The sequence below is a fragment of the Gossypium hirsutum genome, chromosome A03, assembly GCF_007990345.1.
Source record: "Gossypium hirsutum isolate 1008001.06 chromosome A03, Gossypium_hirsutum_v2.1, whole genome shotgun sequence".
NCBI lineage: Eukaryota > Viridiplantae > Streptophyta > Magnoliopsida > Malvales > Malvaceae > Gossypium > Gossypium hirsutum.
The window spans coordinates 16,825,861-16,897,949 of NC_053426.1; the positions used below are offsets into that span (position 1 = coordinate 16,825,861).

General features: G+C 33.6%; 1 protein-coding gene, 1 non-coding gene and 1 pseudogene across 2 annotated transcripts; 2 read left to right on the top strand and 1 right to left on the bottom strand.

Moving 5' to 3' along the window:
* Positions 1–8,049: 8,049 nt before the first annotated feature.
* Positions 8,050–9,260, top strand: LOC121219056 (protein JINGUBANG). Its single transcript, XM_041096543.1, has one exon. It carries the CDS (start codon positions 8,051–8,053, stop codon positions 9,143–9,145), a length of 1,095 nt encoding a protein of 364 aa, XP_040952477.1. The 5' UTR covers position 8,050; the 3' UTR covers positions 9,146–9,260.
* Positions 9,261–19,984: 10,724 nt separating this feature from the next.
* LOC107886053 (leucine-rich repeat receptor-like serine/threonine/tyrosine-protein kinase SOBIR1) lies at positions 19,985–22,160 on the bottom strand (annotated as a pseudogene).
* Positions 22,161–42,358: 20,198 nt separating this feature from the next.
* Positions 42,359–42,465, top strand: LOC121226744 (small nucleolar RNA R71). Its single transcript, XR_005924430.1, has one exon. It is a non-coding gene; the product is annotated as a small nucleolar RNA R71 (small nucleolar RNA).
* The last annotated feature ends 29,624 nt before the right edge of the window (positions 42,466–72,089 follow it).

The following is a 72,089-nucleotide window of genomic DNA, read 5'->3' on the forward strand; positions in this document are numbered from 1 at the left end:
GCAAACTTACATTCGAGTATTCGAAATGTCGTCACATAACTTACGGGATGTGACGTTTCGGTATCTCGAGACGAGAAAGCCTTAAATACCCGTTCCAATCTATTCAAGTTTTTCTATCAACACTAATAAAAAAGGGATCGTACTTTAAATCCTTTTCGAATTTTCTAATTTTCGACACTAAGACTTTAATTAATCAATTAAGTACCAATTTTGAGCGTTACGAGGGTACTAACCCTTCCTCGTGCGTAACCGACTCCCAAACCCATCCCTCTGAATTTCATAGACCAAAAAGCATTGTTTTAATAAATCAAAATTGTTTATTAAAAATAACCATTTTACGAGGTGACCCGATCACACCTCATTAAAAAGGATTGGTAGCGACTCCTTATTTTTTCCTTTTCAAAACAAAGTCGACCCCATTATTTCAAAAAAATAGTTTCGACAACTGTAATCTCCCTAACCTAGCCTAAACGTTATGACTAGATTGAGAAAGGCTACATTAGCCACCGAAATAGCTAAGCTAACTTACGTTACTTTTGAAGACCTTAAATAAAATCATTTTAGAGAAAACCGTAGTTAAACTTTGAGTTAGCTTAAAAGCATTCATTCATTAGGTCGTGTATACTTAGGATTCATTTTATTGTTGATAGTGTTGTTTTAGAAAAACCATTTGCTTGTCGCTCTTCTTTAAAAAAACTCGATGTTAAACTAATACAGCGGAAAGACTATTTTTCAAGTCATTTTAGAAACTTAGTTGCCTTATCGATTTTTTTTTCAAAAACGGTTCTTTTGCAATGCAGCGAAAACTAGGAAACAATATCAAATTTTACTTAATCCCAATATCATGCATTATTCGGTTATTATGCTTGAGTAATCCATGCATGCAAAAATCCCCAAAAGAAAAGTTATCAAGCCATAGACCAGAAATAATTAAAAATTACAAACCAAGATGAATAAAACCTTATTAATACTTATTAAGAATAGTCCGAGGTCCAAGGTGATTCTCCGAATGTCAAGTTCGGTCCTAATTTCTAGGTTTACTTGAAAAGTTAAACACTATTGGGGGTTGAGCTTATGAAAGCTCAGTGTGAGTGGAACAGTTATTTAAACAGTCATAAATATCAAATACAGTGAAACATATTAGCATTAAAAGAATAACACAGAACCATCATAGGAATTTCATATCATTACATAGTTATTATCTATATTGACGTCAAATGGTGTATGAGCATGGTCATTCATTCAAGTAACAATCATTAATTTCGATACCATTCAATACAACAAAATACAATACATAGCATAAATCAATAACATTCGAATATGTCGTGCTAATGATATAATGCAAAAAGGTTCTTACCCATACCATCCACTACACACCACAAGTTCCTCAGAACCTGTTATTCGAACTCCAAAACATTATGGGCTTAAACCTGTTGTGGTTAAAATTACCGATAACAATATGTAGAAAATTCTGCTAGTAAAAATGCAGACAAGCTGCCAATAAAAATGTGATAAATCGTCATTCCCCTCGGTACTCTAGGTGCAGTGCACTAACGACGAATAATGTGGACTTAATATGCCACTGGTACTCTACGGAACTCCTCTGTCAACTACAAAATCCCAACCCAATGAATATGCAACATGTCACACAATCTCATACATAATCATATCTCAATACTTTTCACATTCATTTGACATGCTCAGCATGTTCTCAATAATCACATACTTTCAGTAAATGGAAATAGTGTTTCAATCTTTCAAATTACCATGGTGTTGGTATCAATCAATATTGTTCAATTTCACATACTTTAAGAATTTTCATTGTGTATAATTAGCACCCTTTTCAGTACACAATATAACAAATGTCTCATGCGTTTAAATCATACATAAGCTTAATATATCAACACATTTTATCATTCAGTCAAACATTCTCATATCTCATAACTCAAATATGCAATTACAAACTCATCTAACATTCATACTATCAAACTAGCAATTTTTCCAACATGTCAATCTTTTAAGTCTTGAAACATACCTAGTTCGGCCACTTACAAAATCAATAATTTCGATATTAAGTCAATCCAATCAGCAAGATAATTTATCAAATATAACATGATATTTAACATTTTCAAACAATTTTATGGGTTTAAGACCCACACCTTATTTTTAGCTTCCTCGTAGCACACTAGCGAATCTTCCAATTTTCCTTAATAATTCCTTAAACAAAAAAAAACCAATTATTGAAATTATAACTATTTTATGAATCCAAACTACTTAGATTCCTTACACTGCATCGATGCAAACTGTACGTATAATCATTCTTTACTTTAACGGATGATTTGGGGCATTCAGGTTAGCATCTAATTCAATAATATACTAAAAAATCAGTAGCTAATTAATGATTAAATTTATTCATTTAATCAATTCATAAATTTTACCTAACAACTATGTCGAAATAACAAACTAGTTATCCTTAATTGTGCTTACGCTTCATGATTTGTGGGATCCAATTGGCTAATTGATCAAGAACGTCTCTCCCTAATTAACATGTGATTAAAGACAGATTAAAAGGATTCAAGAGCACAAGTTAATATTGGAAAAATATGGGCAAGACCCAAGAAACAAAAAAAACCCCTTTCTTGTACATAGGCACACACACCACCACCCATGGTGGCCAAAATTGGGGTTGAATTTTAAAACGATTTGAGATTTCATTAAAATCTAAAAAAATACCTTTGAAATAATTTAAAATCCCCCAAATTCTAGATATGAAAATTTTTGTTTTTAATTAACAAGATTAATCAAGAAATTGAATAGAAAAGAGATCTTACCCAAGCTAGTTGAGAGAAACGACAATCACACTTTCTTGGCAATGTTCAGGATCGATATTAGGGTTTAAGATTTCATATTTGAGGTTGATTTAGATGAGGATAAATGTAAGAAATAGAGTAAAGGAGATGGAGCACAATCTTGATACAAAAAGAAGAAAAAAGAGATAGTAAAATGGGAGGTGTAAGCGGCGACAACTATAGAAAAAAGAAAGAAAATTGAAGAGAAAATAGGAGAGAAAGAGGGTGAGTGGCTAAGGTAGGGAAAAATTGAATTAAAAGCTTAAAAATACAATAAAAATTTATATTTATACTTAGAGTTCGGGTATGAATGGCACACATATTAAAAAAAACAAGGGATTTTACAAATTTTAATTATTTCACAAGGGAAATGATTCAAACTTGAGGCCTCATTTAATTTTCATACTTTTGCATTAATCAATTAACCACTAGGCTATTTCCTTTTTTTGAAATGATTTAGCAATATTTATTTTAAAAACAAAGCATGTCACATACTAGGGTTTGAGGAAAAATTAGCAAAATAATAAAAATAGTGAGAGAGAAGGGACTTGAACTTAGGTTTCAAGAAATGTTTCACTAATACTTAACCAACAAGCCAATACCTCATCCATTCCTAAACACGCATTGATAATCTCAAGAATTAAGGCATGACCTCAAGAATTAGGGCATGACCACTCTCTCTCGATTTCCAAACCCGATTCTATTAACTCTTGATTTTTGGGATGTTACAGGTACAAAGTACTTGATGTATAAAAATGATATAATAGTCAACACTGATATATAGTACTTGCTAAATACTAATGGCACATAGCCAAAGCCGGTACATAGTACCTACTGAATATAAACCTTAATGACATGTCATTTGTATACTAGCCATTCACTAAGTTCACACGGGCCTTAACACTGTTTTAATAACATTTTAATCTTTGTATCATCATTCTTTACATATCATCGTTTCACATAAACATTTCATTTCATACCGTACTATTATCGTATTCATACTAATTCAATTTCTGTAGCCGTATACATGTTTTTCATATTTCAAAATGCAATCCAAATACATTTTTAACCCTATAATATTTTCATATACTCATCATTCAATTATATAACAATTGTACATTCATTCAATACTACACATCTATTCATGTTTATTATATATTTCATATTTTACGATTTAATCCATTTGATGCAAAAAACTTTATATTTATAACATTTTTAAGTAACAGTAAAACAAAATAAGACAAACATAACAATAATTAATAAAGTAAGTCCATACGAACTTACCTATCTACAACAACAACCAACAAGAAGTTTCTAATTGATTTAAATCCTGATCTATAATAATTCATTACCGGTTATTAGTGCCAATTACCTTATAGCATCTTATTCAAGGTATATGACAACTTAATTCTATTTTACACAATTTTCCTAAAGTTTTACATTTTATTCAATTTAGTTTTTATAATCGAAATAGCTATATTTTTCAAATTCAAGTTTTGTTTTACAATCTGATTTCAATTACATCCTTGTACAATCCTCTAAATTCAATAATTACAAATTTTTTTTACCAATTTTGAAATATTTTCGTTTTAGTCCCTATACTCAAAATTAACAATTTTTATTTTACAAATTAATCCTTTTTCATACCTAAGCATTAAATCTAACCCAATAATACCAATTTTATCAAGCATTCATCAATGGTAACATTTAGAAATTTTAACAATTTCAAAAATTAATAATCGAATTAGCTAAACCGAATTACGACAATCTCAAAAACATAAAATTTACAAAGAACAAACTAAAATAACATACCCATGCAAAGCTTGGAAGCTTGGACGAATAGTTGAAGGTTAAACATGGCTTCCCTAATTCTTTTTGACACCCACGGTTGAAGAAGAAAGAAAATATAACGGGTGTCCACTTTTGGTTTTGTTTTATTATTTGCTAATTAACCTTTAACTTAATTTTAACATTAAAATTTGACTTATAAATTATTAATTATAAGCATTAACCGTCCCACCTATATAAAAAGTGGCTAAATTGCCACTTAAATCCCTCTATATTCATTAATTAAACCTTTTATAAGTTAAAATTTAATAGTGATAAACATTTATGATTTTTACATAATTTAATCTTTATACCTTAATTAATCACTATTTTGATAAAATTACCTATCCAAAACTCAATTTACCTATATAATAACTCGACAAATATTTATGAGTTTGGTTTATAGAAACGAGGTCTTGATACATCATTTTCTAAAACCACTAATTTTAGACTCAAACCACTTGTACTTTAACTAACTATCATCAGATCAAAATTCAATATATCACTGTATTTGACTCGTGAATATTAAATAATAATATTTACAGACTCACTCGTTGAAATTGTGGTCTCGAAATCACTATTTCTGACATTACTGAAAAAATGAATTGTTTCAATTCCCCTCCTCTTAATAACAATACCGCTACCATCAAGATCAGATTTGCTAATATTAGCATCCTAGTTTGGCCTCCACTGTTTCTCGTTACTGTGATGCAGACTGGTCTTATCGGAATGCCTAAACAAATGACAAGAATTACACTTAGGAGGTATCTTTGGTACTTCAACACCATTTGAAACCATAGTGCCATAAATCTTCAACATTAACAAACTGGGGCAACACTAAATTCACATAAACTTCAACACATACATTTGCATATGAAAGCCTTTTGTAGGATGGCACAATACTATTCATATAAAATGGTGAGCCGATGGCACTTGCAATGTAGCTCAATCCTTTTCAAGAAAAAAGCTCCAAAGAAACCCAACTTAATTGAATCCAAATAGGCATCTTATCAAGGGTGAACTCCACCTTTTACAAATTTGGTTCCCATTTACGCAACATCACATCATTGACTTATTTTGAATGTGCCAAGGATCATACTCTAAAACCCAATCTCTAGCATCAGAATTAGAAAACTGAAAAACAAACAGATTATCTCTAGCCAATTTAGCATCAACACCACATTGCTTGCTCTAGAGCATATCTACAAGCCGCTGCATTGACCTAAAAACTGTGCCACCAAATAATATTGGCATTTGCAAATCCCCTCATCACTGGAAGGCTTAACAATAATGGATGTATCATGAATCTGTGGAAAATACTCCAAGGTTTTATATAAACTTAAATCAAATAACTTCCTCCAAACAGATTGCTAGATTGAGCCATAATAAAGAGAAAAGGCACAGAAATCAAAAGAAAAGATGAAATCCAACAGAAAAAGTAGAGACCGAGAAGAGAAGCATGAAATTTCTCAAATGCCTAGGTGCACTAACATCTTTATAACATTTTGAAGTGATGTAGAAAAATGATTAAAATGTATTTAATATCGTTAATCTAATGCATTTACTTAATTTTTTTTATTCGTAATTTAAATTATTTTTCATTTCATTGTATCGTGTTATTAGTAATTTCAATTATTTATTAGATATAATAGAATTTTTGATATTCATTAACATATTTTGTATTTGGAAGTCATGTGCAGAATTCATGAACATGTGCTTTGTAGCTCCATAAACTAAAAAATGGCACACTTTTTAAGAAACCCCAATGCCCCATTTTCTTTACAAATAGGAATAGTGGAACCAAATAGCAACACGTCTCAATTCTAAGGGAGCGCTAATCAAAACCTATAGCATCCTATCCTATGGTGTCTCTATCACATTTGATTGCACTAACTAGTTAATTAATTATGATTAAGCTTCTTTAACCCCTTTTTGAGATTAAAAAAGTAACAAACCAAACAGTATTATTTTCCCCTTTTTTATTGGTTAAAAAAATTCTTTAATCATTGCTTCCAATTTCATTCTCTAGGTCGAATTATTCGTTTAATTTGATTGGTTGGAGATAAATTTAGATAATTTTTATATTTTTATAAAGATATATTAACATTATATATTTTTCAAATATTGAAATGCAGTCCACCTCAAAATTTAAAAAAAAAAATTCAAAATTGAACCATAAATGGAACACATCTACTCACTATATATGTTTTGGATGGCTAGTCCATGTTCCTTTTAGGGGATGAAAACACAACCGTTGAAACATATAATGGAAAGTGTGATAAAAGAGACAAGTTCGAAATGCCAAACCAAATTGAAACTTTGTCAGCAATTTACACTTCCCTACTTTAACTATATTTATATTCAAACTTTGTCACCAATTTACACTTAAACAATATTTAAAAGGTTAAATTTTTTTTTAATTTTGGAATTATAGTCTTGATGAAATGGTAGCTTTAAAGTTATTAAGTTAAATTATGGTATTTTTAGAATATTATGTGGAAAAAATATTATCATATGTGTAATGTAATGTCATGTTATGTCGTTAATTATTTACACATAAAATTCACAAAAAAAGTTATGTGATTTTAGTTAATAGTTTAATGACTATTATTAAAAAAGTATAAGAATTAAAAGTAATCAATTTGATCTCTAAAGAAAAGTGATCAAATTGAAGGACGTGAATTAAATCCACAACTAATAACAAATTTTGAACTACTACTTGAATAAAACTGATACTTCAAAATTCAAAAAGAACTAAATTAAAATATAAATATTGAATGCGTTGATTAGAGATTTTAGGTGAGCTTTCCAAAATAAGTTTTTCATCTCTAATTACACAATATTTTGTTAACTAAAATAACATTATAGAATTATCTTGCAATATTTCATATACCACAACATACTCAACATATTACACAATTAAACAAATAAACTAGAGAAAAAAAAAAGATTTGAACTCATATGATGTAAGTGGGACCAATTTTATAATATTTTGTATAACATGATTTATATTTAATTGCATAAAACATTGCACCTTTTATAATTATTTTATATAATGGAAGATGATATCAAAGAAATTGCTTTTACAAAAATATCCTGGTTCATTGCATGTACGGTGAAACAAACCCTAAGAAATTAAAATACAGAACTCCCATTAAAATGGTTGTTATGGAGTTAGAACTTAGAAGGTGACCTCTATGATTACCAACTTCAGGGTCCACTGAAAAATATGTAGACCTCCGCAAATCAAAGTTTATTGGGACCCATCATTTCAAATCAACACTTCCCACCTGTCTAGCCATCCCACTCTTCCATTTTATATATTATATATACCCAATCATACACCATTTTTGCTGCTCCATCTGCACAGAAACATGTCTTCACAATTCCCTAATATTTTCTCATTTCAAACACTGAAACATCGTCGCATCGCCACTCTCAAAACCCCGAGCTCCCATATCAACTGCCTGGCCGTCCACGCTAACCTCCTCTACGCCTCCTCTGCCAACGAAATCAGCGTCTATAGTTTATCCGATCACTCCTTTGTCGATTCTTTTAACCACGATCCCACCACCGGGTTCGTCAAGTCCATCGCATTCAACCAAACCAAAATCTTCACCGCTCATCAAGACGGCAAGATCAGGATCTGGAAAATCGATACCCTTTACAAAAACCACCAGCATATCTCTACTCTCCCCACCGTTAAAGACAAGTTCCTCAATTTCATGTTGCCGAAGAACTACGTTAACGTACGGCGTCATAAGAAGAAGCTTTGGATCCAACACTGGGATACAGTTTCGGGGTTGATGGTAAATGACGCCAAGGGGTTAATGTACTCGGTTTCGTGGGACAAAAGTTTCAAGATATGGAACGTAAAGAACCAACGTTGTTTAGAGTCTGTTAAAGCTCACGAAGACGCCGTTAACACATTGGCTGTTTCCGGTAATGGAACTGTTTACACCGGCTCCGGCGATGGGTTGATTAGAATCTGGGAAATGGCGGAGAGACGGCATAATTTAGTGGGAACCTTGGACAAGCATAAATCGACGGTGAATGCGCTTGCTTTAAACGACGAGGGATCGGTATTGTTTTCAGGAGGGAGTGATGGTAGAATCCTGGTGTGGGAGAAAAGAGATGATGAGAATGAGGTGGGATATGTGGAATCATTGTGGGATCATAAAGGGGCGATATTATGCTTGATCAACGTAGGGGAATGGTTTGTGAGTGGATCATCAGATCGGACGGTGAGGGTTTGGCAACGTGGTGGGAAAGAAGGTGGTGGGTTCCATTGTAGCATAGTTCTGGAGGGACATGAAAAACCTGTGAAGTCGTTGGTAGCAGTTGAAACAAGAGTGTTGGAGGGTGTGTTTTCCATATGCAGTGGAAGTTTAGATGGAGAAATTAGGGTTTGGGAGATCTCAATATGTTCTAACTTTAAAATTCCCATGAATTCAATAAAACTTGCTTGATTTTTCTGTATAATTTTGTTTGTATACTTATATATTGTATGTATATCAAATCTTCTACTTTTTACTCATGATTTCATAGCTGAGTTAATAAATATCCCAACCTTAATTCAGCTAATTTGGTCAGGATGAAGTAAGAAATCTTAGATCAATTAATTTTAAGGTTAAAAATACCAAAAACGTGTGGAGCGTAGGCACCATTGTTGTTGAAATAATTAAAAAAATTTGTGGGTTTCAACACGTATTAATAAAAGCTTGAATAAAATATTTTTAAAAAATTTTAAATTATTTTAGTCACTCTAAAATAGAGTTATAACTTGAATAAAAATTTAAACATATTCACTACCAATAACTAATAATTAAGGTTAAAGTCTTTTTTTTTCTCCAAGCCGTTTGCTTCTTATATTTTATTTTGCTTAGCGGCAGTGTTAGCCTTCAGCTGGCTACCGCATGTCTTTTTCCTCTCCCATCAAGCCTTTATTTCTTTCTTCTTCTCATTCACTATACACGTCTTCTCTCTTTTTAGTTTGCAGATCTATTTTGTGAGTATCTTTGTTGTCTTCACAAGTTGTAATAGACAGATGACGGTGCCTATCCTTCGTTAAAACTCCACCAGCCACCAGTATTTTTTCTTGGAAAGTGGGTGATTCTTCCTCAACTTCTTAATTTGTTTCTGTTTTGAGAGTATTTCAGAATAATAAATCATTTCACGTGTCGATTTGGACCCGTGTCGTATTAAGTTTTATTTTTTATTTTTTGTTTTTCCATTGTTTAATAAGTGTTCAGTTTTAGAAGTTTTTGAATGCTTTTGGAGCACTTTTTTAGTCTTACTTATCATGTAATATTAGTTTTACAAGTGATTTTAGAGATGATTTTGTTGTTTTCCTCTCTAGTTTGGTGAATGTTCAATTATTTTGTGGATTTTTTGCCCATCGCTTTGAACCATTCGGGGTTGATTTCCTTATTGTATTAAGTGCTTGCAATCACTCTAGATATGTCATACTTGAGTTGTGACAAAACTAATTATCAACCTGTCATAATTTTCTATTGATGTTAAGGTTAAAGCATTTGTCATGTTGATGGAACTCGTCATTCACCATTTACGATGAGTCTTTGCTATTATTTTCTCTCTGAATTGTATGTTTCTATTCATTGAATGAGTTAATAAATTTACCTTTCAAAAAAAAATTAAGGTTAAAGTATTATTTAAAAAAATTTTGAATTATTTTTATTTTTATAGGTAAACTTTTTTTTATTTATTAACCTAATAAAATAAAGTTATCACATGAATAGAAGTTTAAGTATATAAATAGAGATTGATTTTATCTTTTAATTATCACTTAGTTAGTGTTAGACTTATGTATCAATTAAAATTTAAGTTTAAATCTATAAATAGCATCCATTAGTAACATTTAAGAAAAATCATAGATAAAAAAAAACGGAAATTGTTAGCATTAAAAAGTTAAAAATATTCCAAAAAGAAATATTCAAATGATATATATATGTAAAATCATCTTAATTGATGATGACATTACATAATATTATGTTTTTTTATAAATATTATATGTTATTTATTCGTTTATTCTGTGCTAAACAAGTATTCTTTTTTACCATATAAGATTTTAATAATTATTTTTAATCATCGTTATTAAATGTGTTAATTAATTTAATGTAAATATCCTTCGTATTTAATCAACTTAATTTGCTACTTATCATGAATCATTATTATAATTGCTTACATTTTTTTATTTTAATTTAATATTATTCTAAATTTTTATATTATTTTCAACTCCTTTTTATTTATAAAATATTATTTATTTTAAATATTACTTTTTTATATATAAATTTATAACAAAAATAAATGTATATATAATACATTCAAGATTTGACTACATATAATTTTGGGAAAATATAAATAAATTGATTTAAGTAAATAATAGTGCAACATTTCTTTTTAACAATAAATAATACCAAAATAAATAAATAAAAAAATATTGATTTTGGTTCCTTAAGAATGGTGTATTCAAAAGTTGATCCTCATGAAATATGTGTTGTTGCAAATAATATAATATGGTGTTGAAATGATTATGTCCAGTCAATTTGCACCGTCCAAAAGTGGTTAGCTGAGTTCATTATTCTAACTTATTTAATGGAAAGACCTAAAGTGTAGCTTTGAATCCCCCCAATGTATACCCAAACATTCTTCACCTTTGCCATTATATTACTCTAATTTTTCATTTTCTAAACCATATTTATTTTTTTTAATTAAGGTTAAAATATGTTGACTTTTATGACTTACTCTTTGTACTTAAAAACTTAAAACTTAAATTCTATTTTTTATTTAAAAATTTCCGGTTTAGTCATTAAAATCGTATGTATTTTTTTGTTAAATTTTGTTTTCCTGGAATATTTATTAGCTTATATCCTCATATGACATGAGATAGTATTAGTAGAAAATAAACTTGTTAAATTGACAAATTTTGATAGAAACTACCGACGATGATAATGATTGGGTTAAGATTTTTATATTGAAGAAATAGAAAGATTGATTTTTTAATTTTTAAAGTGTAAAGACTGTTGATACTAGGTATCAACAAGGATATAACAAGGAGAAGATGGTGATGGCGACAAGGAGGCCAGTTCACCTATGATAAGTGGAGAGTCGAAGTAACCAAGGAGGACAAGGGAGGAAGGAGAAGAGAAGGGAATTGTGTGCTTGTTTGCTAGGCATTCTATTATGGTTGTTGAAAGGGGAGAGGGCCTCATTCATTGTGCATTGGGGTATTTATAAATGGAAGGTTTCTCTACAATTACGTTATGTCATCAACAATCTCGAGATAAGGTGAACTTGTGGGGCTGACCAGGTGATTAGGTTGTTGCATATTGGTTATCATGTACAACTCTGACATTCCCTTTCCTGAGGTAATGCGACGTTGTTAGGTCTTAGTGGTCTTCTCTTGGTGAATGTGATCCTGCTAATAACGGGTGGCTAAAGACATGTGCTTATGTGAAGCATGAAAGTGGCTGGTTACTCAATGACTAGCTAGGCAATATGAGTAGAACAACTATTCGTGAGTGTTTCCCGATAGCTTCTTGTGATGCCACATGTCCACATGTCCAATAGAGATATAATATAAACCAAAGCTCAAATTATATACAAGTAGAGGGAGTAATAGCACATTTTAACCTATAACTAAATATTCCAACCCAAATTAAATATATTTAAATTAAACATATTTTGGACACTTCCTTTGATCCACTAAACATACATAATGTTGATGTTTGATTGCTTAACAGATTTTTTAATTAAACCCACTACTGAGAAACTTCACGTGGTGTAGCTTCTCTGGAATTTTTAATGGCTGACATGTGTTTTTCCAACAAATCTTTGTCGCTAGAGTGCTTTCAACCTGTCTTGGTACGAGGAAATCAAGACAAAATTGGTCATACACATACCTTTAATATTCTTACAATCAAAGCAAGTATATGTGCAATATATACAATCCTTCCTATCTTTTCTTTTTCTTTTTAACGTATTAGTAGTGTTTAGTATGTGTTTCTTACGTTTTAGATAATTCAAAAATATAACCTTCTAAATATATATATATAAATTACTCACTCACTAAATTAGAATTTAACATGTATAATTTGGTGTTTAGAACAAGAAGTATTACCAGATCAATCTTTATTTTTTGAATTACAAATATTTAATAATATTTTTTTTGGATTTTCGATTTTTTTATATATATATATTTAAGTTTATGTATATATTTAATAAAAATTTATATATATTTATGATAGAAAAACAGGTGGTGCAATCTGATTGGGTTTCTATTTTTTTAACAACCTTTGACATTTTGGATTGAAATTGTTAAAGGAAGCAAAATTGACGAATCTAGGACAAAAATGTTTAGGTACTAATATGAGAAAATGGGTATAAATTGGGGGCATAACATGAATAAAGCCAATTATGAACAACAAAAGCTGACCAACAATGACAGCTTTCCGTCACCTTTTCGTAGATAATATTGCATTCCAGTTAAGTGGGAACATGTGGGAGACCATTAGGCAATTGGATAGCCATATATAGGTACTATATGTATATAGGTACTATATAGTAATTATTTGTTTAAAATTTTGATAAAAATAATAATACTTATAACTTAAATTATTAATTTGCTGACATTTATAATTTATAAATTGTAATTATTGTTTCTGTCATAAAATATACAATTTCAGTTTAGAAAACTGTACGTATAGTAAACACTTATGATTATATATATATTCTCTCTCTTTAGTTGTAAGTAAAATTAATAAGAGAATTGATCAAAATACACTGCAAAATAATAATAAAAAATGGAAAGATAAATTTCTATTTCTTAAAAGGTTTTGGTTTTGGTTTCTCCGACTGGCACCAATGATGCACCACCGCTAAGGGGGTACTGGAAGGTTCGGAAACTTTGATCAGCCCACCTTATGAATCCTTAAGCTCAAAGGGATTGGTTAATAGCATCAAGGAATTGTGTAATCAGCATTGGAAGGTGTTGGTTCAGAATGTTTGCCGCCAGGCAAATCGGGCTGCTGATTCCATGGCTAAGTTCGTGGTGGTTGGCATGATGTCCATCGGTTTGATGAACCACCGCGGTAGGTGGTTCAGATTGTTGGAGATGAATTTTTTGGCTTCCTTTTGTAGCCTTTGTTGATGTTTCCTTGTACCTAGGGCGTTGTCCTCTTCATGTTACCAAATATATATATTTTTTATTTCAAAAATCATTTCGGGTTATTATTAAATGATTAAATAATTTATTTAATTTTGATTTTATTTTATTTTAAAATTAAGAAATTGGATCTTTTTTATTTTAATGGTTTAATTGAAATATATGAGTAAAAATACAAATAATTTGAGGGCAATTATAGGAAGTTTTTATTTTATAAGTGAAATGAGATTTTGTCACATGTTTTATTTATTTATTAATTTTTAAATACAATTTAAGGACACAGAACAAATTTTAATATTGTTTGTGGAGTTAAAACTTTTCATTTCCAAAAAGAATTGTAATGGGTTAAGAAAAACCTCTAAAAAAATTTCTCTTTTTGGACCCAAGCCGTTTATTTCTTATCTTTTGTTTTGCTCAATGATAGTACTAGCCTCCATGCTGGCTATCGCCCGCCTTTTTCCTCTCCAATCAACCATTTCTTTCTTTCTTTCTTTCTTCTTCTCATTTACCACACATGTCTTCTCTCTTTTCATTTTGCAGATCTATTTTGTGAGTATATTTGTTATCTTCACAAGTTATGATGGACAAATGACGGTGTTTGTCGTTGGCTAAAACTCCACCGACCACCAGTAGTTTTTCTTTGAAAGTGGGTGACTCTTCGTCAACTTCTTAATTTGCTTTTGTTTTGAGAGTATTTCAGAATAATAAATGATTTCACGTGTCAATTTGGACCCATGTTATCTTAAGTTTTATATGTTTGTTTTTCCATTGTTAAATAAGTCTTCAGTTTTAGAAGGGTTTTTTTTTGTTTTGTTCTTGTGGCACGTTTTTTAGTCTTACTTATGCATGTAATCTTAGTTTTACAAGTGATTTTAGGAATGATTTTGTTGTCATCATCTCTAGTTTGGTTAATGCTCGATTCTTTTGTCAATTTTTGCTCACCGCTTTGGACCATCCGGGACTGATTTTCTTATCATATGAAGTGCTTGCAATCACTCCAGATATGTCGTGTTTGAGTTGTGACAAAACCAATTGTTAACGTGTCATAATGTTCTATTGATTCTGAGGCTAAAGCATTTGTTGTGCTGATGGAGCTTGTCCTCACCATCTAGGACGAATATTTGCTATTTCCCTCTAAATTATATGGTTCCATTCATTGAATGAATTAATGAATTTACTTTAAAAAAAAAATCATTTCCAATGTTCCAAATAATTATCCATAACTTGAATATAAAATTATCCAATTTAAAATAATTGATATATTTAATTAAATGTGAATATTGATTAAACCTTAAATAATCATAATCCCAAAGAACCCAAACCCGAAATGAATCACCCTAAAAACTTGACTTTCAAAATGGAAATTACTCAAACAAAAAATGATCCAAACCCGAGATTGATTCAAACTAAAAATGATTTGAACAAAAAACTAACCCATCTTGAAATAACCCAAAAAATTAAAAATTCAAATTGCACCCAACTAAGGGCTAGTTTAGCATTGTTTTAGATAAGTGCTTTGGAATAGTGGTTTCGAGAAGTACTTTTGAATAATTTGGTTTAAGATTTAAGTGTTTATTATTACTGTAAAAAAATGCTTTTGATAAATAAAATGTTCATTTTAGACATGGTGTTATAAAATAATAAATAACCATTTAAATAATGCTCAAATTATTTAATATTATGATATTTTAATAAGAATATAGAAAATTATTTATTATAATTTGTTGTTAATATTTTAATATATAAAAAATAAATTTTAACTATTTTTAAGCAATTAACCAAAGAAAGGAAAGTATCATGTGTTGAAGGAGTGAAAATGTAATTAAGTTGTCAAAAGTGCTTTTGGGAGAAAAAAACTAAAAATTTTAACTTCTCCATTTGAGAAAAAATGCTTTTGAAAATCCAAAAATTTATTTCAAAAGTTACTTGTTTACATTTATTTTACTTGAAAAGTACTTTCATGTCAAAAGTGCTTCTAAAAAATACTACAAATACAGCCTAAAAGTAACCCGATCCATCGAATTGATAGGTCTAACTTTGCGCTCTATATTAGACCCTGTAGTTTGTATAAATTGTGGATTTAGTATATGTATATTAATTAGGTCATTTTCAATCTCTATACAACTTTTAGAATTTAAAATTTTTAGTTCTAACCAAATGATAACTATTAAATTCATTAAATTAAGTTTTGTTATTTTCAAAGTTAGATATGTCAAATATATTATCACATGTGTAGTGCTATGTCTATTTGTAATTTTTCACATATTACTCTCAAAAATCAATTAATAGATTTAACAATTGTTGTTTGCATTAAGACAAAAAATTTGAAATCCAAAAAATATAGCCCCCGAGAATGATCTAATTAGTGGACGTGAACTAGACCTATAACTTTACGCATAATTTAACTAAACATATTTAATTGTTACTATTGGGTTAGGATTAAACTTTTCAAATTCTAAAAATAAAAGGACCGAAAATGACCAAATTAAGGTAGAGGTACTAAATTTACAACTTACACAAAGTACAAGGTCTAATGCAAGATTTGACCTTTACAAAACATATATTTAAAGAGAATTTGTGACTTTAACACAGTTTTATGTCGCCACAAAACTGGCCAGTTTCCAGAAAATTAAGCCTTTAATCTCCTTAATTTCATGCTTATAATTGTAAAAGAAAGGGACAGTTTTTGTTTGTAAAACTCAAAACTGGCCAATGGCCGTTCAATCATCAATCAAATCTTCAATACTAATTCAATTTTAGCTCGATTGGCATCGGTATTGTTGTTAGTGTAGGACGACGTAGGTTGAGTGCGCTGAAGCAAATTATCCTTCTATTTAAGTATTGGGGAGGAATTATGAATAGTGTTAAGCATTATATAAAAGATAAGTCGATACGATAAAAATTTAAAATGAGATTAATTATATGAATCAAGTGATAGAATAGAAATGTCCGTAAGGATACTGAATTTTCTTAATTCATTATATATATTTTTTTGAAGATTTCGATAAATAAATAAATTTGGGTAGGATAAACATAGATATTAGGAATTGTAAAGCAAGAAACAGGATCATGTGGCAATGTGAAGACAGATCCATTGGGTGAGTGTGAGGACTGAAGCAACCAATAATTAGTCCCAATTTTAAGGTATCTCTCTATTTATGAAATGTTACATTAATTAAATATTTTATTTTACGCTATTCTCAATGGTCAATTACTTGTTATAATATAAATTTATTTATTTATTTGTCTGGATTGTTGACTTTTGTGTTCTCCCTAAATATTCCTCTCTCCGGTTGACCCGACCTCATCCTTATCATACAACATCCTCATTGCATGCATTTGGATTTTTTTATTATACAAATTAAACTTAACTTTCTTATTTGATTCTCTGTTTTATTTATACAACACAGAAACTTTGTGCAACACCCAGATCAAATTTTATAATCATTTTAAAATATATTTTTTTACCGAAATATTTATGTATTTTTATATTTTTTTAAACTTTTAGAATTAAGATAAAATTGAGATTATTTGTAAATTTTGAGAGTAAATTTTTTTATATAAAATGACTAAATCGATATAATATTGAAAAATTGATGAATAAATTTATTATTATATCGATTTTTAATTGTGACGTTGTCTTAATGGGTGACCAATTTGAAAAAAAAATTATAATTGGGTGAAATTTATGTAGACTCTCCAGTTATTGAAGCTGAAACTTTTTCCAGGAGAGGATGAAATTTCATGCTGATGGCAATGAAAATAATCGAGTTTGTGTGTAAGGGTGAGGATGACAGAGGAAAATTAGGAAAAAAAATTGGGTGAAACTAAATTATATATTTTTAATCTTTATAAATTTTGAAAGAGTAAATCAAAATTTTATTATTTTCTAAAAATCAAAGTACAATTTTATAACATACGAAATTAAAAATTTAGAAAATTTAAAGGGTCAAAAGTGAGATTTCTTAATTTAAGGATATCAAGGCCCTTACTATGCCCTCAATATCACTCCTAATCCATTTGTAAGCGGGATTAATTTGATTGAATCATCAATAACATAAGGACGTAAAACATGTACTAGATCTATATTATATATCAAACATTTGGATGAGTTGATGTCACAAGTTAATCGAGTACAAATTTAATTAAATAATGATTAACATACTCTTACTTTATAAAGGAAATTATATTATTCTAAAATTGTTTTTATTCTTTTATATTTTTATATTAAAAAATAAAAAAATAATACATATAATAAAATTTAAACCCAAATCTATATAGTATTAAACATTTTTATTTTACCGTTGAATCAAAATCCATTTTTATTTATATCAGTTTTTTAAATATTTATTATATAATTTTATTTTTCACCCTGTATCCTAAATAACATTGTTGGTTTAGAGGCATGAAAGAGAAAGTGGGTCCAAAGGCAACCGTTTAACTTGGGCCTGCAATGCTCAAACGGAGCACAATGGGATATCCACTACCTACTCATCAATGAGCCTTTTCGCAAACTACAAATCCACAAATGCTTCAAATTTGGGCTCAATCCAAATTTACTTGCATGTACGATGTAGAATTGCTATATATATATATAATTGCATTTTATCTATCTATTTAAATTGGGTTATTTTGATTTTGAGTTTATTTTAAGTTTGAATCATTTTGAATTTGAAATTTTTTTGAAAAGATAACTTTATCCTTTATTAATTAATTATTATTCTATTTTTTATCTTCAATATTTATTTTTATTAAAAATAATAAAAACTTAATTAGACATAAAAATATTTTTAATTATTATTAAATTATATTATAAATTGTATTATATTTTAATATAATTATATATTAAGCATGATGTATTTTTCAATTAATACTAGATTAATTATGTCATATCTACGATGTGGGTGAAAACCTTAGGTAACAAATTTATATAAAAAAATTGATATAGCAATGGCTTTGATTGAAATGGTGAAGTTGAATCTAAGTTGTGGCCTAGTGGTCGAGTGTTCACCTTCTCTAAGAATAGTCTAGGTTTGAACCACAATTGTATCAAAAAAGAAATGGTGAAGTTAATAGAGTGAAAGCTATAATATTTTGAGGTCCAATCCGTTATGTCTAAGTATTTTTTTCTAGATTTCATATGAAAAGACAAAAAAAAAATCAAAATGATATTATTGTTAGAAAAATAAAGGAGATTTTGGTAAGTTCATTATTGAGCTAGGATCTAGAGTGACACCGAACTCAGTCAACCCCTTTATCAATATTATATATATATATAAGGCGTTGTTTTTGAAGTTACATTTACAATCACAATTGTAATTATAAAGAATACATCTAAATAATTATGATAAGAATTGCAATTACAAACGTATAATAAAAAAAAAATCTAAACTTATATTAGAATATTTTTATACAGAGTGGAGATATAATATGATATAAACTAACCATTAAACTAATGTGTTGTTGAAAGAGATTGATTCAGAATCTAAATTTTAAAATCCTAAAGTTATAAAACAAGGATTAAAAAATTTAAAGACTACTACTTAAATCAAATATAAAAAAGAATATATAAACTAAAAACAATCAAATGAATTAAATTCTTGCAGCCACTTCAATGTAAAAATAAAAAATAAAAACTTCAAAAGACTATACCCCCTTCATCCCTAGTTGAACCTTTTTGTCTCTTTTATGAAGCTTCCTAAAGTTTGATTGAGTCAAACCTATTCTATGGTTATTAAATTTAGTATTATATTGCTGTCATGATGTTCCCTGGAAATAACATGTTTCACGATGTTAGTGGCCCTGTCCCCAATTCCCATTCCCAAACAACCAATCAAATTCCAAAGGAAATAAAGTGACAGCCCTAGTGCTACATTATCTAAATGTTCCAAATAGGATAAAGGGTTTGCAAACAAAGGCCATTATAAATTTTGAGTATACAAACGAGTTAGACTGATTGTATTTCGATTGTAATATTAAATATTGATATTTGAGCATGTTGGACATTTTTTAAATTAGTTGAATGTTGTATGTTAAGGGTGAATGTCCTTCATGCTACTTTAGAGGCATGCACTTTGACCAAGGAAAAGAGTGCAGGATTTGTTTCTAAATTTAGCAGGGTACGTCCAAAACCCAGATTATATATATTTCTTACAATTTTACTACAACTGGTTACATATAAAGATGATAAGCAGCAAACAAAAACAAAAACAAAAACAAAAAAAAAAACTAACAATCTGACAACATTCTTTGTCAGTTGCAACATTATTCTAAACTTTCCTCGACTTAAACTTAACTCTTGATTTGAGACAACATGCATCTGACATCTTTGCTGTTTGGTCTCTCCTTTGGATCATCCAAAGTGCAGAAATACGCAATCTTCAAAACCAGAATCATTTGATCTTCAAACCCTTTTCCAATCAGTTTAGGATCTATGGCTGTTGTGGGTTGTCTGAAATCATGATGTTTCTCATCCATTTCACTAAACTCATCTCATCAGTGTGTTGAAAGAACGTATCAGATGGTAGCTTCCCCATCACCAAAACACAAAGTATAACCCCAAAGCTATAAATATCACACTTATCAGTGAACTTAAGTGTTTGATGATATTCAGGTGCGATATACCCCACAGTTCCAGCCAAATTGGAAGTGGTAATATGAGTTTGTGCATCAGGCATTGCTTTTGCAAGCCCGAAATCTGCGATCCTGGCTTCCATTTCATCATCAAGAAGGATGTTCCCTGGTTTCAAATCTCTATGAATGATTCGAGGGCTATGGTGCATGTGAAGATATTCAAGCCCAGCAGCCACTCCTTTTGCTATCCTCTGCCGCGCAAGCCAATCTAGCTCCCTTGTGCCTTCTGATACTTGTTGTAAGATGTCTTGCAAGCTTCCATTCTTCATGAATTCATACACAAGGTAGTGACAGTCGGGTCGAGAAATATGAGCCAACAACGGAAGGAGATTCCTATGTCGAATTTGGCCTACTGTGGTGATCTCTGATTTGATTTGACGCATTTTCTTGTTGAGAAGCTTGCTGTCTTCATCAGTTAACTCAGCTGCATCTTTTGGGGGTTGAATAATTTTCTTAATAGCAATCATTTTGCCATCACTTCCTGGTAATTCAGCTTTATATACTTCTCCACACCCCCCTTTCCCTATGATCTCCAATGAAGCCAACCCATCTTCTTTCTCTAAAAACGATAAATCCTCAGCTTTCTTAATCAATGGACTGAATATGGATGGACCAGGATCTTTAGCAGCTCCTAAAATGGTTGCCAACACCAGTTTAAACATAACAGAGAAGACGAACCCAGATATGCCTCCACCTACAGCTCCAGCAAAGAATCCCAACAGCCATTCCATTGCTTTTTTACTATTATTTTTGTGTCGGTGTTGAGTTACTGGTGATAAGATAGGACCTTCACTGGTTACTGATTTGCTCCCAATTGGTGATGGAGCTTGAGCTCTGCTTCTGCTATTATTTGTTGATTTCCTCTCAGCAAAAGTGTACCGTTTGGGGTACTGAGTTACTGTTGATTCATCAACTTGGCTCATCAATGGAGCTGAACCTTCAAGGAAATTGTTCCCTGAGAAATCAAAGAACCGAAGGTTTCGAAACGAACGTATAGATGATGGGATTTTCCCGGAAAACAGATTGTTGGCAAGGGAAAGATTTTCCAAGTTGGGAAAATACTTCAAGAAGGCCAAGTCACCGGTGAACTCATTGGAAGATAAATCGAGAACTCGGAGACGAACCAAAGAAGACAAATTCGACGGTATCTCGCCGGAAAACATGTTGTTTCGAATGTCGAGGATTTCGAGTTTTTTACAGTGAAAAACTTCATGTGGAACTGGGTTACCAATCCTGTTGTGGGAAACGGAGAGCTCTTTCAGCTCCGACAGCTTCCCAATTGCAGGAGACAGAGACCCATCAAGCATTTGGGATTTAAATACAAGCCTGGTGACTTTAAGGACATAAGTGTTGTCGTCGGCGAGTCTTCTCTCGCAGAAAACGCCGGCGGCTCTGCAAGGATCGGTGGCGGGGAACCGTTGACTGGCGATGCCCAAGTCTTTGAGAAGTGTGGAAAGAGCTTTGGAGTCTGAACGGTCGAGAGTTAGCCTTGAATGGGATATGAAGAAGAGGGAGAGGAGAGTGAGGAAGCGAAGGAAGTGACGACGACGGTGGGGTATTCCGGGAGAGAACGCCATTTAGGGCGGATTAAGGCGGGGTTGGTGGAGGGAGAGAAAAGAAAGGTAGTGGAAGATTATTGGATGCTCATATAGCTGCTATTAAATAATTAAATAATTAATTCCTTGGTTTTTTTTTATAAGTTGATACCGTGTGGAAAAAATGTGTATGTGGAGCCCATTTGAGTTGATTTTTCCCGTAAGCAAACGACGGTGGAGGTACTTATATAATTAATCAGTTTTCCGATTAAAAATTTACTTCATTTTTATTATTCACAATTGATCTAACGACAGGTTAGTTTAATTATTTCATCAGTTTAATAGTAAAAATAAATAAAAATTAATTTACTTTTTAATTTAACACATAAAAATTAATTTATTTAATTTTTAATAATAATTTTACCATCATCCAAACCAATTATTTTATTTATGTTGTTATGTTATAAAAAAAGTTTTTCTTCAGAATTATGTCATAATAAAAGTTACGTGCAATTATAATATTAAATTCAGATTTAGTTATGAATATGCTTTGTGATGTTAATTTGATTGTAGTTATTATTTAAAGTTTGGGTTATCCCATCATGTAAATCATTACTTTATTTTTTATATAAATTTATTTTGTTAAGTTTTATTTCATGTATATATACTTTATATATTTTAATTTAGATTCGAATATATTTTAACCATTAATTTTATTTTATAATTTTCATTTTAATTATTTAGATGTATTATTTATATTATAATTATGTTTATTATAATTTTTTCTTAAAAATAATTTAAAAACAATTATAATACTAATATAAAATAATTTGTAATTTATTATTATTATTTTATTATAATACTAATATATAACATATTTTATCACAGTGCATTAATTTAGATGTATTATTTATATTATAATTATGTTTATTTTATAATTATGTACATTATACCTGATGTATGTGTTTTGTACGTGTTTTCTGACAGTTCAACTGAAAAAGCTTTCAACTGGAAACGTTTTTCTCATGGGTATTTTGTGCTAGGGTTTTGTATTTTCGGGTTAGGGTTTAGGATAGGGTTTAGGGTTTTTGAAATGTTAAATAATTATTATTGTATTAGAAATTTAAAAACCTCATATTTTCATCGAAACTTGAAGTACTTGTTTGGGATGAAATATTAGTTTTTAATTTTTTTCACATTTTTAATACTAGTTTGATCCAATATTTTAGTAAATTATTTATCACAATGCATTAATATTGATGAGATAAGTTTTGAAATATATCTCGGGATATATTGTGGGTTTTTTGTCCCAAGTGAGTGTTGAAATTTGTAGAGAGATAACGCTCTAAGCAGGACACACAATAGTAGTTTTTAAAATTTTGCACATTTTTAATACTAGATTGATTCGATATTTTAGTAAATTATTTATCACAGTGCATTAATATTGACGAGATGAGTTTTGAAAATATATCTCGGGATATATACGATGGTTTTTTTGTCCCAAATGAGGGTTGAAATTTGTAGAGAGATAACGCTCCAAGTAGGACGCACTATCAGCAAAAGTACTGAAAGACCATCCAATTGGAAGCGCTTTCAACTTACATGGCACTGAAAACGCTTCCACTTGGACACACTTTCAATACTTTTGCTGATAGTGTGTCTTGCTTGGAGCGTTATTTTTCTACAAATTTCAACCCTCACTAGCCGGTGGGAATTTTCAGAATCAACTTTGAGCTCGTCCCCTGATCTATAAATGAAACATATTTTAGCCTTAAGTAACATAAGCCATTTACGAGCAAATAACCAGTTGTCAGAGAGATCAGAAGAAGAGAAGTTCATAGAGAAGGTATAAGTTAGAGCAATGACGCAATTTGCATAAAAGTAAAAATTGATTTTTGTTATTCATTAATTTTTTGCATAATATTTTTGTTTTGAACGTCTTGACAGGTTATTTGGTTGAAAATGAGTGGACGGATTAATGCTATTGTTTATTACAACGGTGAAATGTGTGACACTGAGAACAAGGTCATTTTTTTATTAGAAAACACAGTGCGACTGACTTTTAACTAGAACAGACAATTGTCAGAACTACGAATAAGAATTATGTGGAAAATCATTGGATCAACTAACTGAAAGTATCGTCCCTTTAATATCGATTTTGTGCGTCAGACAACTTATTAGATATGACGATTTTGATATTAGAGGTGCGAGAGGGTTAGAGGCGATGGTGTAGACGCATCTAAACGGTGAATCCCCGTTTCTTGAGTTATATGACGAGTTCTCAATGGGAGACCAAGGCCCTCAGATATCGACATATGTTCATGTTCGAGAAGACAGAATGGAAGAACATGCTAATAGTCCAACGGCACAGTTGTCTGGTGTGTTCACCACTTTTTTAGGAACTTCCCATCATGATATCTCGGAATCATCAATCAGAAGATACTCATTTTCTCGGCCTTAGATTTCAACCGTGGCAGGCAAAACATCGAACAGTCAGGTTGGAGTGGTAGGATGGAATACACGACCCATGCATGTCACTCATTTAGTGGTATTGATTTGAACTTCAGTCAACCGATGTTTAATGTTGGGAACTCTTATAAAGGAATGATGTCTACTTTCAGTGGTTGGCTATCGACAAATGATTTTGGATGTTTCGATAGCTATACGAGAAGGGATGATGTACTCCTTACGACGTCCACCGGCGAGAGGACATCCAACACAGAAGATGTTGGTGGGTCTGAGAATGAAGATGACAGTGAATCTGATATCGATCCAATCTGGCAGACCAGTACCGATAGATAACACCCCTAACCCCTCTCCGTCGTCAGATTAGGGTCATGAGCATTACTAACTAATCAAACAATTAAATCAATCATAATCAACATATAAACTCACTAATAACATTATAATATACAGGTGTAGGTCACAACAATCTGATACTATCATACTAGATTCATATACATCTTAATAATAAATTATGCTATGCATTTCTAAACTTAGTCTTCCACTTTCTACACTCTTATCATTATTTATCCCTTCTAGAATGTTCGAATTCGAATACATATAAGACTATTCCAATTTTTAGCATCAGAGTATTAGTCCATGCTCCGTCTACGATTATATTTTTAATTTATCTTCAATGATGTTAGTGGAATGCACTTAATTTAAGTTTGCTAAATCACCCCAATTCCAAGTAAAAGTTACTATTACAGCCTCTATTACAAGTCTACAGGAGCCTAAAAATAGTTAAAAAATAGGAAGGGACTAATTTGAAACAATTCTGGAAGTTTAGGAAATAATTACAAAAAATTTTAACTGCAGAGGTTACACGGTAGTGTGACTCACATGGCCAAGTCACACGTCTGTGTGTCTAGATGTGTGGGCATTCAAAGTAGAGACACACGGCCGTGTCCTAGTCCGTGTCCTTGCCCGTGTAACTCATTGAATTGGGTCACACGGCCAAGCCACACACCCGTGTGCTAGACTGTATACCCTTTCGAAATGGCTTCGCACGCCTGTGTACTAGCCGTGTGTTTCACACGGTCAAGTTACACGCCCGTGTGTCTGGTCGTGTAGACCTAAAATGTGCCTTAAATCACAAGTTTACCATTTCCTATCTACTTAGACACTAAACAACTCAATTGCTAATCGTTTAACTTATTCAAAACATGATTAAACATGCCCAAAATACACCAAATTCATCACCTAATATGCCTAACCAATGTACCCTCATTGGTACCAGATTTTATATGTTCAAATACACCAACAACACATCAAGCATTCAAGTCTTTCATTCATATCACACTTTCCATATTTAAACTAACTTTTAAACTTCTAAATTTACCAAATGTGAAGCTAAACACATACTAAGCATTAAGCTAAGCTACCAACTTTAAATTATCATATACCAATATATAAACTAGGCTAGCATACCAACATAGTCTCAACCTCAACCATATACACATTTAACCATCATTTCACTAGTAACTAAGTTAACAACATCTTATAAATGATATCAACAAAAGACTCCCTAGGTAAATGCCATTACAAAATGAAATATCACCACACTTGAGTTCAGGATTTGTGATTTGATATTGAGTTGGCAATAATTTGAACAGTACCTCGCCTGTGCACGGAAAATAAAACCGCACGCTGAGTAAAACTTAGTGGTATTTCTATAATCTGAATAATATAAACTTGATAAAAATATTTAAAATGCAAAATAGAACAAGTAAGCTATGTTCATGTGTTTTAATTCAATAGTATAATTTTTGTTCGTTCCTTATTCACATCTACTAAGATTTTCACATGTTCAAATATATAAGTATATATATCAATGGCAATTCATTTAACATTAAAATACATCATCTCATGCAATGGCATGATTCATACCTTTTATCAATACTTGAATTCATTCAAGTTTCACATCTCGATTCATCATTTCATATTTCATTTCTCATCTCATAATCATTTCTCATATTTTCCATTTCAATATTTTCTCATCTTATAAATTATTATTTTACTTTCCTCTATTAACATGACATGGACTCAGAAGGATACACGGATCCAACCAACACACTAGTTTGGCACCCAGTGCCTCATCGGATAAATCTGAAGTAATAACTGCGCCCAGTGCTATATAAAATTACACCCAGTGTCTCATCGGTTAAACCAAAGTAAATTGGCACCCAGTGCCTCATCGACTCGAGGTCGACGTAATCTCTGAACTCTTCCTACCTATGGCATGCCATCTATATTCGACTTAGCCCGATATAGTTAATAGGGATTCATTTCACTTTTCAATACAACCAATGTCTCAGTTTCATGAATATATATATAATCACATATGAGTACATATTCAATTTGATAATGATCACATTTTTCTCAATACACATAAATTCATAATCAATATATTTTATAATATAAAAAATCAATCCATTTCATTTCAATTATGAACTTAATTTAATTCCCAAGTAACAAAGTACTCACCTTAATTGTTTACCATATGCAAACAATTATATATGCAATAATCTACTATTTAATTCGGATTATAGAAACACAAACAGTGATTTTTGAGCTATTCTACGTCGATTTTATCCTTCCCCTTTTTACTCGAGGATTCTGGTACGATGTTAGCTACGGAATAAAACAATTAAATCACATTAATATTACATATTTCAATTTCACATTACATTTCAAATTTCACACTATATTTTGCTTATTCTTCAATTTAGTCCCTAAATCGAGACTAATTTTAATAATTACATTTAACTTCATATTTTTTTACTAATTTCACTCTAGACCACATTTAGCTTCCTCTTTTCCAGTTCGACCCCATAATTTTGAATTCTTCACAATTTAGTCCCTATTGTTCAAAATAAATAATTAATTCCATAATTTAGTCATTTTCCATTTCTAAATTAAAAATCTATCTATTTAATCCCGAATACTTAAACTATTCAACAATGTCAACATATAAAATCTTGAACAATACTAAAAATTACAATATGGGTCGGGTAGCCCTAGGTACCGGGATTCCAAAGATATAAAAATTACAAGAAAATGGGACTAAATTGACTAACCAATTGAAATTTGAAAGCTTGAAACCCTTAGGTCGTGGGTTTTCTCTTTTCTTTTCTTTTTTTCTTTCTTTTCTTTCTTAATTTTGCATGTTTCCGCTTACTTTTATTATTTCTTTTCTTATAACTTTAATTTTAATTATTATTATAATAAATATATATACATTAATGTTAATATATAATATATAATATATAATATATACATGCATTTTTACTTAACCACATTCAGCCACCTATACAGAACCATTTATTAAATGGTTTAATTTTTATTTTAGGCCCTTTAGTCTATTTCAATTTATAATTTAACTTTTACCCTATACGCGATTTAGTCCTTATACTTAATAACTTTTAATTCATGCAAAGTCACTTAACCGAAACCTAATTAATTATACAACTAACTGAGTCTGATTTACGGGAATAGAGTCTCGGGAATGCACTTTTCGACGCCCTAGACTATCGGGTCATTACAATTCTCCCCCTAATTAAATTTCGTCCTCGAAATTTACCTGAAAAGAGGTGGGGGTACTAAGATCTCATCGTCTCTTCCGGTTCCCAAGTCCCTTCCTCGACACTATGACTATGCCATAATACTTTCACTAACAGAACTCGCTTATTACGCAATTCTTTCACTTCACGCGCCAAAATCTTAACGGGTTCTTTTTCGTACGACAAATCGGGTTGAATCTCAATGTCTTCCGTCGAAATAATGTGAGACAAATCTGACCAATATCTTCTAAGCATTGAAACGTGAAAAATGTCATGCATTTTTTGTAATTCTGCACGTAAAGCTAAACGATATGCAATTGGTCCTACTCTTTCTGTGATCACATACGATTCAATAAAACGAGGACTTAGTTTCCCTTTTCGGCCAAATCTCAAAATTTTCTTTCAAGGCGAAACTTCAAGAAATACTTTATCGCCCATAGAATATTCAATATCTCAATGTTTCAAATATGCATATGGTTTCTATCTATCAAAAGTTGTCTTCAATCTATCTAGAATTTTTTTAACAATATCTTCCGTTTCTCGAATTAATTTCGGCCCGATCATTCTCTTTTCACCTAATTCTATCCAGCAAGTAGGGGTTTGACACCTACGACCGTATAAAGCTTCATACAGAGCCATTTGAGTACTTAATTAGAAGCTATTGTTGTATACAAATTCAGCCAAAGGTAAGTAACGCTCCCATCCTGATTCAAAATCAATAACTCAAGTACGAAGTTGTCTTTCAAAATCTGAATAACACGCTTAGATTGTCTGTCAGTCTACGGGTGAAAAGCTATGCTAAAATTAAGTCGCATCCCAAGGGATTCGTGCAACTATTTCCAAAATCTCGCAGTGAACCACGGATCTTGATCAGAGATGCCGTGCAATCTCACAATTTCTTGAATATAAACTTCAGCAAGCTTTTGAAGTGACCAATCAGTCCTGATCGTAATAAAATGAGTCGATTTCGTAAGTCGATCAACAATCACTCATACAATATTTTTCTTACTTGCCAGTAAAGGTAACTCGGTTACAAAATCTATCGTAATACGGTCCCATTTCCACTCAGGAATAAAAATAGACTAAAGTAGTCCTTTGGGAACCTGATGTTCTACTTTAACTCATTGACAAGTCAAGCATTTAGCCACTTACTTAACCACATCTCTTTTCATTCCTGGCCTCTAATAAGATTCTCGCAAATCGCGATACATTTTCGTTTCTCCAAGATGCAAAGCAAAATTTAAAACCGAGACCAATCCAACCAACCAACCAATTCATTTCAACCAATTTGATACCAAATTATACTTCTATTATAATTATACCATTTAACATATTCATCATTCTTTACTTTAATGTATATTCATTAAACAAGTCTTCGTATTTATATAATCATCAAACCTTATACATGCCATATAAATCAAAAAGGAAATTTACAAAAGCTACCGGAGATAATCTGGATAGTGTGATCCTCTGTGTTGATTCGATCCTCCGTATACTTCCACGTCAATCTACAAGAGACATTGAATACACTCAAGTAAGCTTGTAGAAGCTTAGTAAGTTCATAGGCATAAAACATAAATCTTACCAAATATTTATACACTTATACAATATGCACAATTATTAAGTTCACCTATCAACCACAGTCATTGGTGAGTTCCCTTGTATAAACTCACTACCACTTATCCATTTTCTTTGATTTTTTTAGGCCCATTTGTCACATATCATTCTTAACCAAATTAGGGAATGGTTACTAAAAATTGAGTACTTCACTTCCACTTTGCCATAGTATAACTATCATAAGCTTCACAAAGTATCAACTCTTTCAATTCTGAAACATTCAGAACGCAAATTCAATTATGAAATCTCAAGCAACCACAGTCATTAATGCTGAAATTTTCTAATATGCCATTCTGAACCATTTTTTTTCTTCACCAACTTGTCATCATCTAACTGTGCTGACTTGATCCATTTAAACATCACCGGTTTGATATTTAGTTTAGCCAATAAACTTCTATCGTCATTGATACTGAGCTGAGCAAAAAGTGCTCTTAATTCAACTGCTACTTTTCTACTCAACGCATTAGCTACAATATTAGCTTTACCAGGATGGTAATTAATAACATAATCAAAATCTTTCAGAAGCTCGACCCAATGACACTATCTCAAATTCAACTCCTTTTGATACGAGAGGTATTTGAGACTCTTATGATACATATAGATGTGACACTTTTCGCTGTATAGGTAGTGTCTCCAGATCTTTAGAGAAAAAACCAAATAGCTAGCTCTAAATCGTGCGTCGGATAATTGCGTTCATACGTTTTTAACTAATAAGACGCATAAGCTATCATTTTCCCATCTTGTATCAAAACACAACCAAGACCGCTCAATGAAACATCACTATAGACCACAAAAGCTTTTCTCGATTTTGGTAAAGTCAAAATCGGTACTTCACTCAACATCTACTTCATCAAAACCAACGTTTCAGTCAACATCTGCTTCAATTTCTCAAAACTTTTTTGACACTGATCGTCCCAAACGAATTGAACATTTGATAAATGCCAAATTATACATGTTTTTACCCCAAATACCTAGCATAATCATGGATGTTTATTACTAGATTTGTGGATTTTGGTGCTCTTAATCCGGTTATTTTATGTTTTGTACTCAGGAGAGCACCAAGAGTCAAAAGGAGAAAAAAATGAGCCAAAAAGGGACAAAACAGACCAAATCGAGAAGATGAAACGACCTAAGCCTTGCCACACAGGCAGCTCACATGCCCGTGTCTTTCGAGGGTATCGACCAAGGCTCTCACGATTCACATGGCCTGGCCATTGACCTACACAGCCGTGTGCAATTTAACGGATCGAACACGGCCTGGTAAAGACGTCACACGGCCGTGGCACACGGGCGTGTCCCTTTTTTAAGGAGTTGTATTTTACAAGGAAAAGGGTACTTAGGGAGGAAGAAAGCCAATCCAAAGTCTATATAAACACCCTAAGTATGACTTAGAAGGGGGCCTCTCTTCCAGAACTTTTTTAGAATACAAAACCACACTCCAGAAATTACTTGAAGGAAGCCAGACGATCCATCCCAAAAGCCGGAGCTACTCCACGACTGAAGATCTCTCTCTCAATTCCTTCAGGGGTTTTAGAGTTTTCTTTATGTTTTGTTATTTTCATACTTTTGAGATGTACTCTTATCTTATTATGAACTAAACCCCTTAGATACCTAAGGGGGTTGAAACCTATGATGGATCTTGTTATTATTATCTGAACTGTATGATAAATACTTGATTTGTTCATAATTATGTGTTCTTAATGCTTGAGTTAATATTTCGGGTATTAATTTATGATTTGATGTACTTATACATAGGAGCAAAAGTCCATGTCTAAGAGTATTTGGCATAATTAAGCGGAGTTGATCGAATGCCTAAAAATAGGGTTATGAGATTTTACCGGATTAGGGTGAAACCTAATATGGGAGTCCATAGAGTGGTTTACTGCTTCCCTAGGAGTTTTAATTAAGAAAGAAATTTCGATTAATTGAACTGAGGGTTAGACGTTATTAGTCTCGAAAGGGATAATAACATAGGTTAGGGAGTCTCACAGATCAAGTCAAGTGAATAAATCGTCTGGTTCAGAGTCAGATAACAAGTGAAATCTAGGTGGATTCCTCCTTAGGTGTCGTCTTTATCAAATTAATTTTCTTTAAGTCTTTTTCCAACTTTTCTCTTTACTTTAGTTTAATTAGTTAATTAGTTTAATAAACAACCCCTCTTTATTTCTAGGTTAGATAATAAAAAGATAGTTATTACTAGTACTTTTGGTTCCCTTGGGTACGATATCTCGGTCTTGCCATTACTATACTATTGTTCGATAGGTGCGCTTGCCTTTTCATCGTGATAATAGTTAGTCTAGGTTTGATCTTCATTATAAATATTTATTACTTGTTATGAATCACACGATCAACATTCTTATGTAACAACTTTGTCATCACCAAAGCTATCTTCGAAAATCCATTTGCAAATCTTCGATAATAACTAGCCAGTCCAAGAAAACTACGAACCTTTGACACATTCCTCGGTGCTTTCCATCAAAAAATTGCCTCGATCTTTTTTGAATCAACTCTAATCTTATCTGCCGAGATAAGATGACCCAAAAATACAACCTTTGATTTCCAAAACTCACACTTACTAAGCTTTCCATATAACTGTTTCTCTCGTAACACTTGTAAAACAATTCTGAGGTGTTGCTCATGCTCGGATTTAGATTTCGAATAGATCAAGATGTCGTCAATAAAAACTACCACAAATTGATCCTAATACGGTTGGAAAATACGGTTTATGAGATCTATAAATACCACCAGAACATTAGTCAGCCTAAAAGGCATCACAAAAAATTCATAGTAGCTATAAAGCGGAAGAAACGATGTCTTAGGTACGTCACTATCTTTCACTTTCAACTGATAGTAACTCGATCTTAAATCGATCTTTGAAAAGAAAGAAGCTCTTTTTAATTGATCGAATAAGCCATGAATACGAGGTAGGGGGTATCAATTCTTAATTGTCAGTTTGTTCAATTTCCGATAGTCAATATAAAGTTGCATTGAGCCATCTTTCTTTTTGACGAAAAATATTGTAGCTCCCCAAGGCGATATACTAGGGTGTATAAAATTACGATCCAGTAAGTCTTCCAATTGTACTTTTAATTTTTTCAACTAAGTGGGTATTATACGATAGGGGGACATTGACATTGGAGCCGTACCAGGAAGCACTTCAATTGCGAACTCAACCTCTCGATCTGGTGGTAATCCTAGTAATTCTTCAGAAAACAGATCAAGGAATTTAAAAAAAGTTTAAATTTTACTGCACTGACTATCACCAGAACTCGAATTGATAACATAGGCTAGAAAAGCTTCACAGCCTTGATTGAAAAGTTTTTCAGCTCGAGTTGCTGAAATGATACGAGTTGAACCACTCGTTCGAACACCATTCACCTTAATCGTACCACCGCCTCCACTCTAAACAACAAACTTGTTTTTACAGAAATCTAGAATCACCCCATGCTCCGTATGCCAAACGGCATTATCAACAAATCAATAGGGAATGTTATATTTTGTATCACTATCATGCATCTCCTACACACCTGATCCACTAACATGGATTTTCCAAACGGACTAGACACCACTATTGATACTCTAGACATCTCAGACTTTAAACTTCCCTACTTAACCAATTCAGTATTAACATACGAATGCGAAGATCCTGGATCTATCAAAGCATAAATAGGTTTTGAATGTAATAAAAAGATACCTCTCACAACGTCATTAGCATTGTCATCCTTACGTGACTGCACAACATAAGCTCGGGCTGGCACTCTGGCCTCCGACTAATGAATAACAACATTATTTCCCTTTCTAACACTACCTCTCAAAAATAAACCACCTCGACTTGACCCGCGACCCCTAGGAGGAGGCACAGATCTCTAAGAAATAACATGTGTAGCATTCTCATTCTTCGGACATTCTCTAGCAAAATGTTCCATGGATCTATAATGAAAACAACCTTTAGTTAACTTCCAGCATTCACCACGGTGCTTTTTCCCACAGTGCTCACAAATCAGAATATCAGTATCCCTAATTGGACCTCGCACACTACCCATGGACACAGTTGGTTTTATATCATGATTTCTATCGGCTGTATTTGACTTAAAGTTTGACCTCCAGCTACCACGAAATTATTTTGATCTCTTTGGTAATGGATTTGAACAAGCAGCTCCATGACGCTTTCCATAAGTGCGAGTAACCTCAGCTTTTTTTATCAAGTCCCAAGGCTTGTTCTACCGTCTTTGCTCATTCAACTAAATCTGTAAAATTAGTAATTCTGTGCGATACTAATTGTACTTGTAACTCATCGTGTAAACCACGCAGAAATCACTTGCAATAATAAAGTTCAATCGATACAAACTCAACGGCGTACCTACTAAATCGCGAAAATTCTCATTCATAATCAACCACAAACATTCCACCTTTTTTCAGAATAAAAAATTCTTTTCTTCTATCTTCAATATAAAGTTCGCCAACATATTTCTTTTGGAATTATATTTGGAAAAATTCCCAACTAGCCTGATCTGCGGATATGTGACGTGACAGTAATTACCACTAGGTATATACTTCTCATTGTAGTAGACAAACAACACATTGCATTCAAGTTATTGCAAGATGCACTTAAGTGATTTAATCCAAATTTCAACTACGGAAAGATCAACTCCTTTCAACCCCAAAAATTCAGTGGTACCATATCTCCGTAGTTCTTTTAGCGGAGCCCATCGAAAGGTAGGTGCAGGCGCTGTAGCAGATGTAGTTCTCACAACCTGCTAAAGTGCATCAGCGATAACTCTAAGTAAATGTGATCACCTCCTTCATCATTATTATCTTGCTCAACATTAGGTTGTTGAGCACCTGTCGAGTTAACATTCAGAGTTACCAACTCCGTTTCCTCACAATCATCACTATGCTCATCACTAGAGTAGAACTCTTGTTCCACTTTATTATCTGATTCATTTTCCATATTTTAACTATAAAACAAAATCAATTATCATTAGCATCAAATCTTAACTCAATTCGACTCAATTATGACATGTACCTCTAAACTCAATTCTGAACTCGATTTAGTTGGAGATCAGCTAAACCTGCAAGCTCTGATACCATTAAATGTAACAATCCTAACCCCTCTCTGCCGTCTAATTAGGGTCACGAGCATTACTAACTAATCAAATAATTAAACCAATCATAATCAACATATAAACTCACAAATAATATTATAATATGCAGGGGTAGGTCACAACAATCTGATACTGACCGCGTGATTTCGTGATAGGTTTTAAATATTTATAATTACTCGTTCTTGAACTAACTATTATCGCGATGTAGGCAAGTGTACCTATCGAACAGTAGTATAGTTTTAGCAAGACTGGATTGTCGAACCCAAAGGAACTAAAGGTACTAGTAATAATTGTCTTTTTATTATCTAGCCTAAGAATAAAAGGGTTTTTGTTTTAATTAACTAATTATCTAAACTAAGAACTCACAGAGAAAAGAACTGGGGAATTACTTTTGGGAAAAATCGATTGACTTAAGACTATACCTAAGGAAAAATCTACCTAGACTTTACTTGTTATTCTGGATCCGAATCGGACGATTTATTCATTCAACTTGTTCCGTAAAGATCCCTAAGTTATGTTATTATCCCTATTCAAGACTACCAACGTCTAATCCCTAGATTGAATAACCAAGAATTTTCTCCAATTAACACTCTAGGGTTGCATTAACTCGATCTATGAATCCCCTTATTAGGTTTCACCCTAATCTGGCAAAATCTTGTCACCCTATTTTTAGGCGCACAATCAACTCCGCTTAATTATGATAAATGTACTCTTAGCCAGGGTCTATTCCTCCTCTGAATAATAGCATATCTTGAATCAGTATCCTCGGATATCAAAACAAGAATTAAGAACACATAATTAAGAATAAGTTAAATATTTATCATACGATTCAGAAAATAATAACAAGATTCGTCTTAGGTTTCATTCCCCTTAGGTATTTAGGGGTTTTAGTTCGTAACTAAATAAGAAAACATCTCAGAAGAATAAAGAATACAAAACATAAAGAAAACCCAAAACTCCTGAAGGGAAATTGAGGAGATATCTTTAGTCTTGATGATGAATCTAGCTTTTGAGATGGATCAATCGGCTTCCTTGGAGTAATTCCTTACTCCCTCTTCTCCGTCTCTCTTTTTCTCCTCTTCTAGGGTGTATTTATAGGCTTTGGAATACCTTTTAGCCCTCAAAAGTAGTCTTTTCCGAATTGGACTCAACTTGGGCTCGACAGGGACACGCTCGTGTGCGATTACTTCAGGCTGTTTTCGAGCCTGCCAAATTGATGCGGCTGTGTGGTGTGCCGGTGTGAGTCATGTTTTGATTCTGCCAGATTGACACGACTATGTAGGATGCCCGTGTGAGGAAGTCCAGGCAGTGTTGAGTTCGTACTTTGGCCCATTTTCTTTGTTTTTAGCCCGTTTCTCGGTCCATTCGCTTTCCTATGCTCTCCTAAGTATAAAGCATGAAATTAAAGCATTAGGAGCATCAAATTCACCAATTCTAATGAGAAATCATCCATAAAATGCATTAAACATGGGGGTAAAAATATGTATAATTTACGGTTTATCAAATACCCCAACACTTAAGCGTTTGCTTGTCCTCAAGCAAAATTCTCAACTCATAATCAAAATAAATTCTTTTCAACTTATAATTTTTATCGATAATATCTCACATTAATCCATAAGTAATCATACATTAAGAATTCAACTAAAAGAACATAAAAGTTTCAAACGTTCCAAGTTGAATATTTAATCATGCAAACATAGGTGTCTCTCCTCTTTTAAGTAATTACCTTTGATTCGGAATATCACAGAGTTTCACATCCTCACTAAAGATTCACTCAAATCACTCGAGGTGTTTAAGGATAATCAATGAAATACTCAGTAGCCAATAATGAAAAGTTATTCCCATAGGCTTGCAGGAAAATCAAATCTCCACCACTATAATTTAATATGATACATCAATCAAAAGGTCTTTAGAGGGTTGTAGTGAGGCTTGCTTAGAGGGTGTGGTCACAAGCTAAAAGAAATGGTTAGAATCGAGATTGCATTGAAAAATTACTTAACTAGAAAAAGAGTTAATCTTCACTTACGTACAGCAAAGCTTCTTCTCAGAATATAGACTTACTAATATATATACATAGGTTTTTTTTTAAGAACAAGTTAAATAACATAGACTAAGTATTAAGAACAAGACATAGCTAAGCAATCCATTCAAATCAAATCTTGACAAAAATTGGGGTTAATTTAGAGGATTTCAACAATAATGGGTTAAGGGTTAATATTAAGGGTAATACAAGAAATGGCTTGTTAGGCTCAAGGGGGTTTACTAGGGGTTAATCATGGAGGTAGGCTTTTCATGGAATGAGTGGGTGAATCCTAAGTGCCTTAATCATTTTGACATATTAAATCAAATGGTGTGGTCTCGACATGCATAATCAAGCAAGTTCTAGAATAACAGTTCAATACTAACGCACTCAAAGCAATAATAAAAGTGAGCATAAAAGAATAAATAAATGCTCAAAAGGCTCAAAAATCTCACAAAAATTATGGCTTTTTGATGTTTAAACTCGTGAAGTCCAATTCAAAGTAATACCTAGACTTGGGAAAACAACCTATAATTTTAAATTCATAAAAATCAAGTTATAATGCTTGATTCTCTAATGTCTTAAAGTTTAAACAATCAATGTATAAATTCCTATGTTTTAATTCAAGATATATCAATCAAAATCATAAATCAATTAAAATTTTTCCTAAATATGATATGAGAGCTTTTCAAGAGAACAAGGTGATTATTCAGGGATTTTTCTGATAATGAAATGAATGCCCCCCACACTTAAGATGTACATTGCCCTCAATGCACAAAGATATATATTATAGAATATAAAAATAAGATAGGGAGAGAAGTGATACTTCCTGTATGATGAATTCCTCGAACTGGAGTTTTGGAGAGTAATTGGTTCGAGAGTAGAGGAGGATACTCCGGCGGTCATAGAGGTTCATTAATCCACAAGTCCTGCGCCACAAGAATATTATATCTAGTGGTAGCTATGGTCATGGTCAAGCAGGACATGGCAGTCGTGGAGAACCTTTCCCGGTGGAGTTTTATCTCCTATGTGATAATGAGCTTAAGAGCTCTATATAACTGTGATAAAATCAGGAACTTTTTAGGGGATATTAGGAAGAATAATTACTCAAAAAGAAATAACCGAAATTAAAATTTCTAAAATCTAATAAAAATTAAAAATATAAAATAATAAATTAGTATTTTTAAACATATTCATCGCTGGATGGTTCGCGAGGTGGGACTGGCGATGAGATGTGGAGGTGCTGACAAATCTGCTGTAGAGTAGCATCAATGTTATCAAATCATTGAAAACACTGCTTCTCAAATCGGGTGAGGCGTTCAGAGATGTCAGCATATAAAGCCGTCGTATGAACTAGACGAGAGGGTGATGGTGGCTGAGTTGGTGGGCCTTCATGCTGTGGGGGGACATCATCAGGATTGTCCTTGTAGGCCTCCTCCTCGGTAGATTGTGCGAGACGATACTGGGGAGGGTAGGTTCCTCGGTGCCTTTTGATCATCCTCATGCTAAGCATGCTTGAGATGCCTTGTGGAGACATCTGGCCAATGAGGGTGAGCGATGATTCTTGGGCTGCGGTGTTGAGGAGCCCGAAATGTGTCGCGCCAGCTGAGTCACGTAGGGGCCAATGAAGATGACCCTCTTCCGATGCCGCTCCGTCTGGTGCTGAATCACAAGGGCGATAAAATAGGCAAGGTCTATAACGTGCCCTTGCGACATGTACCATAAGAAGTAGATGTCGTGGGTGTTGATGACGCCAGTGCTCTCTCACCTCCCTGTATCGTGTGAGCTAAAATAGCGTGTAAATACTTCAAGGATTGTGGGAGAACTGATGTCTTGAAGCGGCTAGGATTGTAAGAGGCCGTGCTAAGGGCCAACGTGTGCAGCACTTTGAGGGAGAGAAATGTATGTGGCGACTGAGAGCATGTAGTTCATTCTCCTCCTGAAACTCTTCCGTATATAGGCCTAGTGTAGCACTGAACTCTGGGACGGTTAGCTAGAGGATTAATCCGCCTAGGAAAAATTGAACCATACCGGGATCATCGTATCTGGTCATTACGGTCTGAAGATGGAACGTTGAGCATAGTTCCATCGTGAGCTCGAGGTATGTCGACTCGATAATCCCGAAGAATAGCTCCCAAGGGTCGGTGGTTAGGAGTGCCCGAATCGTGTCAGCCATTTGAACTTGTTCTATGGTAGCCGAGTCAATGCAGCGGCCCATAATTAAGGGTCGGGCCCGAAGTATTTGGAAAAGCTTTTCTTGGGGACCTCGGGGGAATTGCAATAGAGGGTGACGAATCTCTATGGTTGGACCCGTAGAAGAGGACGCTCCCTTCCTCTTCTTTGAAGTAGGTATGACGGTTTTCTTTCCTCGTGACGTCATTAAAAGCCTGTAATATAAAGAATAATAATAGGTAAACATATTCGAAGAGGAAGTAAAAAGCATGAATTTGAACTAACTATTTCTTTTAAGACTACTAATATGAAGCAAACTCAGCCACAATAACAATGAGAATGAGAATAAAAATGTAATGGGTATGAAGTTTTCTAATTTCAATTTAACACGGAATGTATGATAACTAACCTAGGAATGCAAATTAAATGATAGATATTGGCATGGTAATAGCATGAAAATAAGCATAGTAATGTCATGGATATGAGGTGTGCCTAATAACTTGATTTAATTCGAAATGTATAATAACTAACCTAAAAATGCAAACTAAATGATAAAGTACTGAGCAAAAATGAAAAATAGTTCAAAAGGAATGGAGATTATTGTAATATAAGCATTAGTAATAAGTAAAATAGAAGTGAAAGGAGTAAATAAACGCTAAGGGAGAGAGATTGAGCTTTAAAAACGAAGTTGAAGGCATCGCACGGGCGTGGCAAGGGGTAGTGTGGAGTTGCAGCGGTTAGGGTTAGGGTTTTTTGAATGGAGAAGAAAGTGAATAGTGCATTTATAGATTTTGGGGCAGACAGCCATGGCACACGCCCATGTCCCCCAATTTCAGCCTGGGTGATTTACGAATTTCAAATTTAGGCGCGTCTGACATTTAGTACACGCCCGTGTTCATCGGGCGTGTGGGTTCACATGGCCGTGTCGAACAGCTGTGTCTAGCTTTGTTTGCTTCTCCCATGCCCATGTGTGAAAGCTCCACGCCCGTGTTAATTTGACAGGTTCGACCACAGGTGGTAGACACGAGCATGTTGCGCGACCATGTTGTTTTAACAGGTTCACCCACGGTTCTTCCACACGGGCGTGTGGCACGCGCGTGTTATTTTGGCGGGCTTGACCAAGGCCATGTTGCACGGCCGTGGCGTTTAATCGTAGCCCGTGTTGGAGAAATCTTTTGCCCTATTTTCACACGACCTTAAGCATCCCCGTGTGCTTGGCCATGTCTCTGTAGAAACACCTGTATTCAAGATTTCTGTTAGTAAGTTAGGAGTTAAATACGAAAATTTAAAGAAATTAATATTGCTAGTGCTCGGGTTGCCTCCCGAGAAGTGCTTATTTATAGTCTAAGCTCGACTCACCTCTCTGTTGAATAATCATGGTGGTTTGAGAAGTTTATTCTCCTCATTTTTGCTATCAATCTCATCAAAATAAGGTTTTAACCGAGTGTTGTTTACCTTAAAAGTGCTGAACTTGGGATGACTCACCTCCACCGTACCGAATGGAAAAATACTGAGTATCGTAAGAGGGATTTCCTCATTCAGTGTGGTAGTGACAATGTGGGGATTTACGACATCTAATAAGACCTTATCACCAACCTTAAGTTGATTTAGAGAGATATCGGACTCATTTTGGCCTAGTTTCAGTTTGTCGGGTGTTCTTGGTTTGAGCGTCCTCCATTCATTGGGTTCCTTGATTTGTAATCTTCGATCTTCATGAACAGGTCCTATACTATTGCTTAAGAATGACTCATGTGCTTCATTCAGACTCATTTTCTATAAAGTAGGTTGTAACATATTGTCAGTTCTAGGAGAATGGGTTAAACGATCACCTTCAATTCCCGATGTGTTGCCAGAATTGCGAGCTTGAAGGGTGATTGTTTCGTCTTCCACACGGAGTGTGAGTTCACCTATGCCAACATCAATAATTGTTTTAGCAGTTGCTAAAAGGGCCTTCCTTGGATTAAGGGAGTGTTGCTATCCTCTTCTATGTCTAGAACAATAAAGTCAATGGGAAATATAAATTTATCAACTTTAATTAGCATATCTTCAATAATACCCTTAGGGAATCTTATAGTTTTATCTGCTAATTGAATGCTCATCCTAGTCTGTTTGGGTTTCCCGAGACCTAGTTGCTTAAACATTTTGTAGGGCATGACGTTGATACTAGCCCCTACATCAGCTAATGCATAATTAACATCTAAACTACCAATTAAGCAAGGAATCGTAAAAATCCCTAGATCTTTTAGTTTTTTGGGTAGTTTATTTTGGAGAATAGCCGAGCAAACTGCGTTTAGCTCCACATGCGGCGCCTCGTCCAACTTCCACTTATTTGCTAAAAGATCCTTCAAAAATTTCATTGCGTTTGGCATCTGTGATAGTGCTTCAATAAACGGTAAGTTAATAAGTAATTTTTTCAAGAGTTTAAAGAATTTACCAAATTGTTCATCTGAGCGGCCTTTCCGTGTCGCGTCAGGGTATGGCACACGAGGTTTATATTCGACAGGCACTGGTTTGTTTTTATTATATTCTACCTCACCTTGACCTTTGCTTACCACAGTTTCTTGCCTCGGTTCTAGTTCAGGCTCAACGACTCCTTCGTCATCTTGGATATTAATTGCGTTGAGCTATTCCCTTGGGTTGGGTTCAGTGTTACTTGGCAAGCTACCTTGTGGTCGTTCGGAGATTAGTTCGGAAAGCTAGCCTATCTGAGTTTCGAGCCCTTGGATCGATGCTTGTTGATATTTAAGTGTTGTCTCAGTGTTCTAAAAATGAGTTTCTGACACCGAAATAAATTTGGAGAGCATCTCTTCAAGGTTCGGCTTCTTTTCCTACTGGTAGGGTGGTTGTTGGTAGCCTGGAGGTGGTTGTGGTTTTTGATTTCCTTGACCGCTCCACGAGAAATTAGGGTGGTTCCTCCAACCTGCATTGTAAGTGTTACTATATGGGTTGTTTTGAGGTCGAGGATTATTACCCATGTAGTTTAATTGCTCGTTATCCATGTTGTGGCCAATAGGTTGGTATTTCGAATGGTTTGTTCCACCTCCACTTGCTTCGCACTGCATTACTGGCTGAACCTGTGAAGAATTAAGAAAACCATCAATTTTCTTATTCAAAAGTTCTACCTGATTAGAGAGCATAGTGACTGAATCGACGTTATAAACGCCGACTATTTCCGTTGGCTTTGTCCTCATGACTTGCCACTGATAGTTATTTAGTGACATATCCTCTATAAACTCATAGGCATCTTCTAGAGTTTTATTATTGATGGTTCTGCCAGCAGCTGCGTCAACCATTTGCCGAGTCGAAGGATTTAGACCATTATGGAATGTTTGTACTTGGAGCCAAAGCGGTAACCCATGGTGAAGGCAACTTCTCAAAAGATCCTTGTGTCTCTCCCATGCATCATAGAGTGTTTCTAAATCCATTTGCACAAAAGAAGAGATATCATTACGTAATTTAGCAGTTTTAGCCAGCGGAAAATATTTTAGTAAAAATTTTTCGGTCATTTGTTCCCAAGTAGTAATTGAACCTCGTGGTAACGAGTTCAACCATTGTTTAGCTTTGTTCTTCAATGAAAAAGGAAATAGCCGAAAGCGAATGACATCATCAGAAAGGCCATTGATTTTAAATGTATCGCAAAATTCCAGAAAGTTTGCTAAGTGAGCGTTGGGATCTTCATCCTGCAAATCATCAAACTGAACAAATTGCTGTATCATTTGAATAGTGTTAGGTTTTAATTCAAAAGTATTTGCAGCTACAGCAGGTCTAACTATGCTAGATTCAGTTCCTGTTAAAGAAGGTTTAGCATAATCATATATAGTGCGTGGAGCAGGATTTTGATTAGCCGCAATTGCACGAGGTAGCTGATTGCCTTGGTTTTCAGCCATCTCTTCGATTGGGGGTTGAGTATTGTCTTCTTGCTCGTTCTCTGTGTATCGTAAGCTTCGCCTTATTTGTCTTTGATTTCTGCAAACTGTACGATCCATTTCTTCGTCGAAAAGTAATGGTCCCGAAGGGTTTCTTCTAGTCATAAACTATAAAAACCTGCCAAGAGAGAGAAAGACTAGGTTAATAAATAATAAAAAAATTAAATTGCAAGAAAAATAAATAGCTAAAGTAATAAAAATTGAGCGTTCCTAATATTTCAGATCCCCGACAACGGTGCCAAAAACTTGATCGCGTGATTTCGTGATAGGTTTTAAATATTTATAATTACTCGTTCTTGAACTAACTATTATCGCGATATAGGCAAGTGTAACTATCGAACAGTAGTATAGTTTTAGCAAGACCGGATTGTCAAACCCAAAGGAACTAAAAGTACTAGTAATAACTGCCTTTTTATTATCTAGCCTAAGAATAAAGGGGTTTTTGTTTTAATTAACTAATTATCTAAACTAAGAACGCACAGAGAAAAGAATTGAGGAACTACTTTTGGGAAAAATCGATTGACTTAAGACAATACCTAAGGAAAAATCCACCTAGACTTTTCTTGTTATTCTGGCTCCTAAGCGGATGATTTATTCATTCAACTTATTCCGTAGAGATCCCTAAGTTATGTTATTATCCCTATTCAAGACTAATAATGTCTAATCCCTAGATTGAATAACCGAGACTTTTCTCTAATTAACACTCTAAAGTTGCATTAACTCGATCTATGGATCCCCTTATTAGGTTTCACCCTAATCTGGCAAAATCTTGTCACCCTATTTCTAGGCGCGCAATCAACTCTGCTTAATTATGATAAATGTATTCTTAGCCAGGGTCTATTCCTCCTCTGAATAATAGCTTATCTTGAATCAGTATCCTGGGATATCAAAACAAGAATTAAGAACACATAATTAAGAATAATTTAAATATTTATCATATGATTCAGAAAATAATAACAAGATTCGTCTTAGGTTTCATTCCCTTTAGGTATTTAGGGGTTTTAGTTCATAACTAAATAAGAAAACATCTTAGAAGAATAAAGAATACAAAACATAAAGAAAACCCAAAACTCCTGAAGGAAAATTGAGGAGATATCTTTAGTCTTGATAATGAATCCGGCTTCTGAGATGGATCAATCGGCTTCCTTGGAGTAATTCCTTACTTCCTCTTCCCCGTCTCCTTTTTTCTCCTCTTCTAGGGTGTATTTATAGGCTTTGGAATGTCTTTTAGCCCTCAAAATTAGCCTTTTCTGAATTGGACTCAACTTGGGCTCCGCAGGGACACGCCCGTGTGCGATTACTTTAGCCCGTGTTCGAGCCTGCCAAATTGACACGGCCATGTGGTCTGCCAGTGTGAGTCGTGCTTCGATTCTGCCAGATTGACACGACCGTGTAGGATGCCCGTGTGAGGAAGTCCAGGCCGTGTTGAGTTTGTACTTTGGCCCATTTTCTATGTTTTTGGCCTGTTTCTCATTCCTTTCACTCTCTATGCTCTCCTAAGTATAAAGCATGAAATTAAAGCATTAGGAGCATCGAATTCACCAATTCTAATGAGAAATCATCCATAAAATGCTTTAAACATGGGGTAAAAATATGTATAATTTACGATTTATCAGATACTTTCATGTTAGATTCTTATACATTTGAATAATAAATTATGCTATGCATTTCTAAACTTGGTCTTCCACTGTCTACACTCTTATCACTATTTATCCTTTCAAGAATGTCCGAATACGGATACATATAAGACTATTCCAATTTTTAGCATCAGGGTATTAGTCCATACTTCGTCTACGATTATCTTTTTAATCTATCTTCGATGATGTTAGTGGAATACACTTAATTTAGGTTTGCTAAACCACCCGAATTCCAAGTAAAATTATTCTTACAACCCTTATTATGAGTCTACGAGACCTTAAAAATAGTTCAAAAATAGGCAGAGACTAATTTGAAACAATTCTGCAAGTTTAGGAACTAATTACAAAAATTTTAACTGCAAGGATCACATGGTCGTGTGGCCAGGCCGTATGACTTACATGGCCAAGTCACATACCTGTGTGTCTGGTCATGTGGGCATTCAAAGTAGGGAGATACAGTTGTGTCCTAGTCCATGTCTTTTCCCATGTAATGCATTGACGTAGGTCACACGGCCAAGCCACAAGCCCGTGTGCTAGACCATGTATCCTTTCGAAATGGCCTCGCACGCTTGTGTGCTAGTCGTGTGTCTGGCCGTGTAGACCTAAAATATGCATTAAATCACAAGTTTACCATTTCCTATTAACTTGGACACTAAACAACTCAATTGCTAATCATTTAACCTATTCAAAACACAATTAAACATGCCCAAAGTACACCAAATTCATCACCTAATATGCCTAACCAATGTACCCTTATTGGTACCAGATTTTATATGTTCAAATACACAAACAGCACATCAAACATTCAAGTCTTTCATTCATATCACACTTGCCATATTTGAACTAACTTCCAAACTTCTAAAGTTACCAAATATGAATCTAGCATATACCAAACATTATTCTAAGCTACCAACTTTAAATTATCATATACCAAAATATAAACTAGGCTAGCGTACCAACATTTTCTCTACCTCAGCCATATACACATTTAATCATCATTTCGTTAGCAACTAAGTTAACATCTTATAAACGATATAAACAAAAGACTCCCTAGGTACATGCCATTATAAAATGAAATATCACCACACTTGAGCTTGGGATTTGTGATTTGATGCTGAGTCGGTAATAATTCGAACAGTACCTAGCCTGCACAGAGAAAACAAAACCGCATGCTGAGTAAAACTCAGTGGTATTTCTATAATTCGAATAACATAAACTTGATATAAATATTTAAAATGCAAAATGCAACATGTAAGCTATGTTCATGTGTTTCAGTTCAATAGTATACTTTTTTCTCATTCATTATTCATATCTACTAAGATTTTCACATGTTCAAATATATAAGTATATATATCAATGGAAATTCATTTAACATTTGAAAACATCATCGCATGCAATGGCATGATTCATACCTGTGATCAATACTTGAATTCATTCAAGTTTCACATCTCGATTCATCATTTCATATTTCATTCCTCATCTCATAATCATTTCCCATATTTTCCATTTCAATATTTTCTCATCTCATAAATTATTATTTTACTTTCCCGTATTAACATGACACGACTCAGACGGATACACGGATCCAACCAACACACCAGTTTGGCACCTAGTGCCTCATCGAATAAATTCAAAGTAATAACTGCGCCCAGTGCTATATAAATTGACACCCAATGTCTCATCGGTTAAACCGAAGCAAATTAGCACCCAGTGCCTCATCGACTTGAGGTCGAAGTAATCCCTGAACTCTTCCTATCCTATGGCATGCCATCTATATCTGACTCAGCCCGATGCAGTGAATAAAGATTCATTTCACTTTTCAATACAACCAATGTCTCAATTTCATGAATATATATCATCACATATAAGTATATATTCAATTTGATAATGATCACATTTTTCTCTATACTCATACATTCATGATCAATATATTTTATAATATACAAAATCAATCCATTTCATTTCAATAATGAATTTAATTCAATTCCCAAGTACCAAAGTAACTCACCTTAATTGCTTACCATATGAAACAATTATATATATACAATAATCTACTATCTAATTCGGATTATAGAAACATAAATCATCATGGTCGAGCTATTCGACGTTGATTTTATCCTTCCCCTTTTTACTCGAGGATTCTGGTACGACGTTAGCTACGGAATAAAACAATTAAATCATATTAATATTATACATTTCAATTCCACATTACATTTCAAATTTCACACTATATTTTGCTTATTCTTCAATTTAGTTCGTAAACCTAGACCTAGACTAATTTTAATCATCACGTTTAACTTCATATTTTTGTGCTAATTTCACTCTTGACCACATTTAGCTTCCTCCTTTCCAATTCAACCCCAAACTTTTAAATTTTTTCACAATTTAGTCCCTATTGTTCAAAATAAATAATTAATTCCACAATTTAGTCATTTTCCATTTCTAACTTAAAAATCTATCTATTTAATCCCTAATACTTAAACTATTCAATAATGTCAACATATAAAATCTTGAGCAATACTAAAAATTACAATATGGGTCGGGTAGCCCTAGGTACCGAGATTCCTAAGATATAAAAATTACATATTTTAATCATCACGTTTAACTTCATATTTTTGTGCTAATTTCACTCTAGACCACATTTAGCTTCCTCTTTTCCAATTCAACCCCAAACTTTTAAATTTTTTCACAATTTAGTCCCTATTATTCAAAATAAATAAATAATTCCACAATTTAGTCATTTTCCATTTCTAACTTAAAAATCTATCTATTTAATCCCTAATACTTAAACTATTCAATAATGTCAACATATAAAATCTTGAGCAATACTAAAAATTACAATATGGGTTTAGTCCTTATACTTAATAACTTTTAATTCATGAAAATTATAATTCAACTTTTACCCTATACGCGATTTAGTCCTTATACTTAATAACTTTTAATTCATGAAAATTCACTTAATCGAAACCTAATTATAAATATTTACGAGTCTGATTTACGGGAATGCAGTCCCGAGAATGCACTTTTCGACACCCCTAACTATCAGTTCATTACACGATGGTTCAGAAATTACATTATTTTTTTAACCATTGCAAGTTCTTATTAAACTAGAAGATGATGAAGGAGGTGAAGATCTCGATAAAGATGTTAAAAAAGATCCACAGTTCAGGACGTACTCACCTTTAACCCGTATGCATAATATGAACCTATCTGTAGAGGATGGGTTAAAGTTTACAGAACTACAACATAGGAGGCCAGGCAACGTGAGTTGTTCATTGGATTCTGAAGACTTGGAAGTGTGGGAAGGAGGTTTTCCACTAAAGATTAGTTTTTCGTGGTAGTGAAGCGATACAACATCAAGAATAGGGTAAAATTTGACGTGGTTAAATGTCGATATGAGAAGTTCGAGACGAGATGCACAATCCAATATAGAGATGTGCATAGAAAATTATGATTTCTGTTAAGAAGAAGACGAGGTTTTCCATGCGCTCATTCAATTGCAACATGTAGCAATCAACATTTGGATCCTATGAGCCTTGTGGACAAAATGTGTAAACTAGAAAACATGTACAATGTGTAGAGACACTTTTTTGACTCAATATCTCCAATGTTTAAGATTTTGCTTGGCTAGATCTTTGGACTTAGATGTTTTTATGTTCTTACTTTCTTGAGTGCCATTTGCAGTTTGAATGTTGCTACTTTCCTTCCTTTTATTAGTGTAGTTAGTTAGGGCAATTACCAAGGTTTCCCCTCTCATACCAGGTTACAATAGCACATAATAATAAAAATTGTCACCAAAGGCTTAAATAAACTTAAACAACATTTGGTTAATATTTCAATAATTCTATTTTTGGTTACTTACATTCAAAATTTGCATTCTAGACCTCCCATCTGTGTATAACCTAATTCCTTGTAGAACTTATTTTTCTTTGCTACTATGTCTTGTAAGTATTTTATTGTTGAAGAGGTTTGCATAGTGGAAGGAGTTGGTGGTTGCTACAGTAGATGTTGTAACATTAGTCTAAAACAATGAAACAATAATAAGTAAAAGACTTGAAAAGGTTTACCACACAAGATATAGTTATTGAAGGATTGATAGCTGAACGAGAAGGTACTAGAATTTCTGTAGAATCATTGTATATAGTGAACACTTCTTGCTCCTAAAGAAGGAAAGAAATATGTTAATATAGGTTATATATGGGCTTGTTTGAAAAAAAATTCCCTAACTATTGGATACTTGAATGAGATGTCAACATCAATATGAGGTAGAGGACTTGCAAATTTATGAGTTGAAGTTATAGGTTTTACTGTTGGATTTTGTTGATGTGTTGTTCCTCTTGTTACAAATATGGGTGATATTATTGGATTCGGTGGTGATAATGTGGATGCTTATGAAACAGCTGTTGGAGTAGAAGTTGTTGTAGTAGGTGCTATCGGAATAAAAGCAAGTGAAGAAGTATCTGTTGGAGTTGCAGTCTACAAAATGAACATGTTGGAGTTGGATTAGAAGTTCAAAAATTATAATGCATTATAATTTTTAAGAGACCAAACACTTACAATAGGTGAAGATTGACACCTTTTTGAGTTGTGTCCAACCTTGAAACATTTCTGACACTTTATCTTTATCCCTTTTTGAGACAGTTTCTTTCCACTATTCTCACAATATTCTCTTACTTTGCATTTTGGGTTTACTAGGAATTTTCCTTGAGATGAGGGGGACAAATTGGTCCCATATCGGTTTTATACCAATATTTTCACTTAGGGGAGCAACCAATACAAAGCCATACAACTTTTCATACATTTCTTTTTTAAACTTGACATATACATAATCAAATATATCACTTTTCTTCCACAAAATTAATGCAACAACATGTGGACATGGGATGCTAGTGAGGTTCCATCTTCTACAACTACATAATCACTCACTTAAGTTGACAACTGCAACATCATCAAAGTTTGCCACTTTAAACCCTTTTCCTCTATTCCATTTACCATGACAGTATGTACTAATTTCATTACTCTGTTGTAACTTTGCATATATCTTATGACAAATGCATTATTCCAAGTTTTACATTTGGAAAAATTGTTTATAATCCTCCCATTACATACTGCCTAATATCTTCTACATGGACATTATAGTCATTGACCTAACTCTTACAATTTCTGAATTAAAAGACTCAAAAAAATTGTTGTCGATTGCATCACATATATACTTCCCCCCTAAAAAATACGTTTGACTATTATTTAGGATCAGTCCTAAGTAGACTTACCTTGGCACTATTTTTAATATGATCAATCTTAATAATATTTTCTTCAAAGTCAACAGTTATGTATGATTTTCATGCTGCTTAAATTGCTTGTCGCAGATCTCCTCCTAGATTTTCTTTCCTCTAGTTGGCATATAAATGCCTTACATAGACTATATGCTCCACCATTGGCAACAACTCAGTTATCTCCTCCTTTAATCCTTAAGTACAAAATAAAAAAATGGTATTACATGGATTATTTAATAAATTAACCGTACTAGGAATAAATTAGTTTAGTACGGTCCCAAACATACTTTTTATTTATTGATCATCATGGTGAATTGAACACCATCCCCAATTTGTAAATATGAAATAAGATGTTTAAGAAACTAACACCATGTTTCTCTATTTTTATTCTCCATGACAACCCATGAAATAGGGTAGATTTGGCCATTGTCATCTCTACCGGTAGCAAATAAGATTTCCCCCTTAAAATTTCCCTTCAAAAAGCATCGATCCAGACAAAGAAATAGTCTACAACACTTCTTAAGCCCATTCCTCAAGCAGTAAAACCTACATAAAATCTCCTAAACTTGGGAACTTTAGGAGGATTCGGACTTTCAACCATCAGCTCCATATTGGGATATAAATCTGGCTTTTGTAAGAGTATATGCATAGCCTCATAGTTTATTAAACTCATAGCTTACCCTTCTATTGACCTCCTCAAATGCCCATCTCAAAGCCCTGCTGCATGTACCCTTACTCAGATAAACTTTTAACTCTTCCTTAGATAGTTTGTGCATCTCAGTTAACTTCAGTTTTGAAATCACCCTAAGTGTATTTAAGAAATGTTTCCCAAAAAACTTGGAAGTTGCCTTTTTATTTTTAAAAGTAATTTAACACTTGTGGGCATCTATAAAAGCTTTAATCTTATAAAATCCATCACTATTATATAGACCAACATATATTGTAAAAGAACACCCATCTTCCCTACACCAAGCTCTAGTCCTCTCCTTTTAGTTCCTAAGATAAATAATATCAAACCTTTTGCTTAATAGATACTTTGCTAAAGCAACCTTGAATTCATCTAGCCCATCAAACACCATACCAACCTCTAAATGTGGGATTGGGTTAGTAGGATAAAAAAAAAAGAAGACATTAGATTCTTCTATATGCTACCTTACCCTCTGAATCACTTCCATAAATCCCCAAATATGTTGAATCAACATAATTTGTTTTCCCACTAGATTAATGTGATACCTCATTATTTTTTTCTCTCCTAGCATATTTATTCTTCCTTTGACTACCTTTACCTAACTCTACACCCATGTCGTTAACCCTTTTTATTGCCACTATTTGCTTCTTTTTGTTGGTTTTATAACTTTTACACCAATTCTTTATATTTCTCACCTCTTCATCCTCAAAATCTACCCTTAACACCTCTCCACAATTTACTACTCCTACAAACTTATGGTCTCGCATTAGATTATTTACCTAAATCGATAAATGTTTCCCCAGCCCCACATTTACTTCTTTATTACAAGTTGGTAATTTAGCCTCACCTAACGCAGTAACATCATATCATCAACAACATCGAGTTTGTATACCTCAGGTTGAACATATATATGTATAGACCTTGTATTTCTAATATGATCAATCATTGTTGTAAATAATGAATTATTATAGAAAACCCTCAATCCTTTTTTAAAATCTAACCCAAGTTCATAGTATATAAAGTTCTTGATAGCTGTATACTCGGTTATTGGATCTGGTGCCCTGGGTGTACTATATTCTTTTGTAAACTTGTAATTTTCTTGAATAGATTAGTTAATAAAACAAATTCATTGATTACATTAATATGCTTTATATAATTGTCCTTATATGGTTTTTACACACAAAGAAAATTGGAATAAAATGTTGCTCATTGATTATCTAATGTTTAAACTAATACAAAGCGGTATTACATGGTCGAACCGTAATATGAAAAGACAACTTGTATTAGTAGATGGACTTAAACATGTCCTTAGTCTAATAGGAAATGAGCAAACCATTGAAAGACTAATATGTCATCTATCAAGTCCAATTAGGAAGATGTTTTATTTTGGGCATTGGAGCGGATGACTCCTAGAAAATAGAGACATAGATATGACCAACTAGACTGATAGTACATCGGACTAGACCCAAGAAGAGTAGACCCTGAATCCTTTTATGGATTTATCTACTTGTGGCATTCATTATGTGTCATACCTAAATCCTAAGTGGATGATGGACTATGTATACGTGACTCGTGCACTTTGATGAAAGTAAAAACTTAAGTTTAAATAGATAAAGAACTGAAAGTTGGTGTGTTGGATGCGTGACTTGTGTTGTATGTAGCATCATTCACAGCAGTGGAATTCATAACCTGAGATATGGGTGAATGGTATCCTCTTATTGGAATTACATGGTTGATGAAAAGTAAAAGTTGTCATTGGTCGTTCGTATTTGTGAAGGATGACTTGATCACTATTTGATAGCTATTGACTTTTAATGAAGGAAGCTGCAATGATTACCATGAGCTAAAATATGATCATATTGAGAGAACAGATATTATCCCAAAAAGATTAAGGATATCCTATGAGGGTAACACACTTATGACAAGGTCATTTGGACGAGCATTGATCAAGTTGCTTTCGTAATGGTATGCTGTTGGAGAGAGCTCAGTCATGATACTATAGTGGAATGACTTCATGACTAAATGAGTTTATAATTAATAGGCGAAAAGCTTAAACTTAATTATAAATCATTTGAGCCTAAATTGCATATGTCAAATTGGTCCCTCCGCTAACTCGTTGAAACCAGAAATGAATTGCTTGTTGAATCAAATGAACAAAAATTAATAGAAATGGTGAAATGATTAAGGTTTTCTCCAAAATAAAAATGAAAATGAAAATGGAGAAACGAAATCATTTGGAAATAAATGTGGTTTTCTTCACAATGGAAAAAAAATGGAAAAGAGAAATGAATTCATTCAGAAATGAACAAAGGTTTCTAAAAAATTATCATAAGAGAGAGTTTATGTTTTTGAGCTATTTGAAAGCTCGATAATGAAAAAACCATACAACCATAGTAAACATGTTGAATGGTGAAATATTAAATATATTTTCTCAAAACTTTTACTAAGAGCAAAATCATCATATTGTTATTGAGGGTAAAATTGGGATGAAAAAAATTATTGAAATAGAAATATTGAAGTTTATTTTGCGAAATAGTAAAATAGAATTGGGTTGGATCAGATTACAAAGTATTTGGTTTAAAAGCCCGAGAAGTACTCGTTATTAGACCCGATGTGAGAGTGGCCCAAAATCCCCTCATAGAATATAATGGGGCGAAAACCCTAGTAGGAATACTAAGGGTGTGCTCCCACCTTAATCCTACCAAGTAGGAATTGTTTTTCTATTTGAAATAAACTTTTCTAATTCAACAATGTTTCTACCTTCTCTCCCAAAAAATAGATGACATCGGTATGGCTATTGATAGAACTTTGAGATATCATTAAATATATTTTTTGGAATAACGATTCTCTCGATCTCTATTTGAGATGAGAATTTTTGCTTTTACTACAAAAGACAAGAAAACAACTTCTAGTTTCTGTGTTTGATTCGTTTTTTTCAAGCCCATACTCAAAGCAATTCGTGGCATGAGAATAGAGAAGAAGATCGTTTGGTTGAAAGTCGGGAACGACAAGGATCTGTCTATCCTAAATCACTTGTATGATTTTGAAGAAGGGTTTATTGTATAAATATCCCAAATCGAGTCTGTTTTCAAAGTTTTTATTTTTTGCTGTGCAAGAAAATTGTTTTCAAACCATTTTTTTTCCAACACCAGCTTCCACTAGCATCTCACACAAAGTGTAATAACACATGAAATCTAGGTCAAAATCCTATTCAAGCACTTCCCCTCCTACGTAGGATGCATAAGTGTCTGTGATAAAATTAGGGTTTTTTTATTCCAATCCGATTTTCGTGAGATGAAACTAAGGTAATCAATGATGAAAGTAATGATGAAAAATTTTCACTTTAAGATGATGAATAGTTTTTTAAAATGGTTGGAGAAATTTAGGGGTCGATGTATAGGGTAATCTTGATTCAAATCAGACTTTAGTGAGATGAAACTAGGGTAATTGATGATGAACTAGTGATGAAGGTTTTTTAATCTAAGATGATAAACAATTTTTTTCATATGGTGGTAGAAATTTTGGGTGTATGGATAGTAAGTTTTGGGGTGAAAAGGTAATTGATGGTAAATAATTAATGGAAAAAAAATAAATCCATTTCAATTTTCCACTCCAGAAAAAGAAAGGGTTCGATTATTTCCAAACAGGATGCCAAGTGGCTCAGCATGATTGGCCAACACTGCCACATCATAAAAAACTAACGGCGTTAGGCCCATGTACCAATTTAGTTGACGGAAAAAAAGTTAGGGTACCAACCTGGGACAAAAAAAACATAAAGTACAAATCTGAGATAAGTGGACAAGTTCAGGTACCAATTTTATATTTAAGCCTTAAAAATTAAAATTTAGTAATATAAATGGCTTCCTACATTTAGCCATTTTTAATAAAACAACATTTAAAGAAAATTACTGAAAAAGGAATGGAGGAAGATTGTTATTATTTTATAAGCTAAAAGTAACTAAAAAGAACAAAGTATTAAATCTATAGTTCTTCAATGAGAAACATGAAAGAACATATTTCAACCAATAATAAAATAAAATAATATTATGATATTTATTTATCACACATTTATTTAATTTATTATATATATATTGTATTAAACTTTTTTTTGGAACTCACCCTTATTCATAAAATTATCGAACTAGATATCAAAATCCTCCATTTTAAGTTTCCTTTAAAACTTTCTGTAGAAATAGAATGTTGATAATTGGAAGAAAAGAGAGAAAAAATAGAACACACATATTTTATGTTGGGAACACCCATGGGCAGAGGAGAAGAAAATTCACTATGTCGAATTCGAATGATACAAGAGGAGCAATGACTACGCCTATTTCTAGGTTTTGTAAAACCATATTCTAATCAAAGTCAAATAGAAGTAATGCAATAAGGTTAAAACACCTTATTCTAATCAATATTAAATAGAGGAAGCATACTTCTAAACGAATTTGACTTGTTCAACCTGTATTTTTATTTAATAAGAATTTGGGTCACATATCTTTAATAGTCTCCACCTTGACACGAATTCTCAACGAACAAGTTCTTTATCACGAACTCTCAACAAACAAGTTCTCCATCTCTTCCATGAAACCCCTTAAGGGTTTATCTTCAACAATGAACACCAATCAAGTCTATGCAATGCTCAAACTTGGTAATCAAAAGTGACTTAGTCATCATATTATCAGGATTATTTTTGCTCACAACAATATTACCACGAGTAATAATATCATGAACAAAATGATACCGAACATCAATGTGCTTTGTTCTCTTATGAAACATTTGATCCTTCGTAAGGAAGATGTCACTTTGATTGTCACAAAATATTGTACTGATTTAAAGGTCTTTAGTGAGTTCACTAAAGAGCCCCTTTAACCAAATAGCTTCTTTACAAGCCTCAGTAATTGCCATGTACTCAACTTCAGTGGTAGATAAAGCAACAATAGTTTGCAAAGTGGCTTTCCAACTGATTGCACAGCCCCTAAATATAAAGACATAACTTGTGAGAGATCTTATTTTATTAAGGTCTCCGACAAAATCAACATTAACATAACTTGTGAGATCTTCTTTATTAAGATCTTCGGTAAAATCAGCATTAACATCCCAATGACTCCATCTCTATTTCTTCCAAACTGTAAGTAAACATCGGTAGTACCTCGTAAGTATCTCAAAATCCACTGAACTACTTTTCGATGTTCTTTACCGGGATTCCACTGCACTGCATATAATAAATCTAGACATGAGCAAACTATAGCATACATGAGAGATCCCATTGCACTAAAATATGAAACATGTGACATGTAGTCAATCCCCTTATCTTACCACTTCTATTTTTGTTTAACAAGAATTTGGGTCACATATCTTTAACACTTTCAATTTCCTCGCTTAAAATCAAATTATCATGGCTTTTAATCAAATTATCTAAATGTCATATTTCAATTATATGGATTTTGCATGTTAAATTTGGCGTAAATTAAATTTTTTTTAAAATTTGTTTAATATAAAAATTTTAATATATATACAACTTTAAATCGATATGATAGAGATATCAGATCAATTCAAAAATTTATATGAATGACAAGTACAATTATATTGATAGATTTAACGGTTAAATCATATAAATATTAGTCGTACAAAACTATACGTAAAGATGTAAAAGTAAAGTACATTTACACTAGTGTAAGTGGATCCTTCATTTTCTATTTTTATATAAAAACTGTAAAAAGATAAAAGCACCTTAAAATAATATAATTTACATTGTAAAGAAGTGATATTTTAGATATTACTCACTTGAATTGATACTTAATTGATTCATAACACCAACTCAATAAAAATGTAGAAGTATGCCTCACATTTAGACCAAAACAATGTATGACATTGCAACGAGAAAAAACTTTTTGACCTAACGAGCAGTCGATGTCACGACACGAAGAAAGCCTCCGTCTCGATGACACAATCCTTCTTCATCCCGACAACCAAACACCACGTCATGATGTGACGATGTGCTCCTCAAGTTTCTCGATTTTATTCTTTCAGTTAAACTCTAATTTAGTTTCCCACTTAAACTTTGATTAACCTCGGGATATTCTAGTCATATATGCTACAAATTTCAATCTATAAATCTACATTAGTAACTCTATGTTTTACAAAATAAAAATAATTAAATTGAGAGAATTTTATTCTTTATTTTAAAGGGTTTTTCTTTTAGGGTTTCGAGTTTTTTTTATTTTGATGCTCTCCTGTTCTTGTACTCTTATATTATTATAGTGAAATCTCGTTTTCTTTTCTTTTTATCCTCTTTTGAGGAATTTTCAAAATTAAATTTGTGTGTTGATTTTTTCAATCTCTTAGTTATTTTTCTTATTTGTTGCATACACAGGTTAATTCCTTACAAACTGGTCTTAGAGCTTGTTCAATTTTCACATTTAACCCGTTTAGAGATGGCAATATCAAGGTTTGATATTGATAAGTTTAAAGGAATCGTATATTTTAGTTTGTGGCCATTTCGTATGTTAGCACTACTGATTCAAAGTGATTTTGAGAGGACTGTTACAAAGAAGAAGCTTGAGGAAATGGATCAGTTAGAATGGGATAGGTTAGACAAATAAGCTCTATCCAAAAGTTAATTATGTCTAACAAATAATGTGTTACAAGAGGTTTTGAAGGAGAAAATAACGTATACATTATGGAAGAATCTTGAAGCCTTGGATATGACTAAATCATTAGCCAACAAGTTAATGTTAAAACAATGCCTCTAAGCGTTTAGAATAGCAGAAGGTGAGTCTATTAGAGCTCATACTAGTGAGTTTCTTATCCTTCTTAGTGACCTAAAGAATCTCGAAGTAGATATTAGCAACGAGGATTAGACCATGTTATTATTATTTGAGAAATCTGATGTATAGGAGAGATCATCTCTCATTTGAGAAAGTAAAGGGGAATCTACTGAGCAAGGATAAACTCAATAATGTGTTAGGCCCAAACAAAAGGTCAGATGAGCAAGCCTTGGTTCTAGTTGTAAAGGGTAGACAAAAATTTAGAAAGCCAGATCAAAACAGGTCTAAGGCGAGATCTAAATTCAGAAGAAGGGCCACATCAAGTCAGAATGCTACAAACTTTACAATAAGATTAAGAGGGATGTTGAAAATGACGAGAAAGATAAGCAGAAAGTCAAAGTTGCTGATATTAGTGTAGCCAAAGATAGAGGTGTCGAATTCTTATTAGTGTCGACGAACGAAACTCCAAGCTTGCTTCTTAATGGATTCTAGATTCAGTGTTCTCTAACACATGTTTTCCAATAGGGATTGGTTCTCCACATATAGTTTAGTTGTGCAGTAGTGCTGATGTGGAATAATTCTTCGTGTAAGATAACCTGTATAGGAATAATACAAATCAAGATGCACGACAAAATAATTCGAACACTGTCAGATGTTAGGTATGTACTCGACTTAAAGAAAAATCTCATATCATTGGGAATTTTGGATTTTAATGGTTTCAGGATAGTAATTGAGTCAAATGGCCTAAAAGTTTATTGTGGAGCTCTCGCTGTAATGAGAGAACAAAAAAAGGGGGTAGTCTATATGTTCTGCAAGGATCAATGGTTACTGGTGTAGCTGGAATTATAGAATAAGAACCAATATCATCACCACATTACGAAGACATGATGTAATTCTTTATCTACAGATTCTGATTCAACCAAACTCTGGCACATGCGACTTGATCATATAAGCGAGAAAGGTATGAAAACAATGTGTAAACAAGGTCTTCTTGAAGACATTAGAATTGGTAAGTTAGGTTTCTACGAACATTGCACTTATAAGAAGTAGAAGCGAGTAAATTACGATTTAATAGTACACAAAACAAAAAACACTCTTGACTACATCCATTTCGATTTATAGGGTCCGACTCGTGACATCTTAAAAGGAAGTAATAAATATTTCCTAAATTTTATTAATGATCATTCTAGAAAATTTTTGGTTTATTTTATGAAACAGAAAAATGAAGTTTTCAAAATCTTCAAGCAATGGAAGATGCTATAAAAAAATAGACCGAGAAGTCCGTGAAGGGTTAAGTACAGAAAATGGACTTAAGTTACGTTCATATAAGTTTAATAACTACTGCAAATGGGAAGGGATAGAGAGACATCGCACCACTGTAGGTACTTCACTACAGAATGGAGCTGTAGAAAGAATGAAAAAAACCTTGTTGGAAAAGACCCGATGCATACTTTCAAATGTAGGTCTAGGGAAGGAGTTTTGGTTTGAAGTAGTAAATTTGGCAAGCTATTGTTGGATCTAGTGCCCTAAGTGTAGTGTTTTCATTTAAGTACACTTGTGATTTTTTGAACATTTTGTTAATAAAATTGTTCATGAATTACATTAATACTTTATATATTGTCGTCATATGGTTTTTGCATGCAAAGAAAAATAGAATCAAGTGTTGCTCATTGGTTGTCTAATTTTAACTAATACTAAGCGGTATTACGTGGTGGATCGTAATACGAAAAGACAACTTGTATTAGTAGACAAACCTAAACATGTCTTTGGTCTAATCAGAAATGAGCAACCGATTGAAAGACTCATATACCGTCTACCAAGTCCAATTGGGGAGATGCCTTATCTTGGGCATTGAAGCAGATGACTCTCAGAAGCTAGAGGCATAGATGTGACTCTCTGGACTGATAGTACATCAAATAAGGTCCAAGAAGAATAGATCTTGAATCTGTTTATGGATTTACTGTAATGTCTTAAACCTAACCCAATCATTACGGCTAAATTCGGAAAGCTACATTGCCAAACGGAATGGCCCCAAAAAAATAACTTTCGTAGTTTCCAAATATACTTTTTAAACCATTTGATGAATCATTCAGAACTAGTGAAATAGAATATTTAACTTAATCTCACAGAAACATGTAACTTAATCTCGCAGAAACATGAAAATTATAGAAATCAATGATTTCTGTATTTTATTTGTAAAAGCTTGATTGCTATTCAAACTTTCATAAATCAAATCACATTTCAAAATCATTTATCTTTTTCTTCAAAACTAGAGAACTTGGTTATTCGTCATTATTTAGAAAAAAATATATTAACTTCAGAAATCAAATGTATTTAGAAATATCCTTTGTAAACATTAGTAAATTTGAAAGAGTACCTTATTCAAGAAGATCCTTGAATGATTTGAGATGCAAGACTCAAAATCGATAAGTACTGCAAATTTTAAATTGACAATTTCATATTCTCCCCAAAATAAAAAAGAAGAAAGGTACATCTCAAGAGTACTTTATTCAAGCACAGTTGGAAATTTGATGTATATAATGGTATGTACTCGTCTCATTATTTCACATGTTGTTAGTGTTGTTAGTAGATACATGGCCAAACAAGGTAAGTTACACTAGTATGTAGTTGAGTGGATACTTATATATTTACGAGCTATTTCTAATGTCATGGGTTGAACATGAGAGCCCGCAACCATGACGAACTTGTACGATCCATCGTATTCGAAGGAGGTCATTTGGCCCAATCGGATTGGTCCATTGCTTGGAGAGATTGAAAGCCCATCTCCGAAGCTTGACAAATATGGAAGGTGATCTTCACAGGTATGTAATCCTAGACATTAAATGTAATATTTAGAAGATAAGATTCTGTAATCTTAGAGATTTGATATCTAGATAGCTTTTAATCTTAGCCATTGATATACTTTAATCTGTACCGTTGATTTTGGAGAGGCTAAGCTATAAATAGAGGCCTTTCCCCCTCATTATAATTCATTCAGTTATTATAAGAATTTTGAAAGTATTCATTCAAACTTTTCTCTCAAGTGTTCTTGTTTTTTTGTGGTTTTTGTTCATATTTCGACTTTGTTTTTATTTTGTTCTTCTGCTGTTCTTCATAGGTGCCTTAGAAGAATTCTGTTGAATCCTCATTGTTGTGAGTTAGGTTGACATAGGAGTTTTTGAGCGAAGGAAATGCCTAAGGTCGTACGGATCACGTGGGAAAAATCTAAATCTATGACAGTTCATATCTGAGCTAGCGTTTGAAGGCATCATTGACAGATGTCCAACAATATTGCTGAGAATGTTAAGGGAATAGAGACCCGTGGGAGGGCTAGGAAAGCTAATCGTTCAAGGGACATATTGTTGGCTTTTGAGGATCAAGTCATTACTCTCAAGGAATCCGTGGGAGATTCAAATGAGAGGATTGATGATATTGATGATAAGCTCATTGATGGGTTGTAGTCCATGAAGGAGCAACTTAAAGAGTATGTGCCGAACTATGTTGAAAAGCTTACTGGTAGGGATGATGTCGTTGGGGCTATAATGACGGCCTTAAAAGAGGAGATTGCGAAGCTCGAGGGTGAACTCACAATCTACAAAGCTGTTTTGGGTAATGGAAGATTAGCTGCTGTCGTACCTAAGCCCAGTGTGGATGTTCCCAAGCCCAAGGAGTTTAAGGGAATAAGGTCTGCAAGAGATGTGGACAAGTTTTTATGGGGAATTGAGCAATACTTTCATGCCAAAGGCATCATGAACAATACCACTAAGGTAGTTACTGCTGCTATGTATCTTATTGACGTTACTTTGTTGTGGTGGCATCGTAGGTCCACCGATATGAGATGTGGTGTGACTGAAATTGAGACTTGAAAGGAGTTCCGGTGTGAGTTCAAAGAAACAATTTTATCCAGAGTATGCCAAGGATGAGGCTCGGGCAAAGTTGTGCTGGCTTACGCAATAAGACACTGAATGGGTTGAAACCATGGGCAAAGCAAGAGTTGCAATACTGAGGAGTCCAAGAGCTTACTAAGGCTATGTTTGTAGCATAATCGTTTCTAAATTTAGGGGGAAGAAGGACAAGCCCGAGTCTTCTAAGCCCAAATTCAATCTAAAAGGAAATAGTGGGGAGTCAAAGAAAGGCCCACTAGGAACGACAACGGTAGGAAGCCATAGGACAAAAGGAAATGTGGGCCTATAAGTTGCTTTCATTATGATGGCCCACATTCTGTCCAAAGAAGGCCGCACTCTTTACTATGGAAGCAAAAGTGGAGTCAAATATGAAAGATAACAATCTTGGTTCGATACTAGGGGGTGTCAAAAATAAGACGAGTCATGGGCTGATGTTTGTAAACATCATTGTAGCCAGTAGAAAATTGAATGCACTAGTCGACATAGGTGCGTCAGATTTGTTCATGTCCGAAGAGGCTGCTCGTAAACTTGGCCTCAAGATAGAGCACGCGTCTAGTCGGATTAAAACAGTGATCTCAAAAAGTGTTCCAATCAAGGGGGTTACAAAGGAAGTGGATCTCCAACTTGGCAATTGGATCGACAAAGCATCCATTAAGGTAATACCACTTGATGTCTATGATTTTGTGGTTGGATTAAGTTTCCTTGAATGGGTTAATGCGCTTATTGTTCCTTCGAGTAATTACATGGTGATTTCGAATTCGGACCATCAATGCATGGTGAGAATGATAAAGAAAAGAAGCTTAGAAGAAAAAACAATGACAGTAATTCAATTTGCTAAAGGAGTACGTAGAGATGAAATCTCCTATTTAGCCACCTTGAAGATTGAGGAAATCATTAAGTCCGTTGGTGAGATCCCAAAAGAAGTGTACCAATTGTTGCAGCCTTTTCGGGATGTGATACCTGCCTTGTTGCCCAAAATTTTGCCACCGAAGAGGGAGGTGGACCATAAGATCGAGTTAGTGTCCAATATGGTGCCGCCAGCAAGGGCCCCATATTGTAAGTCTCCGCCAAAATTAGAAGAGTTACGGAAACAATTGGAGGAGTTTTTAGATGTGGGATTTATTAGGCCATCTAAATTTCCATATGGTGCGCCAGTGTTGTTTCAGAAACACATGATGGGTTGTTGAGAATGTGGATCGATTATCGGGTTCTAAACAAGATCGTTGTGAAGAACAGGTACTCTATTCCTCTTATTGTGAATTTTTTTGAAGATTGAGGAAATCGTTAAGTCCGTTGGTGAGATCCCGAAAGAAGTGTGCCAATTGTTGCAGCCTTTTCGGGATGTGATACCTGCCTTGTTGCCCAAAATTTTGCCACCGAAGAGGGAGGTGGACCATAAGATCGAGTTAGTGTCCAATATGGTGCCGCCAGCAAGGGCCCCATATTGTAAGTCTCCGCCAAAGTTAGAAGAGTTGCGGAAACAATTGGAGGAGTTTTTAGATGTGGGATTCATTAGGCCATCTAAATTTCCATATGGTGCGCCAGTGTTGTTTCAGAAAAACATGATGGGTTGTTGAGAATGTGGATCGATTATCAGGCTCTAAACAAGATCGTTGTGAAGAACAGGTACTCTATTCCTCTTATTGTGAATTTTTTGATCAAGTTGGTAGTACGAGATGGTTTACCAAATTAGATTTAAGATCGAGGTATGATTAAGTTCGGATAACTGAGGGGGACGAGCCAAAGATCGCTTGTGTGACGTGGTATGGTTCGTATGAGTCCTTTGTCATGCCCTTCGGACTCGCGAATGTGCCAGCTACATTCTGCACCCTAATGAATAAGGTACTTCAACATTTCCTTAATTGTTTTGTGGTTGTTTACTTTGAAGATATTGTGGTGTATAATAAGTCTCTCGAAAAGCATATGGGACACTTGAGGGAAGTGTTCCAAACTTTGAGCGAAAATGAGTCGTTTATCAAAGAGGAGAACTATTCATTTTCCCAATAAGAAGTGTCATTCCTAGGCCACATTTTGGGAGGTGGCAAGATCTGAATGGATGAGAGTAAGATTCGCGTTATTGTTAAGTGGGAGCCTCCAACCAAGGTGACAGAGTTAAGATCTGTCCTTGAGTTGGTGAATTACTATCGACACTTCATCGAAGGCTACTCCAAAATTACCAAACCCTTGACGGACATGTTGAAAAAGGGGAAGGTATGGGATTGAAATCCGCAATGTGAGAGGGCATTTAATCAATTGAAGCAAGTGATGATAAAGGAACTCGTACTTGTTTTGCCAGATTATTCGAAGCCTTATGACGTACGCACAGATGCATCAGATATGCTATTGGGGGGGACTGATGTAAGATGGACATTCAATTGCTTTTGATAGTCGAAAGCTTAATGAGTAAGAGCAGAGGTACACAGTCCAAGAAAAGGAGATGACCGCTGTGGTACATTACTTGCGCACATGGAGATATTATTTATTGGGCTCCAGGTTCTTGGTCCTTGCCGATAATGTTGCCAATAGTTATTTTCTAACCCAGAAAAATTTGTCTCCCAAACAGGCTCGTTGGCAGGTTTTCCTAGCTGAGTTAGATTTCATAATGAAGTATAAATCGGGGAGTGCCAACATCATGAAAAATTTGCCAACAGTCATGACACTCATGAACACTGTCTCTATGTGCCTCATTATGGGAAATTGCGTAAGGAAGTCATGAATGAGTGTCATGACTCGAGATGGGCAGGGCATCTAGGTATGCACCGTACCGTGGCCCTTTTGGAGGATCGTTACTATTGGCCTCACATGGGTGATGATGTGGAGACCTATGTGAAAACTTGTCTAGTATGCCAACAAGAAAAGGTCGAGTTAAAGACTCCAACCAATTTGTTACAATCCTTGCCCATTCTAGAAAGACCATGGGAGAGTGTATCCATGGATTTTATTGTTGGTTTGCCTAATTCTTATAGGTTTGTAAGTATTCTTATTGTGGTGGACAGGTTTTCGAAATATGCGACATTTATTTCAGCTACCAAGGAGTGCCCTGCTAACGAGGCAACTCGTTTATTCCTTAGACATATGGTGAAATATTAGGGAGTGCCACTGTCTATTATCAGTGATCAAGATAGGCGATTCACAGGCCAGTTCTGAATAGAGTTGTTTAAGTCAATGGGCTTAGGCTTGAACTTTTCCATGAGCATTCATTCGCAAACTGTGGGCAAATCGAATGAGTAAATGCATTGTTGGAGACATATCTTCAGTATTATGTGAGTGTCACACAAAGGGATTGGCCAAAGTTGTTGGATGTGGCCTAATTCTCATACAACTTACAGTGAGGTAGGGCCATGAATCAAAGTCCGTTCGAGATAGTGGTGGGCCTACAGCCCCTCACACCCAATGCTGCTGTAACCCATTATACAGGATCAAATTCGACAACTTATCAATTTGCGAAGGGTTGGCAAGAGAAGAATGACGTGACTCGAGCTTCATTGCACAAGACAAGTAAGTACAACAAGAACTGGGTCGATCAGAATCGAAGAGATGTGTAATTCAGGTGGGTGACTCAGTCCTTACCAAACTACACTTGGTTTTGCGATATACAGGTTTGTCCAAGGGACTTGTGCGAAGGTATGAGGGGTCATTTCAAGTTGTAAAGAGAGTAGACAAGATGACCTACAAGCTTGAGTTGCCAGCAATGCTTAAAGTACACCCAGTGTTTCACGTAAGCATGCTTAACCCATTCCATAGGGATTAAGAGGATTCGAATCGAGGTAAGTGCAAATGAGCACCAATGGGGATAAAGATCTCTTGTGACCGTGAAGTTAAAAACATTGAGGCAGATCATGTGATTAGACGAAAGTACCATCGGTCACGGCATGAATACTTAGTTCAATGGAAGGGACTTCCCGATAGTGAAGCAAGTTGGGAACTTACCGAGGTATTATGGCAATTCCAAGAAAAGATAGACCAATTCTATGAAGAGGACACGGCTAGGGCTTAGCTAGAACAAGAGGGGGAGAATGTCATAGGTTGCGCATGTGAGCTCGCAACTATAATGAACTTGTACAATCCATTGCATTTGAAGGAGGTCATTTGGTCCAAATTAGATTGGTCCATTGCTTGGAGAGATTGAAAGCCCATCTCTAAAGCTTGACAGATATGGAAGGTGATCTTCAAAGACATGTGATCCTAGACATTAAATGTAATCTTTAGAAGATATGATTTTGTAATCTTAGAGATTTGATATCTAGATAGCTTTTAATCTTAGCGATTGATGTACTTTGATCTGTACGGTTGATTTTGGGGAGGCTCAGCATAAATAGAGGTCTCTCCCCCTCATTGTAATTCATTCAGTTATTAATAGAATTTTGATAGTATTCACTTAAAATTTTCTCTCAAGTGTTCTTGTTTTTCTGTGGCTTTTGTTCATCTTTCAAGTTCGTTCTTATTTTCTTCTTTCGCTGTTCTTCGTGGGTGCCTTAAAGGAATTCTGTTGAATCTTCATTTGTTGTGAGTTAGGCTGACTTAGGCATTTTTGAGCGAAGGTACTGCCTAAGGCCGTACGGATCACGTGGGAAAAATCTAAGTCCATGACACTAGCATGTGCTTAGAGTTCAGAAGAAGCAAAAAGGGTTTAGTTAGATATGTTGATTCAAATAATGCAAGGGACTTAGATCAAATGAGGTTTCTTATATGTTATCTATTCTCTTTTGGAGATTGTGCCATCAGTTGGAAAGCTACACTTCAAGCTACAATAGCCTTGTCTACTACTAAAGCAGAATATATGGCAATTACCAAAGCTATAAAAAAAGCAATTTGATTAAGAGGCCTACTTTGTGAACTGGTAAGTGAAAAAAATGGCAACAATTATATATTGTGATAGTTTAAGTGCTATACATCTCACTAAATATCAAATGCACTACAAAAGGACAAAGCACATAGACATTTGTTATCACTTTGTTCGAGAGATAATCATTCAAAGGGATGTTCATATAGTACCCTATACTCAGCTTGGTTGCTGAGCCTGAATATTAGGTCGCCACTCCACCGTCACACATCATACGCATTATAGTTGGTCTCATTATTAAGTAAACACCTTCAATTTTAATATTTGTAAGAATTTTAAGTCATACATACTTTAATCATTATTAAAACATGCTAAACATTCATCAAGCAAACTTAAAAACAACAATTAATCATACTTTTAAACCACTAAAAAAATTTGAATTATTCACGTAGGTATCGATACTGGAACCTTGGTATAGATAATTTCCTTATATGGTATCAATACTGTAACAGCCCGTTTTTCGCTAAATCGGAATAGTAGTTTCAAGACCACAAATCCAAGGCTAGAAAATTATTTTAATATTATTTTATGAGTTTACAACATGTGAATATGTATGTGTGAAAGTTTTGTATGCTAATTTTATCGTTTAAGTGGCTAATTTGAGAAAAAAGACTAAATTGGGTAAAATACAAAAGTTGCATTCTATATGATAAAGGTGTCTAATTGATATGGCTTATTAAATGTGAAGTCTTTATGTTGTAAATAGACCATTGATAGTGGAGATGGACATAAATGGGCTTGAATCATGTGGATTATAATGTTTATAACAAAGGGTAATATTGTAAAATAGTAATTAATTTATATTAATTAAAACATAATAAAAATTAAGCTTCATTTTATCTTCCTTGGCTGAATATTAAGGAGAAAAGAAAGCTTGGAAGAATATTTAGGGTTCGGCCATTTTTCATCTTGATTGAGGTATGTTTTGAGCTCGGTTTTTAATGATTTATATGTTTTTGTGATCGTTGCTTAGTAATCTAGCTATCCTGTACCCTAATTTTTGAAATTTTTGATGAATTTGTGAGTTTTCATTGATGAATGCTTGTGCTTTTGAATGTTTGTTGATGAATTATAGAAGATTGATGATAGATATTGAAGTTTTGTTAAGTGATTTTTAACAAAAATGTCAAATAGGGTTTTAATTGTGAAAAATGTATATTGAAGGGTTAAAATGTGAAATAAATGAAAAATATATGTTGCTAGGGACCTATAGAGAAGTCAGTGAAGCATGGGTTTTGTCAAATTTTGTATAATTTGTGTTTTTATAAAATAGGGACTAAATTGTAAGAAATGTGAAAGTTTAGGGCCAAAGAGTAAATTGGCTTAAATATGTGTTTGTGGATGAAATTAATTTGAATTGGTGATTAAATAGATTAATTTTGAATACATATAGATCCTGAAAGAAAGAAATCAGATTTAGATCGGGGGAAATCTAAAGTTGTCGAATAGTCGATCAAATCCGTTTATTCCGACTACGAGGTAAGTTTATATGAAAATAAATGCATTTAATTTGAATTATATGTGTTTACTTGACATTGAGTTTTTATGAATGTTGAAAGAGTAATTACGAGTAAGAATCTACGAAGTTACGACATCTGAAAGTCCCGTATGAACCTTTGGAATAGCATAGGATACGAATGTCATGACATTAGGTTATCAAGATGTGATTACTTGTAAGACCATGTCTAGGACGTTGGCATTGTATTGTGATTGTGTGTAAGACCATGTCTGGGACATTGGCATCGTATATTGATTCGTGTAAGACCCTGTTTGGGATAGTGGCATCGATATATGATTAAGTGTAAGACCATATCTAGGATATGGCATTGTATGAACTTATGTGATTTTCGAGTATCATTAACAATTCCAAATGGTTCAACGAGAAATGTTAAGACGAGAAAGAATATGTGAATGAGCTAAGTGACTCAGATACGTACGAGATTTATACGAGTATTGAAAAGAGAAGTATTTGATTAATTCAATGGTGAGATTGAATATGTGTACCACAGTAAAGGTTTGTGATCATATATGTGATTAAATATGCTTAGCATATTTGAATTGATATGCCAATTTTTTTGATAGCTTTATTTGTATATGAATTACTAAGCTTTTAAAGCTTACTTTGTGTGTCCTTTACATGTTTTATAGATTTTCGAAGCTAGCTCGAACTTCGAGGATCATCGGAAACCATCATCACACTATCGACTATTTGTTGGTATTTTTGAAGCTTTTTATATATGGTATATGACATGTATAAACTAGTGTCATTTTGTGTGTTTTGAACTATGATATTAGCCATGAGATTTGGCTTGTAAATGTTGGTATAAATCTTACTATTAAAGTTGGCTTGAATTGTGTTTGATAAGTGTTATATATGTGATGTTTTTAATGCCTTAAATGTTGACTTGTTTGGTGTAGTTATGTGTTGGTTATTTTGGTTAGATGTTAATTGATGTGGTAATGCTTGAAGATTGGCATATTGTGGTTTGTTTTTGAGATGATGATATGGTGCAAATTGTGTCATGTTATAGATGATAATTTGATGAGAAAAATGTATTTAGAAGTTAAGTAGGTTTGATAATTTTGGCATATAGATATGGTATGTCTTGGTTGTGGAATTGAGAAGTTGGAATAGTTGTGTATAGATAGCATGAAATGTGTATGGAATAGCATGTTTTGGATGTTAATATATATGTTGAAATGGTACCATATTGGTTGTTAAGTGTGCTTGTGGAAAGGGTCGCAAATTGACTTTTCAAATGGCCTATTTTTGTCCATACAGGCAGAGACACGATCGTGTGTCTCAGCCTGTGTGACACATGGTCATGTTACACAGCCGTGTATCCCCTAGGGTACTCTTTCGAATTAAGTCAGTATACCCTACAGTTTTGACACGGCCTAGACACATGGGCGTGCCTATTGGCCATGTGTAGCAAAAGGGCTGGCACATGGGCGTGTGGCCCCACCGTGTGACCCAAGTCACCTCCCAAGTTTTCCCACGGCCATAGTACGTGAGCGTGCCTTCAGCCATGTGGTGCAAGTCAGTATGTATGCCCTGTTTTCACACGGCCTGTGACACGGGTGTGTTTGGTAGCCGTGTGAGGCACACGACCTGTTCGCACGGGCGTGCGACCTTTAAATGTTGGGAAATTTTATAAGTTTCTCAAATTTTGCTTATGTTATTGGTTTAGTCCCGGACCACTTCTAAGCATGTTTTAAGGTCTCATAGGACCTTAGAAGGGACAAATTGATTGAAATGAATGGATTTTAATATCGAAGGCATAAATGTACGTGAATGATGTGTATTGATCAGTAATGCCTCGTAACCTTATTCCAGTGATGGATACGGGATAGGGGTGTTACAAATACTGCTTGAAAAATCAGTACCAAAACAGTATTTTGTTTCTTGCCTAAAATTAAAACACAAGAAAATATCGGTACATTTCAAAAAGTATCAGTTTTATTACGTTGAGTATCGAAACCCGTGATATGTTATTGATACTAAATTACCATTCTGACTTCCTTCACTTTCGAAAATCATGGAGGTATCATTTTTAAAACTTGAATATCGATATCTCTGTTCTAGACAGCAAAAATACAACATATTAAAGCAATTAGTCTAATCAAACTTAAGTCTATTCAACATGCATATTTTTTCACGTCAAACAATTGTCAAAACTATTATAATAACAGTTCTAAATATCGAAAATATGCTCGAGCAAGAATCAACATATCAAAGTCCAAATTCTTAAATCTTAAGAACAAGTAAACCTAAGAAAACATCCAAAACGTCATGGCAATATTTATGCAACAGTTCTACCACATTGCCTTATTCCCACAATCTCAAAATAATAACTAATAACACATACCCAAATGCTAACTACTTGGATTAGTCCCTTGGAAAATATTTCGCACCACTCACACTGCAACGCTTAATAGTCTGCAAAGGTTTTAAAAAGAGTGGATGAGCATTACAAGCTCAGTGAATAATCAGAATAACTACTACACAAACATGTCATCATGCATTATCGAAACAACCATATAACACAATTACAATATTTCAAAATTTAGTGTCATATTACTAATTCATACATTATTCATTGATTCATTTGCATAGTAATCACATACTCATTTAGGCATATATCACAATACACAAAAACACATTTAATGATAATTTGACACTTAATCTATGAAACATAAAAGTGGGCTCTATCACCATTTATCGGATACACGGATCTCCAACACACCAAATGACTCGTAGAGTCAAACATATCATAAAAGTATAGCTTATAGCTAGCACTCTCCAACATACCAAACATATCTCGTTGAATTAAGCTTAAGCTCACATTCTTTTATCTCTCCAAATCTATTTCGGGCCTCAATGCCCCAAAAATACAACACATATAGGTGAGTAATCATAATCCTATGGCATGCCAAATATATCCAACGGTCTAAAAGATCATAAGGCCAAAATATTTGTTATTAAACACATATATTACTTATCGTTTTCTGCACTTTTTCACTGCATATTCACATTATAAGCACAACATAATCATTGCCATTTGGCACATATAACATGCCCACAATCGTCTCTTTCACAATAGCCATCATAAGCTTATTTTACATGTTAGAGTACCACATTTTAATCCACAATCTGATAACACATAATCACATATTAAATTAATAGTATAAGAAAGCTTACACTTGGAATTTAGAATAGGGGCTTAGGCTACTTCTAAATCCTCAATTAATACAATGAATCGTATCCACAAGCAACAATTCTAAACATTCACCTTTCACGCTTTTGCCTAGTCATCGAAAGCTCAAACTAGATTTTCCTTAACTCGTAGAATGTCCTAACGGATTCGAAGCTTCAACAAGGAAATAACACAACAAGCACAAACAAAACATAGTCAAAGGCTCTCTTAAATCAAGCAAAAACACAAGTCTAAGCTAGATTCTCTTGAAACCGAAACCTTCGACATAACAAACTTGAAACTCAATTATCTCCATTTATACTTAATCTTTTTTTGTATCTCCATTTATACTTAATCTTTTTTGTCTAAATCTGATTATATTCATCCAATTATTCACCTAAACTAATTCTCAATCTTTAAACTACACAAAACTACCCAATCATGGTATTGAAATTTTTTAACATGTTATGACAATTTTCACGAAAATTCATTAAAACTTAAGAAATCTTTAACAAAACTTTAAACTCAGTTTAAAAACCTTCTATTCACATCAAAACTTATTGAAGAACACTTTGAAACAACTTTTTTACTCAAAATCTCGAAATCCACCATTAACAATCTAATTTTTGACTTTTATTTAAAACTTATGATTTAATGGGTAAAAACTCAATTTAAAAGACCAGATAACATCTAAAACTAATAGAAAGATAAATTGTTACATTTGATGAAAGAAAAACAGAAGTTTAGTCAAAAATCTAAAAAACCCACAAACTTGAGAGATGACAAAATCAATGGTGCTTTGGGTGTTTTTCTTGAGATTCTACAGAGATTTATGGATTGGGTGATGATAGAATTCAAAGGAATAGAGTTTTGGAAATCAAAATTAAGTGGGAAGAGCTTTTGAAAACAAGGGACAACAACACCAAACAAAGGGGAAAAAAACTAACGTGAACTTACTTTAGGTGGGGGAAATATTAGGTTGAATTTTAAAATTTGGTTTAATTGCCTTATAACCACTCAAAACTTTGCCCTTTTTACAAATTAGTTCTTATTTTAAAATTGAAAGTCTTTTCAACAATATTTTCAAAAATTGATTTGATTTTCAAAAAGCCATAGATGAAAACCTTTCTGGTTTACCATATTACGAAATTCCCAAGAACACTAGAGCTAAAAATCTCATTTTAACCCCCAAACTCCTAGGCCTAATTTTACGATAAGACAGTATAGATCCATAAAATTGGCACAGAACACAATCCAACTAACATATTGAAAAAAAGTCTTCCAGTTTTAAAGTTTGAGCATTGCTTAGACTTGGTTAGTATCTAACGAAGATCATATTAGACCCA

Bases quoted from the DNA above. Each gene is read 5' to 3' on its own strand.
- LOC121219056 (XM_041096543.1), top strand. From the start codon at position 8,051: ATGTCTTCACAATTCCCTAATATTTTCTCATTTCAAACACTGAAACAT.